Below are 72,089 nucleotides of genomic sequence, written 5' to 3'. Positions count from 1 at the left end.
TAAATACCTTTTAAATGTTATTAACCAAATATTATCACCGAAACCCGGATTTAACCGTCATGGTATGAGGAACCAAGGGTGAAAAATATTTTATGGTTAAAACAAATGAAATAAAAAGGTTCAGAAATAATTGAAGTAGTAAAAACCGATTGTAAATATAAAAATGAATTAAAGGGAAATGACGAGAACAAACACGGTTGAGTTCTGACCTGGACACCCCATTCAGGCGCGGGCAAGCCGGCGAACCAAGGGGCTTCTGTCTCAGGCCAAAAATCAGTTTTGGCTCGTTTATTCCATGTTTTGGATCATGTTATGCATGTTTTAGCATGTTATAGTCATGAAACAAATGAAGACATGATAAAAGAAGAATTTTTACACCCTCATACTTACATGTTTGGTTATGGCGAGAAACCGACGTAAGTGTAACAACTCGTTTGGTCGGAAAAGATTCGGTTTAAAATCGTTTTGGTAAGTAAAAAGAGTATTTTATTAAGATTAGTGACGGTGTAGTGGTCGAAGTGGTCGGTCAAGTGATTTAATGCACGATGAGGGTACCAAACAATGTGTAAGGCTTGTATTTACGATCGGTAGGTCGTAAATACGCGTCGGGTTGTGACTTAAGAAGTCGAGTCGCGAATTTTAAGGGAGAAAAGAGGGGGCGGACACTCGCGTAAGTTCTCAAATGGGGGCATTTGAGGGGTATTTATAGGAAAATGAGTGGTTGTGTGAGTTTTGAGCGACGTGGCCACCTGGGCTGCTCAAAGAGGCGCGAGCCACGTCGCGGTTCTTCGAGTTGTCCTGTCACTTTCACACAAGAGCAATCATGATTTGTTCTATCCTAGGATTTGTAGTCATATGTTTGGTACTTGACCATTCATAAATCCGGGAAATCTTAGCATAGAAGGCGTTGAATGTTTTTTTTTTTGTGGTTGACTCGGTTTGACTCGTTGTTGGAGTCGGGATTTGAATTTTTGAGCCGGTTTTTGGTCCGGTGTCGGTTTTGACTCTAGTTAGTGTCATTGCGACCCCGTCGTCGTGCATTAAAGACTCTAGGTATTTTTGAAATGTTTTATTTTCGAAATCGTTTTAAGTTTTCCGACGTAAAATTGTACACAAACCGTCGATCAAACGCCGCGATTCCAAAGCATGTTATAGTCTGATAATCATCGGGTGTTTGTTGAAGTCTCAGTAGATACTGGGTATCTATAGAGCCTCCATTTTGACTGAGGCTTGGACAGGGCAAAGTCAAAGTAGAGCCCCCAGGTCAATCGAAGATTACAACCCAGAGACCCGAGCGACGTCAAGGCGGCTCGAAAGGATTCGGGCCAAGGACCTGCCGTCGGGAAGGGAGACGCCAAGGCGACTCGAGGGTACGAGCCTAGGACCTGTCGTCGGGAACAGTTTAGTCTGTCGACTATCCGTGCGGGTCGTTTAAAGTCCGTTAGACTACGTACAAAAGCTCGCCAGCCATAAGAAGGAGTCATACCTGAGGCATCTTCAGATATGTCCTTGCACGTATGCGGACAAAGGCTCGCCAGTTGTGGTGCGTATGTGAGGAGGGCTCGCCAGCCGCGATGCGGGGTAAGGCTCGCCAGCCATGGTGCATACCTAAGGAGGGCTCGCCAGCCGCAATGCGTAGTAAGACTTGCCAGCCATGGTGCGTATCTGTGGAGGGCTCGCCAGCCGCGATGCGTTGTAAGGCTCGCCAGACATGGTGCGTATATGAGAAGGGCTCGCCAGCCGCGATGCGTTGTAAGGCTCGACAGCCATGGGGCGTATCTAAGGAGGGCTCACCAGCCGCGATGCGTTGTAAGGCTCGCCAGCCATGGTGCTTATCTGAGGAGGGCTCGCCAGCCGCGATGCATTGTAAGGCTCGCCAGCCTTGGTGCGTATAGGAGGTGGGCTCGCCAGCCGCGATGCGTTGTAAGGCTCGCCAGCCATGGAGCGTATCTAAGGAGGGCTCGCCAGCCGCGATGCGTTATAAGGCTCGCCAGCCATGAAGCGGTGGTTGATCGACCGTGAGAATAGCCGCGTTGAATGGGCTTGTTTTGAAAGTAGCGAACTCGTGATGCCGCCGTGAAAATAGTGAATTTTGAATTTCACTATCAATGTTGTTGAAATAAGCGGGTTCCGCGAGGAAGCCCCCTGTTGACATTTGAAGGAATAGTGAATTTGAACTTCCACTACTCGTTTGTTTGAATTTGAAGTGACGATTTTAATCGCCGTTTGTTTGAGTTTTGAAGGAAATAACAAATTTTGAATTTTGCTATCACGTTTGGAGTGACGGTTTATGTGCCGCCGTTGACATTTGAAGGAAATAGTGAATTTGAAATGTTCACTATTATTTTGAAGTGGCGGTTTATGTGCTGCCGTTGACATGTGTGGGAAATAGCGGAATTTAATTTCCAACTATTATTTTGGAAATGACGGTTTTAATTTCCGTCGTTTAATTTGGAGAAATAGCGAATTTGAATTTTCGCTATTATTTTTGAAAATTTTTTTTGAAGGAAAATAGTGAATTTTGATTCCACTATTATGTTTTTTGAAATTGACGGTTTTGATTGCCGTCGTTTGAATTTTGAGGAAATAGTGAATTTTGAATCTTCACTATTATATTTTTTTTTGAAGGGAAAATGGCGGTTTTGATCGCCGTTTGTTTGAAATTTTTGATGGAAAATAGTGAATTTATATTTTCACTATTTGTTTTTTGTATTTGGGAAAATGACGGTCCTTAATATCGTCATTGAAAACTTGAAGTTTATTACGGGAAATTGGGCCAAAGCCCAAAATTCGCTGAATAGAGCAAGGGGAGGCCTGGTTTAGGCGCGAGCATCCTGGCGAACCAAGGGGCTTCCCTGTTTTTCTGTAAAAGACGCGAGGCTTGGCTGCTCGTCATTCATCATTCATCTTCAATCCTTCGATGCGAAATCCGCCATTAAAGGACCTTTGCTCACCTCCATTCGTGCTATCGACCATAATTTCATCTCAAGGTATGCATTTCCCCTTGAATCCATTTAAATTCGTTGGTCATTTGATAGATTGAATTAGGGCAAAAATTTTACTCTAGAAAATTGATTTGGGCGTTTTTGATTTAGCCCATTTCGAGTGAAATTGATGATTGCATTAGGTTAGGAACCCGTTTAGGAGTATAGGGGTGCTTTTAATTTGCATTTTGGTCCCAGTTCCCGCTCCATATGCTAAAAAAACGTGAGTGAGGTGGAGAAACCGTCTCATCTCACAATGCCAAGTTTATTTGCTTGGGTAGTGGGTCCCATTAGGTTGCATTGTAGTCGGGAAAGACCGTATTTGCCATTGTGGACCTTTGTTGGGCATTGTGGGCAAAATTGGAATTCTTGCCTTTTGTGACGGTCTTATGTCTGACAAAATAATCGCCTATTTGGGCTTGAATTGAGTCAGTTTGCCTTCAAATGGACCTTATTGGTAGTTTAGGTCACCTTGAGGCGTGATAAAATCACGTTTGCCTCTTTGTGGTCGTTTTTGAATTTTTGACCGATTTGTGCTCAAATTGGCGTATAAATTGCTTTTTTGAGCTGTAGAAAAATTCCTCATTGCATTGGGAATGTATTTTGGGTTTTTGGCGGACCTTGTGTGGGTCTTGAGATGCCATTTTTGTTTGTTGTTTTGACTCGTCTTTTGCTTGAAAAGAAGGGCGAGTCGTTGTTTTTTTTTGTGCGTTTTTGTGAATTGTTTTTTGTTTTGTTTGGTTGGATTTGGGCGGGGTTGCCCTTGCTTTGCTTTGCAGGTTATTTGTTTGTTCCGGGTTTGTCCGATTTACGCCGTCATAACGCCGAAATTTCGGTTGACGTTTTTGTGTTTATTCTTTTGATCGCAGGGTACCATTTGGGACCTACGGGGTCCGTCGTTGAGGCCTTAGAGGAGGAAGATGATCCTGGAGGGGGAGGGTCGACTATTTTTTATTATAGGCTTGGTTGTGTTTCTCCTTAGCGGCCTTTTCCCGACCAATGATCGAGTATCGATCGTTGGTCGTTGTCTGCAGAGGTTCGGATGACCGATGAGTGGGGTTCAATATGGGCGTGTTATCCCATGTTGCCACTTTTGATCGTTGTCGAATTCTGGTGATTGGAGGCCAACATCGGGGTAGTGTCCGTTGTCATGGTCCTCTTTCACTCTTGAATTCTGCTGATTGGAGGTCAACGTCGGGGTAATGTGCTGGGTTATGATCCTCGGTTGTCGTGTCGTCTGAAGTCTGCCAGGCATCATTTTTCTTTTTGTCGTGGAGCAGGAACGAGGTATTACCGTCATGGTAACCACCTCTGCTTCCGTTGTTGCTCCTCTGTCTCTTGTGTTGCTCCCTTTCTTTTCTGTTTGAGAGGATAGAGAGTGCTTAGTTCGGTAGGTGGCGGATAGCCCCCAGTTCGTTGTCTTAGGCCAGTGTATGTATGATAGATGGTTATTTTAGGCCAATGTCTGTATGATAGATAGTTGTTTTAGGCCAGTGTCTGTATGATAGATGTCTGTACTGGATCTTGTTTGTACGGTCAGTTGTCCGTATCAAATGTGTCTCGATGTATTTTGCGTGAGGCGGTTTGTATATATGTGTTTTTGGATTGTGGCTCATTTTGTGATTTTTGGCTTTTTTTGTGTTGTGTTTCGGAGGAGCGCTGTCGGCTGTCGATTCTCCTTTTGCTTTGCACCAGTTCCTGCATCGTTAGTGTAGAAAACAGGCAACAAATAGCACACATACATAAACGTAAACACGTAGAAGCATTTAATTGAAAAACAAAAATTAACCATGATGACTTGGAGTTAAAATTTGAAATTTGAAATGATATGATATTTGAAAATTCCGCGACAAGTCGTCACTTTAGATAAAAGGAATTAATTTGAAAATTGAGCAATTAACTCGTGTCGTGAATTAAATTGCATCGAATGTTGAAATTGATTTGTGACTCGAAAAATTCAAACTCAAACCGTCAGGGATGAATTTTTAGAAAATATTTTTACGAGCATATTTGATTTTTGAGGTCAAGACTCGAATTTGTGAGTGCTTGAATTTTGGAGGAAAACTGATGTCGTGTTATTAATTTTCGATTTTTATTTTGATGGAAAATCGTGAAAAAGCGAAAATATTTTCGGAATTTTGATTGACATGGAAACGATCCATCACTGATCGAGGCGACTAGCCCTTCCCCCTTTTTAAAAAAGAAAGAAAAATCCGTATGCTTAAAGCTGCGTCATGGAAACCGTGTCGGATTTCGTAAAACGCGAAAACAAGGAAATGTGAGGGTGAGGAAACACAAAATGTCCTGGATCATCCCGAAGAGGCGCGAGCGTCCTGGCGGGAGGTTTGAGGTGTCAGGAGAAAACACATCTTGAAAGAGACAAGTCAAAAGCGGGAATCCTGAGGAAGGCCTAAAGAGGCGCGAGCTGCCTGGCGATGGAAGCCAACTCTCCCTTTTTTCTGAAAAACGCGCTGATCATTTTTGTATAAATAGTGATGTTTGCGCTTCATTGTTTCATCATCTGAAACACAAAAACATCTCTACAAAACTTCTTCTTCTTCTTCCACGAAAATATTTCATGGATGCTTTTGAGAATGCATTGCGACAATGGTGCCGGGATTTGTCGCCTCCCGAAAAGTATCAACTCGTTTGCATGGGAGTTGGTCAATTGTTGGTGCTCCGTCAAGTTAAGGTGCACCCCTCATTTCTCGAAGCATGTTCTCGGTTTTGGGATTCGAAACACCATGTTTTCGTTTTCGCGAAGGGTGAAATTTGTCCTCTTGCTGAAGTAGTTGGAGCCATTGGTGGGTGGCCGGGTTGTGTTCCGGTGCTTCCTCCTACTCGGTTGTGCTATAAGGAGAAATTCCGTTCCATGTTGGGTTTGTCGACGAGTCAAGTCAACTTCCTCCTTGCTCCTCATGGTGTGGATATGTTGGCTCTTATCAACATCTTTTCAAACCGATTAGATGTCAGTTTTTTGTAGGTGGCTAGGAGAAGGCTCTTTCCTTTTGCCTTATCCATGTGTACCTCTTTGTTGATGTTTTGAAGAAGGAGGGGCCAAAATGTTATGGTAGCATGACCCTTATTCATGTGGTTGAGCAAATGGAGCATGGTAGAGATCCATCGTGGTTGGTGCTTGGCGAGATCATCCAAGCCTTAGACAAGGAAGGCTCTTGTGGAGAAGCTCCTTCGTTCAGATCCCCAAGGATCCTCCAAGTGTGGCTATTGGAGAGGCTAAGGTATGTAGAGCCTCCGGTTGAATCTTCTTCTTATTCCTTCCGTCACCTTACCATGAGGAAGAAGTTGTACTCGGATAGTTTTGCTTCTACCGAGGCTTGTTGGGCCGCAAGATTGGCGGAGGAGGGTGGTCCTCACATCCGTTGGATGGTGCCATGGTGGCACTTGAGGTCCTTCACGGGGTTCCCCGCTTCGGGTGCTAGTCCTCGTTCTTTGATGGTGGTGGGTTTGAAGGTCGCTTCCTTCATTTATCCCGAAAGGCTCATGAGGCAAATGGGGCGTCAACAAAAGGTGACCGCTCAAGATACCCTTGTCCAAGAGAATGTTTTTCGGAACTCCGAGCTTGTGGAGGTCTTCGAAAGGTGGTGGGCCACTCGGCCTCTTTGGGAGGGACCAGACCCTGTTGCCACGACGTGGGTGACTCCCGCTTATGTCAAGTAGTCATGAGCTCAGTCCTTGGAAGAGAGGTCCAAATTCCGTAAGGACGAGGTTGTCGACTTGAAGTATCGAGAGGTTGGCATGGCCAACCGTGCCTTCTTTGAGGAGTATATTAATGGGGCTAGCCCCGATGTGATAAGACCACCAAAGAGGAGAAGCTCGGGTCCCAAGAACATGGTGGGCCGTGCATGGGCTCGTTTTGGGCCGAACATGAGGTCTTGTGCTAGACCGGAGGCCGTCGCCGTCTTAGATCCGTTGAGGATCCGTTTCGAGGAGGAAATCCATGCTAGGCGGGCCAACAAGAAGAACAAGAGGAAGATGTACCCCGAGGGAAAAGGCAAGGGTAGAATGGAAGAGTGAAGACCTCCGTTACCCATTTTATTATTATGTTGTATTAGTGTTGTTAATTTTTATTATGTTGTACTAGCTAGTTATTGTGTGTTTTATGCTAGTTTTATTATGTGAGGTGTTTTAGTTGACACCTTAGCTTTGACAAGTTATAGACTCGTCGATCTTTATTTGTTGGTGAAATTGTAATCCCTCCCATTATTAATTAAATAAGAGGATTGCTTGTGTCAAAATTTGTGAACGCTTGTTTCTTCCATCCATTTTGTAAAGGCAATTCGATTTGAATTATCCTAAACATTTGCACTTGGGAAAGTGGTATTTTGTGAGGAAGGGAGAAAAGCTTATTGTTGTATTTTGTGGGAAAGGGGAATGCTTTTCCCTTTCCTTTTTGATGGGGATGATGTTTTGTATGTGGGTGACGTTTTTTTGATTATGGGGATGGTTGTTTTTTTTATTACAAGGGATGGTTGTATACTTCTTGTGTAAGAAAGGACTGCCTACGTATTCACCTGAAGAGGTGAAATCAAACCATGATCGTATTTCGAAATGTTTTGTAGATTTTATTGGGTTTTGTGGTTGTATCCCTCATGTATAAGAGGGACTGCCTACGTATCCACCTGAAGAGGTGAAATCAAACCACGGTCATAGTTTAGGGGTTTTTTTTTTGTTTTAGTGCAAATGGATGTTGCCTTTGACAGATCAAAGGACATTTGAAACCGGAAAGGTGCCATAACTTAGACTCGATAAAACATGCAATATCAAATCAGAATGCGTTGAGGAACTTTACTTGAAAAGGGTTGAGGTGGTTGCTAGTTGTAAAACTAGGCTAGGTCGTTGGTTGCTATGGTTCAAGGGTAGTATTTCTTGAGTTGGTCTAGGTTGGTCTTGTTTTTAAAATCCTCCCCATCTAGGTCACACAGTCTCACTGCGCCCCCCCGAAAGTATTTTCTTGACCAGGTATGGCCCGACCCAGTTGAGTTTGAATTTTCCCCTCGGATCGACGGGTAACGGTGGACGAACCGACTTGAGGACCAAGTCGCCTTCTTGGATGTTCCTGGGTTTGACCTTCTTGTTAAATGCCCGTTGTATACGTCGTTGGTATAGCTGGACGTTGTGCAAGGCGTTGAGTCGCCGTTCGTCTAGAAGAGTGAGTTGCTCGTACCTTCGACGGGTCCATTCCACCTCAGGGACTTGACTCTCCAGTAGGATGCGTAGAGAAGGGACCTCTAACTCTACCGGTTGAACCGCCTCCATGCCATATGCTAGGTGGAAGGGTGTGGCGCCTGTCGGTGTTCGGATTGAGGTTCGGTATCCCCAGAGTGCGAATGGGAGCTTGCTCTGCCAATCGCGATAGTTGTCTTGCATTATCTTGATAATGGTGACAAGAGTTTTGTTAGATGCCTCGACTTCTCCGTTGGTTTGGGGACGGTAGGGGGATGATCGATGTTGTTTGATTTTGTATTTGTCCAGCAAGGCCTGAGTTTCCGCCCGGAAGTGAGAGCCTTGATCGCTGATGATTTCATGGGGTATCCCATATTGGCAGATGATGTTGTTTTGGATAAACTTGGCCACTTGCTTGGCGGTCAAGACTGCATATGACTGCGCTTTCACCCATTTGGTGAAGTAGTGGATGACGACGAGGACGAAACAATGCCCCTTGGTGCCTACCGGGTTGACTTTCCCGATGATGTCGATGCCCCAGGTTGAGAAAGGCTAGGGTGAGGTCATTGTGTATAAAAGGGATGGCGGTATGTGTTGTATGTTGGCGAAGATTTGGCAATTGTGGCAATGCTTGACGTAGTTACGACAATCCGCGTCCATGGTGGTCCAGTAGTAACCTAGCCGCTTGATTTTTCGGGTAAGCATCATTGTGCCCATGTGAGGGCCACATTCCCCATCGTGGACCTCTCCCATGACCTTTTTGGCTTTGTGATGGTCAATGCAAAGGAGGAGAATTCCTTGGGGTGTTCTTTTGTAGAGTTGATTTTGGTTTATCACGAATTGTGATGCAAGTAAACGGATGGCTCTTTGTCCTCTTGGGTCAGAGTTGGGAGGGAATTCGTTTTTGGTTTTGTAGTTGAGGATGGCTCTGTACCAAGGTTCATCATGGCTTTCCTCGTCGTCGTTGATGGCACAAATGTGAGCTGGCTCGCTCCTTCTCTCGACACATAGGGGCATCGATGTCATGTCGTCAAGTATGTTGACGACCGCGACAAGTTTTGCCAGGGCATCAGCAAATTGATATTTCTCTCGTGGCAAGTGGAAATAGTCGATTTGGTCGAAGAACTCAGCCTCTTGATTGATCTTTGCTCGGTAGGGAGCTAAACTGTCACTTCGGATTTTCCATGACCCGGACACCTGATTGATGATGAGCGAGGAATCACCATGGACCCTCAATCTCTTGATGCCAAGTGTGATGGCTGCTTGTAGGCCGATGCGGCATGCTTAATATTCAGCGACATTGTTGATGACGGCGAAGTCCAATTTGACCGAGATCGGGACATGTTCTCCCTCTGGCGATATTAGAAGGATTCCTACCCTAAAGCCTCTCATATTAGATGCACCGTCGAAGTATAGGTCCCATGCGTCGGAATCGGCACAAGGATGTCTTCGTCAGGAAGCGACCATGTGTCGGTCGTTAGATCCTCGTTGACGGGATTCTCTGCCAGGAAATCGGCGACTGCTCTTCCCTTTATAACCTTGAGGGGTACAAACTTGAGATCAAACTCGGACAGCATGAGTGTCCACCTAGACAGCCTTCGGTTTAGTACGGGTTTATCGAAGATATATTTAACCGGGTCCATCTTGGAGTAGATGTGGACCGTGTAGTTGAGCATGTGATGCCGCAGCTTCTTTGTTGACCATACTAGGGCAAGGCATGTCTTTTCCAGTTGAGTGTACCTTGTCTCGTACTCGATGAACTTTTTGCTGATGTAGTAGATGGCTCGTCCTTCGCCGTCGACTGTTTGTGCTAGCATAGCTCCCATGGCCGTGTTGGTAACAGTCAGATATAGGGATAGAGGAATCCCCGGTTGAGGTGGCATGAGGACAGGAGGTTTGGATAGGATTTCCTTTATTCTGTCGAAGGCCTTTTGACAATCGTCGTCCCAATCGGTGTGATCGGAGGCGCGAAGTTACTTGAATATTGGTTCACAAATCATGGTGAGCTTGGGAATGAAGAGGCTGATGTATTGGACCTGACCAAGAAATCCCCAAATCTCCTTCTAGTTCCTAGGCCGAGGCATTTGTTGAAGGGCTTTGATTTTGGTTGGATCAATCTCGATGCCTCTTTTCCTGACGACATGTCCCAAGTGTTTTTCGGAGGTTACCCCGAATGCACACTTCAGAGGATTTAGTCTCATGTTATACTTCCGCAGACGAGCGAAGAATTTTCGAAGGGCGTTGATGTGGCCGTCCCGTTCTCTTGATTTGATAATCATATCATCGACATACACCTCTACCTCCTTGTGCATCATATCATGTAGGAGAGTGGTAGCGGTTCTTTGATAAGTAACCCCGGTGTTGATAAGACCGAAGGGCATGACCGTGTAGCAGTATGTACCCCACTGTGTAGTGAACGCAGTCTTGTGCATGTCTTCCTCTGCCATTTTAATCTGGTTGTATCCGACATACCCGTCCATGAATGATAGGAGAGCATGTTCAGCAGTGTTATCCACCAGAATGTCAACATGTGGCAAAGGGAAGTCGTCCTTTGGACTCGCCTTGTTCAGATCCCTAAAGTCGACGCAAACCAGAATTCTTCCGTCTTTCTTTGGTACGGGCACAATGTTGGCCACCCAATCAGAGTATTCAGACACTTTGATGAAACCAGCCTTGACTTGTTTATCCACTTCTTCCTTGATTTTTAGGGCCCATTCAGGACGCATCCGGCGTAGCTTCTGCTTCATAGGTTTAGCTCCGGGCTTAATGGGTATCCGGTGCTCTGCAATTTCCATGTCAATCCCAGGCATGTCTCTGTAGGACCAGGCGAATACGTCCTTGTATTCGTTGAGGAGGTCAATGAACTGTTGTCTTTCCGAGGGGTCCAGGGTTGTCCCTATCCTAAGTTCTTGAGGTGTGTTGTCGGTTCCTACGTTAATAGGTTCGGTCTCCTTAATGATGGGGGTTCTGGTTTCCCGTTTGTCAAGTTCTTTGGCCAGGTGAGGTGGGTAGTCACTTAAGTCAAATTCCTCATACTCATTCAGAATTACATTGCAGTTAAATTGAGATGAGTCTTAAGCAAACTTAGCGTTCATTAAGAACACAGCAAAAATCTCAGAGACGACAGACATCTCATGGTCGGTTAGAGGCGACGCAGCAGAGGAGGTGGCCCCTGGAACAGGCTCTAGGTTGTCACCTTTAATGGGAGTGGGGGTGACCATAGTAGACTCAGCCCCTACATCAGCCATCACTTTATGATAAAATAGTGGGAAGGGGACCTTGACTAGGACATCAGGAGTATTAGAAGCTATGACAGACTCAGACTCCGACTCAGACTCAGATTCAGATTCTTCTTCGCTTCCCTCTTTGAACATAGGGCCTTCTCCAGTTGTGATTTTGAGAATGCGGCCTTGGCGATCTGTCCACTTAACGGTCTTCCTCCAGCCTTGTGTAGCTTTCTTTGGGTCAGTGTCGGAGATCAAGGCAGTTGGGTCAAACTGATTGTCCTTCAGGGCGATGTTGATGATGTCCTCATAGTCGAGGTGCTTAATATTATCCTCTCCAAAGAGGAGGGTGACAGCTTGTCCATCGAGGCATGACGATGGATTAGACTAACTTGATGGAGTTTCGGTGTTGTCGGGGATGAAGTAGCAGTCCTAGTAGACTTCCACACCCGGGTACCTAGCCTTGGCTATAGAGTCATAGATCGGCTCCGGAAAACCATGGTAGAGCTCTGATTCTCCCTCGAGGACAAAGTATCCATTGAGGGTCAGATGATAGGGACTGAGGATAACTCCGTGCTTCTTGCGTTTTTGAACTAGGAGGTTTATCTCCTGGATATCTTCATTGGTAGGTTCATATCCCAGTCCGAAGGGAATGTTGCGGACCTTAGCCTGTTTCAAGGGAGGTAAGGTGCTCTTCAGTGGATTGAGGGGCAAACCCGGGAAGTAACCCTGGCGCATCATGATGCGGTTGACCGTGAGGTTGGCAAACGGGTCACATTCAAAGGGTGTTGATTCATTAGTTATGGCATTCGCAGCTTGAAATCCCCACATTTCATTATCATCTTCCTTAATGGTCTGGGAGGCTATTCCCTTTCTCATGACAGCTTTGATCGGGGAAGCAGGAATTGTGATTGTTTTCCCGTTGAAGGGGACCCTGATTTTCTGGTGGAGAGTCGAGGTAACCGCCTTGACGACGTGAATCCAGGGACGTCCCAGGAGTGTATTGAAGGAGGCGTCGATGTCGACTACCTGAAAACTGGTTTGCCTTTCCAGCGGTCCGGTTGCGACAGTTAGAGTGATGAGCCCCGCGACCTTACGACGAGTGCCGTCGTAGGCGCGTACTCCTTGGTTTGTCGGGACCAAATCAGCTTTCTTAATACCCAGCTTGTGAGCAGTCTTGAGGGGAATGACATTTACCGCGGATCCATCATCCACAAGGACCATGGGTACATTCTTCTTGAGACATTGTACGGTAATGTACAGGGCAAGGTTATGATTGGCTCCGAAGGGAGGAATATCTTCGTCAGAGAAGACGACTGGGTTGTTCAAGTCAGGGGCATCCCTTGTCATATGTGGCACTATTTCTTTAGGGGAAGAGGTTGAGGGCACAATTAGTTTTCCCAAGGCTTGTAGCAAAGCCTGTCGATGTTCAAAGGATGTCGCGATCAGTTGCCAGATCGAGATCTCGGCTTTTGCCTTCTGAAGCTGTTTGAGGATTGAATTCTCAGGAGCCTTTGGTTGAGTGTCTACTTCCGAGACAACTTGGTTGTTTGTTGTTGGAACGACCATTGGATTGTTCGGGTTCTGATAGGGGCGTCCGGACCGGGTAAGGTGACCGATCTCTTTTGCCCGTTTCCCTTTCTCTGGGACAAGGTAGACATCTTCAACGTCGTCTCTCCAGATGCCGTTGATTTCAGGATCTCGAAGGCACCTTGGAGGGGTATTTCTTGGTGGGCAGTTTTTGTGAGGGATATTTTTGTGAGGGTAATTTTTGTGAGGGTAGTTTTTGTAGGTTTGATTATTGTGAGGATAACTATTGTGAGGTGCATGCCAGAATGGTCGCGGGAGCAATCCGTCTAGGTAAGAGTAGTTTTGGGCGCTCGAGGGACTCTCCCTCGGGCGTGGTGGCGGAGGATTGAAGATAAGCCGGCGGTAGGCATCGTCAAGTCGGGTAATCCTCTCGGAGAGGCTGGCTATGGCTTCCTCAACCTGTTGGAACAGGGTGAGCATAGTGGCTGCACTGAACACAAATATCCCGTCCGAGGGATCTTTCTCCAAGGCATTCACCTCGTCATCAACTAGCAGGATGAGGTGTGAGCAGTCCTGAGTTGGCTCATCGTTGGAGATAGCGTGGATTCCCAGAGGATTCATTTTGTTGTTTGGCTTAGTCGGCGGGGGTAAAGGTAACTCCCCTTTCTCAATCATGTCTTGGATGATGTGTTTGAGTTTGAAGCAGGTTTCTGTATCATGCCCTTTCCCTTGATGGTACTGACAATAGGCATTGGGGTTCCAGAAGCGGGATTTCTTAGCATCGGTCGGATCCGGGCTGGGTCCGATTGGTTGTAACTTTCCCTGGTCCATGAGCCTCTTCAGAGCACTTGCGTAAGTTGACCCTATATTAGTGAACACTCTTTGGGGGCGCTCAGCTCTCTTAGCAGATGGTTCAACGAGGTTGACCTCATCGATCTTGTTTGTTTGGCCGTAAGGGCGAGACCCGGCTGAGGTGGATCCTTGGTAGCCTCTGCCAGTAGTCTTGGCCAAGACACCCTCCCGGAGGTCATCTTGAATGCGTGCCCCCAGAATTTGCAGATCTTGGAAGGTCTTGATATTTTGGTACCTCAGTAAGTTGGCATACACTGGGCGGAGATTGTTGACGAACTTTTCCACCAAAGTCGATTCACTCGGCTTGCTGACCAGCTGAGTACTTACCCTCCTCCAACGGGTTAAGAACTCGGTGAATCCCTCCTTGTCGTTTTGGGTTAGGACCTCAAGGGTACGGGTATTGGCTTGGATTTCAACATTGTCAGTGTATTGCTTAGCAAATTCAACTGCGACCTCATCCTAGGTAGTAAGGTTTTTCGGGTCAAGGGAGTAGTACCATTGGCGAGGGATCGGTTCCAAGGATGATGGGAAGATCCGGGTGAAGAGCTCCTGTTTGACCCCTTTAATGGCCATGTAGTCTTTGAAGGAACGTATATGATTGAGCGGGTCCTCCACTCCTTTGAACTTAGGTACATCAGTTAGGCTAAAGTTGTCAGGTAATTGATCCCCAACAGGATCGAACCTTTGGTTGTTCTCAAGATGGATATTGTTACCCCGGGCTAGGAGCTGTTCTTCCAAGAGCTTTAGCCTCTTCTCAGTATCAGTCAAAGGTGGAGTATTATGTCCTCCAGCTTCTTTGTTTTCCAGGGCGTCGATACGGGTCTAGACGCGATCCAGGGTGACCTTAAGAGCGGTGAGCAGGCTGGCTGGCTGATCAGTCATGACATCTCTGTTGTTATTATTGTTGTTGTTTTTGACAGACGAAGTTGAAGACGGGGTCATGGCTCTGAGGCAGAAAAACGGCTCACATTACAACTCAATCCGACACGGTTCGAAGACTGAACGTAGAACAACACAAGGACGAGACAAAGATCAGACTCAAAAAGACGAGGGTGATCGTGTGTGGCCCCTCGGTGCTGACTCGATTTATGATGTGACGATGTTGACCGAATTTTTAACATGTGTCCAGCATAACGGCGTGACGCCATTGGACGGGTCTCGTGGTGAGACAACTCATAAGTAAAGACCCATAAATACGTTTGCTTCGACTCGATAGACACGAGGCGGAATTGGAATGGTGGACTGAAGTTTTCGAAAATAGAAATATTTAAAAAGATTCATTTGTCGCTTTATGGACGGCTTCCGAAGATAGAGATCTCCGCAATTTGGTCGGTTGTAAGGGTTGTCTTAAGTTTATTTGCAAAGGACGGTTTTGAGTTTGAATCGGCTCGGAAAATAGTGTATTGTTTCCCAAGACGGTTTTGAAATTCAAAATTGTATGTTTTGAAAATTGGGTTTGAAATGTTTGAAGTGGTCTCGGGGACGGTGCATGGTCCTCGGGATCTCGAAAGTGTCTCGAGAAAAGGGTGTGTGATTTTCTCGGGTTTTGAAAGAGCCATTGTCGGCGCGAGACGGGTTAAAATCCGTGTCTAGACGCGGCGATTATAACGGCGTGAAAAGGTGGTTTGAAATGGTTTGTAGAAAACTGAGTTTGAAAATCATCATTACGACGTCCTAGAAAGGCGTGTTGAAATGGTTATAAAAACCGGGTTTGAGAATCGTCATTATGACGGCCTAGAAAGGCGTGTTGAAATGGTTATAAAAACCGGGTTTGAAAATCGTCATTATGACGGCCTAGAAAGGCGTGTTGAAATGGTTATAAAAACCGGGTTTGAGAATCGTCATTATAACGGCCTAGAAAGGCGTGCAACGGTCGACGAAAGATCGAGGTTTGAAACGGCCATTATAACGGCCCAAAAAGTTGTTTTTGAAAGTTTGAAAATGACACGGAAGGACTTATGATCAAGTAGCACATAAGCACTCACAGTTCATTATATTATACATTATGCTGACACGGGTTTTGGCTTAGAAGGGTGGGTTACACACCAAGCAATCAAATCCCGATTTGCGAGAGGGATACCAATCCAAACAAAATATGTAAGGAGGGTGCCCTAGCCTTGTGCTCGAAAGTAATGAAAGCTCTTTGACGAAACAGAAATGTGTGACGTCAATTGTATGCTTGACTCAATTGGGATTCGAAACACGGGGATGAGAAAACTCACGCCGATGAGACGATCCAATTGGTCGAAAAGGGTTAGGTTGTGGGCCCAGACAAGGAACCTGACCGTGACCGTAATATCAATTAATGCATTTCAACCAAGACCTCGTTCGAGTCTCACCATCTAGGGATCACAAAGACATAAGTATCCTAGTTCTCCCCAGCGGAGTCGCCAATTTGTTGACATGGCTCACCTGCGGGCTCGGTTCAATCTGCGGGCATGCAGCGGGCTTTTCAAAGCCACGCTTGGCGGCGTAAAAATACTTTCGACCGGATCGTTTTAGATCGGTCGGTTTTGTCTCGGTAAGGGTCTCGAAACGATTAGAGATGTTCGGAGTCGCCACCAAGCATTTGTGGGATGCTTAGAACCCGTTCGAAATCCACTTTATACCTCGGTCAAATCGAAGCACAAAGCAGCGTTTGACATAGGTACTAAAGATATGGAAATCGTCCCTCTTTAGGATCCTATCTCTAGAATGACTCTCGTACGCCCTGGATAAGGTCGTCCACTATCCAAAGTTTATGAGTAAGAGGTGAAGGTACGTATTGGGAAGCCCATTAATCAGACACCCAATCCCGCCCGCGGTAACGACCTCTACTGATCGATCTTGGTTGGTTGAATGCAAAAGTTGATAAAACGATTTAAATGCATGAATGCACATCCAATAATTTAAACCTAACAGGTGAGAGCTTTCTAAGTCGGTTGATTTAATCCAAATATCAAATATAAGATGTCGAGTTGGATTAATGGTTGATTTGCATGCAAGACGGAAATTAAACATCCATTTACCGTATTAGGTTTATGGTGTATAACGTGATCCGTTTGTCTTAGTAAAGCATTTTGCAAATATGATTTTGAATGAGAAAATAGTCATCTGATCCGTCCTATATCCAGGCTAATCGGAGTCGGGATCGTCCTAGACTGATGCTGGAAAGGGAACAGACCCTGCACCAAGCGACCACAAGAGGCGCGAGCCTGTTGGCGATGCAAGGGGGTCTCCCTGATTTTGAAAATAAGAAAGAAGGGGCCTATTTAGGCGCGGGTCAACCAACGGTTGTATGCCGTGTTCTGACCTTTTTAAAAAACGTTTATAAAACGTATTGAAAAATGGGTATGTGACCCGATTTGATTTGAAAGGGTCGTTTAGACTGCATTTGTTTATTTGAGGAACGAGACTCGAATAATCATCATTATTTTGATGATATTTGATACGTGCATTTTATATAGTCTTATTGGTCTATTTTATGCACGTATTTATATGCTTTTATCGTGGTTTTATGCTACGAAATGCCCCGAATATGCTACTTTGGGTTATTTTGTCTTATTTGCAGGAATGAACCATAAAGTAGCGGAATCAAGTCATTTACCGTCCATTTTGCATGCATTTGGAGGAAGAATAGATTTGGAGCGGGAAATGTTGCTGTCTTGGGATGCGTGAAGGTGTTTCGGGAGCTAAAAGGACGAGTCAAGGCAAACCAACGAGAATTCTAAGCTGCTGAAGTTATTTATCACTCGATCGAGGACATTCTTAGTCGATCGAGTGGTTTTAGGATGAATAAACATCGATCGAAAGCAGCTTATATGGTCGATCGACCAGTTCTCTATATGCCCTTACTCGATCGAGAACTATTCTAGGTCGATCGAGTGTTCTAAGTGAAGTTCACTCGATCGAGTGATTTAAGTGGTCGATCGAGTGGATATTACTGACGGGCTGGGCTTTTTAGTTATATTCCGTCATTAGGTTTAACTTTACTCCTAATTTCTTATAAATAGGAGTAAAGGTTGTCATTTGTAATCATCCAACAATCCAGGGGATCAACATACGTTACTTTCCCCTGTTACTTTCCCTGTTACTTTTTATTTCTTCATTTCCGGATCCTTTAATCTAGTAATTCCTTCTTCCCTTTTTCTCTTTCTTTTTAATGTTTATTGTTATTATTTATTTTACTCTTGTTTTCCCCATTCCCATGAGTAGCTAATTCCCCCTAGTATGTTAGGATTAGGGAAGCCGTGGTAGCGATGCTTTAACTGTATTAAATAGATTAGTCTTGCGATAAGAATTGTATTAGGCAATTTAACTGTTATCCGGTCGAATGAATGCATGCAGGAGACCATAAACCTAGTTAAACCCGACCTAGATCGAAAGATTGGAAGGGAAGGCTTGCTTAATTACAATAGGGTATTGCAGTGAGGGCGAAAGTTAAGCTGTTTACGCTCTAGGGCGGTTTAAGGACCGAAAGGTGACGACCATAGCTCTTCTTATCAATAGTCTAATCGCCTTAGTATTCCCGATAGTATAAGATCGATAGCTGCCACGGTGGACCGACTCTAGCATACTCCCTTTTCTTTCGTTAATTTTTCTTTTTATTTCTCTTGCTTTAGTCTTTAGTTTAGTTAACACAAACCTTTCAAACCCCCATTAGTGACATTAGACAGATAAATAGACAAATAGATAGTACACCGCCTCCCTGTGGAGATCGACCCTACTTACCGCTGACTTCTGTTAGTTGTACTTAGGTATTTTATTTTTGGTGTAGAAACGACCGCATCAAATTTTGGCGCCGTTCTTCGGGAGGCAATCTATTTATTTATTTGTTTAATTTTATCTGTTTTTAGCCTCGGGGAATTTTTCCCTTGAGGCCGTTTCCGATCTTTTTCCTTGAGTCTTTGTTTTGATAGGCCTTACAGGTACTACCTAGACAGTTCTAGGTGAAAGACAGTCAAAGGGAAGGCTTGAGTACCTTTGACCCATCACCGATGTCCCATTATATGGAACAGCCGGTGATCTGTTACGGGAGATGTGGTCCTGCTGAGCACAATGCAGCTGTAGTTGTGCCGCCACATCCGCCCTATCAATGGCCGCCGCAACAAGATCCTCCTGATATACAAGAAGAAGAGATTGCGGAGCTGAAATCCTTACTGCAGACACTTGCATCTCTCTTGCAAGATCGTGACCGAGAGAGGCAAGATCATGATAGACGCACTTCTTCGCGACTTGGAAAGCTCGAAACTGACATTGCTCAGTTGGCAGCTGAGATACAAGAAGAAGAGGTTGCAGAACTGAGGTCTTTAATGGAGATTCTTGCATCTCAAATACAGAATTATGATCGAGCGAGGGAAGAGAGTGATAGACGTGCGGATGCTCAAATCATTGAGCTGGAGTCTAAAATTGCTCAGTTAATAGCTGAGTCGGATAATTGGCAACCAGAAGAGGTATACCTTGCTGAGAACGGTTTTTCCCATGAAAAAACCGTGTTGCCCAATGCTGAGGATGACTTTTATGACTCGGACGACGAGTTTCTATCACACTTAATTGCCCCACACGAGGATTTCAGCGCTGTACAGGAGGAATCACTCGATCGAGTGACAATTATTGGTCGATCGAGTGATTTTCCAGAAGAACTTGCTCGATCGAGTGATATCACTGCTCGATCGAGTGGAATTCAGGAGGAAGTTGGTCGATCGAGTTACTGCTCTGGTCGATCGAGTGAAATGCGGGAAGAGATTGGTCGATCGAGTAGTTATTCTGCTCGATCGACTGAAAAGGCCATTGGGAGCTTTGGTTCGTCATTTTGGTTTGATTTAGATGACGAGTCTGACGATGATTACGGTGAACCTCCCCTATTCACAGCCGAGTCGGATACACTTGAAGCTGCGATCTACGGGGCAGATTCCACTGAGGAGGTTGATGAAGAAGCAGTTGAGACGGTAATTGCTCCTAGCACGGAAGAGGTAATAAACTCTTTTACTTATGATTCCGTCATTGAGAGCGACCGATCTGAGGTAATAAACGATAATTTTATTATTGTTTGTTCTAATAGTATTTTGCCTCGTTTGACTCGCGCTGTTCCTTTTAAAGTTATACCTCCTCTCATGTGGTCGATTAATTTAAAGATTTTTCACCGTCCTCATCATTTCAAAACCGTTAATCTGAATCGGGACCCCCATATATTGACGATTGCTCCCGCGCTCCTTTATTTTGTGGATAAATTTAGGAGCGCCCATAGGAAATTTGTTCGGCTTAAAAAGTTAAACATTTTTATTTCCTATTTCTGTATTCCACTCTGGTGCTACTTACTGTTTTGTGTAGCACATGCGCAGCTATTTGACAGGCTGCTGCGCGCTTTGAGCTGTTTTGATCATGATTAATTATAGTGGCTCGAAGAAAAAGAAGGTCGAGCTGGGACCTGACTGAAGCTAGCGCTACCCGGGAGGCAACCCGGAGATTTTATTTTGTTCTTTATTTTTTTAAGTTGTAATAAATGGTTTTATACCATAAAACTTCCTCAGTATGCTTGTTTTGGTTAGTTGCGGGCTGTTTCAATTGCATTTTGCAGGAATTCATCGAGCATCACTCGATCGAGTGGTTTTGCTTACTCGATCGAACACTGTAGCAAGGGGATTCACTCGATCGACTGATTAATCACTCGATCGAGTGCCTGCAGAAGGAAATTACTTGATCGACTGGTGCACCATTCGATCGAGCAGCTTTGAATGCCCATTTCACTCGATCGACCACTGTTGGACGTATATCGAGTGTATTTGACTTGGATTAGCTTCCTGAGACGGTTTTCCGGGCCCTTAGCAACCTCCCATTTCATGGTCGGTTTGGGGAGGTCCCCTTATTTCGCGCTATCTTGTAAGTTTTCCGCTTTTACTCTCTTTCTCCTTTAGTTTGCATTTCCTTTCCATGTTTTGGTACAATGGGGGCATTGTACGGTTTGGTTTGGGGAGGTTATGCATCCATATCTGTGTCTGCATACTGTTTTTATTTGCATTTCTGTTATCACGTTTAATTTCTGTATGCATTGTTGTTTATTTTCGTTAAAATTCAAAAAAAAAAAAAAAAAAAAAAAATAGAAAATTTCAAAAATTTCACGTTTATTTTAGCATATAGGTTGAGTCGGAACGGTAGATTTCAATGATGATATTGCTCTATAACTGTCTTTTTGCTTAAGCCTTGCATTGAACTTTTATCTTTAGCATTGTCTTATTGCATAATCTACGAGTTAATGTTTAATTTAGCTGAACATATAGACTTGACCTGAAATTTTGGCAACCTACTTATAATTTCTAAGATTTAGAGCCGTATAAACTGGTGTCATTTATGACCAGTTTCATGTAGGATTGTGAGTAGTTACTCCTTGCATAACATGTTCATTATTGCACGTATATGAAATTCAATTGCTTTTTGCCTACATACATTCGGGTTAGTGGTTGGTGTCACATGCAGGGAGGTGCTTACATTTCCCTCTTCTTTCATTTTTACCCATATAACTCCACATTAGCCAAATTTGCCAGTTGACCTTTAGCTACATTCCAAATTCAGCCTGCCTTGTCAAGCTAGTTTAGATTGTCTCTGCGGTATATTGTCTATTGTATCAAATATTGGCGCATATTCTATTGAATCGGAGTTGGTATTTTATGAAGAAAAGGAGGATGATGAGAAATGATGTGAAAAAAAAAAAGAAAAAAAAAGAATCGAAAATGAAAAAAAAAAAGAATTCAGAAAAAGAAAAGAAAAAGAAACCGAAAAAAAAAATAGAAAGAAAAAAAAGAAAAAAAAATGTTGGTTGGTTGACGGTTTCTGCTCCTATGATCTATCTTACATTATTTGAGGAGTATTATCAGTTTGGTTTGGTGAGATTTATGCCAATTGAAGGGCATGTGCTTAATTCATAATTGCTTAAGAATGGATATGTTTCATATGGTTTTGTTTAGGTACTAGCTTGATCACCTATACCTCCACATTCCCATAACATGTTTTGCCTTTTCTTACCCATTGCCTCACTTTACCATATTTTTGTAAGCCCTCGGCTGTGACAGGACCTCGTTTGGTTGGAATGTGTGTACGGTAGTTAGAATTGTCTATCATATTAGTTGCATGCATGTTTATGTAGGTCGTAGTCTAGGTGAGCGACTATTTTTCTTCCTCTCTTACATATTTATGCTTGCCCTTTGCTTCATGAGAGAAGAGTGACCCGTGAGAGTCCATTGTTAAAGGTCTTGCAAGGTCGACGGTTCAGCTTTATTATAGACATCTTATAACTCGTTTGCATTTGACTGTTTAGCTATAAGTGTTAGTTTGTCTGCATTAAATTGGCTTAAGTGGGCATTTGTAGCTAGCTCTGAGTTATCTTTTTCCGTTCCTTTAGTTGCATTTTAGTTTACTCGAGGACGAGTAAAGGTTTGGTTTGGGGAGATTTGATACGTGCATTTTATATAGTCTTATTGGTCTATTTTATGCACGTATTTATATGCTTTTATCGTGGTTTTATGCTACGAAATGCCCCGAATATGCTACTTTGGGTTATTTTGTCTTATTTGCAGGAATGAACCATAAAGTAGCGGAATCAAGTCATTTACCGTCCATTTTGCATGCATTTGGAGGAAGAATAGATTTGGAGCGGGAAATGTTGCTGTCTTGGGATGCGTGAAGGTGTTTCGGGAGCTAAAAGGACGAGTCAAGGCAAACCAACGAGAATTCTAAGCTGCTGAAGTTATTTATCACTCGATCGAGGACATTCTTAGTCGATCGAGTGGTTTTAGGATGAATAAACAGTCGATCGAGCAGTTATATGGTCGATCGACCAGTTCTCTATATGCCCTTACTCGATCGAGAACTATTCTAGGTCGATCGAGCTATTCCTAAGTGAAGTTCACTCGATCGAGTGATTTAAGTGGTCGATCGAGTGGATATTCGACGGGCTGGGCTTTTTAGTTATATTCCGTCATTAGGTTTAACTTTACTCCTAATTTCTTATAAATAGGAGTAAAGGTTGTCATTTGTAATCATCCAACAATCCAGGGGATCAACATACGTTACTTTCCCCTGTTACTTTCCCCTCGTTACTTTTTATTTCTTCATTTAGGATCCTTTAATCTAGTAATTCCTTCTTCCCTTTTTCTCTTTCTTTTTAATGTTTATTGTTATTATTTATTTTACTCTTGTTTTCCCCATTCCCATGAGTAGCTAATTCCCCCTAGTATGTTAGGATTAGGGAAGCCGTGGTAGCGATGCTTTAACTGTATTAAATAGATTAGTCTTGCGATAAGAATTGTATTAGGCAATTTAACTGTTATCCGGTCGAATGAATGCATGCAGGAGACCATAAACCTAGTTAAACCCGACCTAGATCGAAAGATTGGAAGGGAAGGCTTGCTTAATTACAATAGGGTATTGCAGTGAGGGCGAAAGTTAAGCTGTTTACGCTCTAGGGCGGTTTAAGGACCGAAAGGTGACGACCATAGCTCTTCTTATCAATAGTCTAATCGCCTTAGTATTCCCGATAGTATAAGATCGATAGCGCCACGGTGGACCGACTCTAGCATACTCCCTTTTCTTTCGTTAATTTTTCTTTTTATTTCTCTTGCTTTAGTCTTTAGTTTAGTTAACACAAACCTTTCAAACCCCCATTAGTGACATTAGACAGATAAATAGACAAATAGATAGTACACCGCCTCCCTGTGGAGATCGACCCTACTTACCGCTGACTTCTGTTAGTTGTACTTAGGTATTTTATTTTTGGTGTAGAAACGACCGCATCAATATTCAGTGTCAGGTTCGACTTGACAAGCTTGACATGAATAGTGTTGAAAATAATTATGAACTAATTATTTTAAGTTCATTTGAATATAATTAGTCGATACTCATCATCGTACCCGGGTTAAAATTCGGCATGGTATGTAGACCCAAGGATGACTTTGTGTTGGTGACTAATATGCTTGTTTTGAAAATGTAAAGAAATGATGAAAGGCTTTAAAATACCTCCAAAAAATGAAATAAAAGGCTTTAAAATACCTTTTAAATGTTATTAACCAAATATTATCACCGAAACCCGGATTTAACCGTCATGGTATGAGTAACCAAGGGTGAAAAATGTTTTATGGTTAAAACAAATGAAATAAAAAGGTTCGGAAATATTTGAAGTAGTAAAAACCGATTGTAAATATGAAAATGAATTAAAGGGAAATGACGAGAACAAACACGGTTGAGTTCTGACCTGGACAGCCCATTGAGGCGCGGGCCTGCCGGCGAACCAATGGGCTTCTGTCTCGGGCCAAAAATCAGTTTTGGCTCGTTTATTCCATGTTTTGGATCATGTTATGCATGTTTTAGCATGTTATAGTCATGAAACAAATGAAGACATGATAAAAGAAGGATTTTTACACCCTCATACTTACATGTTTGGTTATGGCGAGAAACCGACGTAAGTGTAACAACTCGTTTGGTCGGAAAAGACTCGGTTTCAAACCGTTTTGGTAAGTAAAAAGAGTGTTTTATTAAGATTAGTGATGGTGTAGTGGTCGAAGTGGTCGGTCAAGTGATTTAATGCACGATGACGGTACCAAACAATGTGTAAGGCTTGTATTTACGATCGGTAGGTCGTAAATACGCGTCGGGTTGTGACTTAAGAAGTCGAGTCGAGAATTTGAAAGGAGAAAAGAGGGGGCGGACACTCGCGTAAGTTCTCAAATGGGGGCATTTGAGGGGTATTTATAGGAAAATGAGTGGTTGTGAGTTTTGAGCGACGTGGTCACCTGGGCTGCTCAAAGAGGCGCGAGCCACATCGCGGTTCTTCGAGTTGTCCTGTCACTTTCACACAAGAGCAATCATGATTTGTTCTATCCTAGGATTTGTAGTCATATGTTTGGTACTTTACCATTCATAAATCCGGGAAATCTTAGCATAGAAGGCTTTGAATGTTTGTTTTTTGTGGTTGACTCGGTTTGACTCGTTGTTGAAGTCGGGATTTGAATTTTTGAGTCGGTTTTTGGTCCGATGTCGGTTTTGACTCTAGTTAGTGTCATTACGACCCCGTCATCGTGCATTAAACACTCCAGGTATTTTTGAAATGTTTTGAAATGTTTTATTTTCGAAATCGTTTTAAGTTTTCTGACGTAAAATTGTACACAAACTGTCGATCAAACGCCGCGATTCCAAAGCATGTTATAGTCCAATAATCCTCTTGTCACAAAAATTCAGAGGGTTATTCATCACTTATCTTCTCATTCTCTATCTTATGCTGGAAATGCTCAACTCATAAATTGTGTAGTGTTTAGCATGGAAAGCTATTGGAGCTCTAACATTCTCTTGCCCTAGGAGGTAATAAAAAACACTAAACAAAATCTATAAAGATTTTTTCTGCGGTATACAAGCTACAGAAAAGAGGAAAATTGGATCTGGAAAACTATCTGATGATATTACATGCATTTAGGCTAAATTGGATCTGGAAAACTATCAGTTGATATTGCAGGCATTTGGGCTAAATGGCATAAACTGTACAGGTTGAAGACTCATGACATCTGTACCATCACAGCCAAAGATTACCACTCATCTAGTCTCAGGGGGATTATTGCAGTCAGAGATGTCCTCATAGACAAGGCTGGATCAGTTGAAAAGTCCAAATATCTTATTTAAAGTTGGAGGACATGACAGAAGCATATACTGAAAAATGCATATGTTTTTTCAGAAATGTTGGGATGGCAGAGGATTGAACTACTGGTCTATCTCATACTGTGATTATACCTAGCCATTGGATAACTTGTTTAATGGCAGCTCAACAACAACTCGCCACCATAGACAAGCTGCAAATGAGGTGCTTTTCACATGCCAATCGATGCTATTTATTCTGTGCACAATAGGAGGAGACTAATCCTCACTTATTCTTTGCCTTCTCTTTCATAGAAACAATATAGAATGGTATCCTTTCTTGGATGGGTGTGTAAAGGACTGGAAATGATCTGGTATTTGAATTAGAAAGCATAAAAACAGGGAGACCAAAAAACACTCGGAAGGCTTTTCTTTTTCAGGCTGTTGTAGCTGCAACAGTCAACCAAATCTGGAAGGCTTGAAATGATAAGATTTTCAACAACATCAAGGAGAGTCCAATTGCTATTCAAAGGAAGATTCAATACTTGGTAACCATATGTATGTTTATTAAAGTTAGAGAGCAAGATCACTCAAAGCTTGTAGCCGTACTTTGCTAGCTTTCTTTATTCTATTGTTGAGCATCCAATTTAACAGGATATAGGCTGAGTTGATACTTTAGTGTGATAGTATTTTGTAAATGTAATTTCTTTCTTATATGGAATGAAATGATATCTTTTTGCAAAATAATAATAATAGTAGTAGTAGTAGTAGTAATAATAATAATAATAATAATAATAATAATAATAATAATAATAATAATAATAATAATAATAATAATAATAATAATAATAATAATAATAATAATAATAATAATAATAATAATAATAATAATAATAATAATATTAATATTAATATTAATATTAATAATAATAATAATAACAATAACAATAACAATAACAATAACAATAACAATAACAATAACAATAACAATAACAATAACAATAACAATAACAATAACAATAACAATAATAATAACTCTCTCTCTTCAAACAAACTCTCTGAAAATCAAGCCGACATTGAAGTGGTTCACTCCGTTTAGCCGTCCGGGGCCATGGTGTGTGGCCGGAGAGGTAGACCGCCCCTAAAACCTAGAAACGCTCGATCATCGGAAGATAGAGATGAGAAGCTGGTTGAGGATACTACCCCGAAATTGTCTCCACCGAAGACTACTTTTGCGGAATTGTTTACTGCTACTACTTCTGGTATCAAGCCAACGAGACCGGCGCAATCTGGATCTGCACCCCGACAACCTTCCGCTCAGCTTAATAAGGCTTCAAATAACGGTATGGCACTTTCATATGTTAAATTGGATGCTGGTATTGTTATTGATGAGGAGGATATTACCAGTGAGATGGATTACTGGCAGTATACTCTTGTGGGATTTATCTTGGGTAAGCCAACTACACTTGCATATGTTAAATTGGATGCTGGTATTGTTATTGATGAGGAGGATATTACCAGTGAGATGGATTACTGGCAGTATACTCTTGTGGGATCTGTCTTGGGTAAGCCAACTACACTTGCTCATATGGAATCATTAGTAGCTAAATCCTAGAGTCATGTTGATACGCCGGAAGTGTTGTATTTCTCTAGGGGATGGTTTTACTTTCGTTTTGCCTCGAAGGAGGATAAGGATACGATTAAAAACGATTCCTGGAACATGAATGGATTCCCCCTTGAGCTGAAAGAATGGAACCCTAAAATTGTTGAGGAGCTTTCTGCAGTCTCTACCATCCCTGTGTGGGTGCTTTTCCCAAACCTAGATCCATGCTTTTGGTCAAAGGTGGCTTTAAGCAAGGTAGCTAGTGCAGTAGGCAAACCAATTTGTGCTGATGATTATACTACAAATAAAAGTAAGCTGGCTTTTGCTAGGGTTCTAATTGATGTTGACATCTCTAAGGAATTGCCCACATCAGTTTTGATCCAGTCCCCTTTTCATGATACTGTGCTGCAACGTATTGAATACGAATGGATACCATACTACTGCCAGAACTGCAAGAAAATTGGGCATACAAAGGATAAGTGTAGACCAGGGTAGCCACAGAGGGTGTTCAGGCCTAAGGCTAGAAGACTTGCAGCTAATCACCAACCTGCTGTTACACAGGAGCCAGCTGTGGAAGCTGCAACTAGCCTGCCTTCTCCTGCTGTAGCTGCATGGGTTGACCCTGCAGAGGAAGTTATAAAGGAGCCAATTGTGGAAGTTGTTGATGCTCCCCTTGAGACAGTTGATGTGGAGACTGTGGATGATGTTATACTATCTACCTCACCTGACCAACATTTGGAAGGAACTGAGCTCACAAAGGGACACTCAAAATAGCCTTGTCGAAAGAAAGTGGTGCCTGTAAATTTGCAAAATAAATTCGCAAATTTGGAAGTGGAAGCTGATGTTTCTGAGAAGCCTGGTGAACATTTGGTTAATTTTGTGGAGGTATTGGATCCTGGTGAGGATCCCCCTCCATTGATTCAATGATTTTCTCCTCTTAGAATATAAGAGGGTTGAATGACCCTCTTAAGCAGCAGGGGGTTTTATCTTTCTTGCTTGGCAATAATTTGGACTGTGGAGCGGTGTTGGAAACTCATATCAAAACTGCTACTGCTCTTGGCATCTATAAATCTATGTTTGGTAGATACATTAAAGAGGATAATTATGGAGCCCATTATAATAGTAGAATCTGGGTGCTCTGGAACCCTAAGACTGTTGTGGTCTCTGTTCTAGAGTATAGCTCTCAATTTATACATATCTCTCTCACTTGTCTGGTTACAAATCAGAAATTTTTGCTCACCTTCATTTATGCTTTTAATAGAGTAGCGGATAGGTTGGTCCTTCGGGAAAGGTTGTATGAGGGACTTTAATGTTGTCCTAAAGGATGAGGAAAGGTTTGGTAACACTCAAGCTCACTATTCCGAGATGCAGGACCTTTACACACGCTTGGTTTCTAGTAGGCTATTTGATCACCCTGCCACGGGGTGTACTTATACCTGGACAAAAAAGAGAGATGCATCTGTGTGTTGGGCAAAGCTAGAGAGTAGTGGTGAACCAGAACTGGATTGATACACTTTCTTTTGCTGCTACCTTCCTCCCAGCAGGTATATCTGACCATTCTCCCATCATGGTTAGTATTGCTGGGCCTCGGGTGACTCGTTCTTTTAGATACTTGAATTGTTGGGCTCTCTCCCCTCAATTCCATTGTTGTGTGAAAGCTAGCTGGGATGCCGCTATTTATGGTAGTAAGATTGGTGTCTTGTTTCAGATGTTAAAAGCCTTGAAATCTATCTTCAAAGACATACATGGGGCTGAGTTTAGAAGTATGAAGGAAAAAGTTAGCTTGGCTAGGAGTGACTTGCATACTTGTCAGCTAGCTTTGCAATCAAATCCTGGTGATACTTCTCAATTGAACTAGGAGAAGCAATATGCAACTGCTTATACTCACTTGCGTAGGGCTGAGATTAGGACTCTCCATCAAAAGGCGAAAGTGCAACATCTAAAACTTAATGATGACAATACTCAGTATTTTTAATCTAGGATAAATGAAAGGAGAATAAGAGGTAATATTGGAAGTATACTGGAGAAAAATGGGAATACTTGTGTTGCAGGCAGGCTGTTGCAGGAGCTTTTTTGGAATTCTATAAAAGCTTATTGGGGACGGATACACCAGTTGTTGAGCCACCTGATGAGCTTTTTATGACAAACTGTCTCCCTGATTCTGAATGGGCCTTTCTTACTCGACAAGTGACTGGTTCAGAGATCTAGGAGGCTTTATAATCATTTAACAGGAATAAAAGTCCAGGAGTTGACGGGTATTCCTCTAGATTTTTTATAGATGCTTGGAGTACTGTGGGTGCTGACTTTCAAGCTGCTGTTCAGGACTATTTTGCTCGAGGTATTCTTCCAAAGGCAGCAAATTCCACCCTCATTACCCTGGTTCCTAAAAGTGAAACTCCTCAGGCTGTTAGCGATTTTCGTCCGATGTTGTACTACTTTCTACAAGACGGTAAGTAAAATCCTGGCAAATCGATTACGAACTGTCCTGAGCATGGTTGTTGGACAAAGACCTTTTTGACAATTCTGTTTTGGCTCAAGAATTGGGTAGTAGGTATACTAGAAAGTATCTTTCACCTAGATGCATTTTGAAGATCGATATTCGAAAAGCTTTTGATTCGGTAATTGGTCTTTCTTGAGGAGTTGTCTTGCAAAACTTAATTTTCCTGAGATGTTTATCAGATGGGTCATGGGCTGTATGACGACGCCCTATTACTCTATTAATATAAATGAGAAATCTGAAGGTTTTTTTTTCCGGGGAAACAGGGACTGCGACAGGGTGACCCGCTCTCTCCTTACTTTTTTGTCCTCTGCATGGAGGTGTTATCTCGCCTTCTAAGGAAGCTACCTACTGCCCAGGGTTTCTCTTACCATCCCAAGTGCGTTAAATTAAACTTGACGCATTTGGTATTTGCTGACGACTTGCTCGTCTTCACAAGGGGAGATGTTCCCTCTGTACTGGCTGTAGCTGGCTGCCTCTCTGATTTTTCTGCCATGACTAGGCTTTGTGCTAACCCGCTAAAAACCTGCATATACTTTGGTGGTGTTGAAGCACGGGTTATACAGGAGATTGTTCACTGTTCTGGTTTCACTCAGGGCGATTTACCATTTCGTTATTTGGGAATACCTTTCTTTCCTGCCAGACTTACCGAGGCTATGTTCCTGCCTTTGCTGGACAAGATAAAAGAAAAGCTTATGCATTGGGCAAACTATTCATTGAGCTATGCTGGTAAGGTAATCTTATTAATTCTATTATCTTTGGAATTCGCAATTTTTGGGGAGCTAGCATTTTACTTCCTAAGGGTGTGGTGAAGAAGATTAATCACCTATGTCGCCAGTTCCTTTGGGGCTATTCTGATGGTCACAATAGACAGATTTTTAAGAGTTGGGGGAGCCTTTGTATGCCCAAAAATGAAGGCGTTATGGGTATAAATGAAGCATTGAGTTGGAACAAAGCACAAATGACAAAGTGGATTTGGAAACTCCTCTTTAAACCACAAAGCCTGTGGGTACGCTGAATACATGCCTATCTGCTCCATGATACAAATATATGGGACGTGGAGAAAAAGTCGAATGCATCCTGGTACTGGGCAAATGTTCTCCATGTCAGAGATAGCTTGCTTGTTGCTTTTGGCTCCAAGAATGATGCTGCTATTTTCTTGGGTAATATAGAACAAAAATATAGTGCTACTGACCTATATGAGGTGTATTGGCCAAAAGGGGCTAAAGTAGGATGGTCAAAATTGGTTATGGATACTATCAGTTACCCTGCACATACTTTCACTAGTATGATGGCTTTCTCTAATGCTCTGCCCACCATGGAAAATTTGATTTAATGAGGATTTCTTTTCATAAATAGATGTGCTTTATGTGAAGCGGCTTATGAAAATATTGATCATCTTTTTTTCCTGTGCCCTTATTCATCATTGGTTTGGAAAGATATTGCTTGTTGGCTACGAATGAAGCGGGTATGTTAGCAGCTTTCTCAGGTTATTATTTGGTTCAAACTGCATATCCGGGGTAAGCACTGGCGAAAACGAAGGGAGATGTGTACTCTGGTATGTACCATATACATGCTATGGCACGAGAGGAACAAGCGTGTATTCATGGGGCATAAGCAACCTACAGCTGCGGTTTGTCAACGAATCAAATACTTGGTAGCACTTAGAGTCTTTGATTCTGTATCTGAATTCACTGAGGTGGATCTTTCTTGTTGTATGAACTAAATTTTCTAGCTAGTTTGGTTTTTGTACTAGAGGAGCCATACCGGCTGCCTTTGTAGATTAGGCTCTAGGACTTTGTACTTCATTCTTATTTAATGCAATAGTCCTATGCTTTTCTGCAAAAATAATAATAATAATAATAATAATAATAATAATAATAGTAATAATAATAGTAGTAATAATAGTAGTAATAGTAAAATAGTAGTAATAATAGTAATAATAGTAATAATAATAATAACAACAACAACAACAACAACAACAACATTTAACAATAGTCGTGGCAAAAATACTAGCAGACTTTTGCACTACGCCAAATAATAGCATCAACAACGGTTAGAAACGGCTATATACCGTTATTAGTAAAAGATCAGAACCGTTGTAAAAATGACCGTTGTTAAATGTTTACAACGGTTACTGAAAAACACGAGACCATTGTTAAAATAATGAAAAACAACGGTTATGGGAAAAACCGTTGTTAAAACTGTGACAAAAGACAACGGTCATGCCAATAAACGTCGCTAAAAGTGTGACGAAAGACAACGGTTATTAGAAGTACTGGCCAAGCTACTTGGCGACAACGTCGGACCTAACAAAGTGTAGCAAGTGCGGTCACATTGGGTCACAATGACAAAAAGGCTCGTAAGAAAAAAAATTCGTTATTTGCATGTATATTACCAGAATATATTTATGTTATGTTTATATTGCCAAATTATCTTTACATTTACCATAATACTTAAATTTGCCCACGATTTATAATATTTTGTCTCAACTATTATTACCACCACGCCAAATATCAGCATTAACAACGGACAAAACATAACGGTTATTGCATTTAATAACGGTATTTAGGGTACCGTTGTCAAACTTTGGCGGAAACCTAGGCGCAAAACTTATTCATCGTTTTTACAACGGTTGTTAGAAGAACTGTTGTAAAAAGTGTGATAAAAGACAACGGTTTTTAAAATAACCGTTGTAAATGACAAAAGACAACGGTTATGCTAATAATCGTTGTTAAAGTGTGAGAAAAGACATCGATTATGCAGGAACCGTTGTAAAAAGTGTGACAAATAACAACGGTTATGCAAGAACCGTTATTAAAAAATGTGACAAAAGACAACGGTTATGCAAGAACCGTTGTCTTTTGTCACTCTTTTAACAACGGTTTTTTCCATAATTGTTTTCATTTTTTCATTTTTTTAATATTTTGATCAGGGTATTCCAGCTACTAAAATGCTTTTTTTTTTGTTTAGCAGCATCTCAGCATCTGTATATACACTAAATGCTTTCACTAAAATAAATTTCTATACAAAAGTTATAAAAACATTCATCCCAACATCAAAACAACAGTCTAATTTTTACATAAATATCAATTCTCCATACACAAGTCTATATACACATGTTTTCACATAACATCAAATCGATTAAAATGGTACATTATTAAATAGCTATTTAGTTTTGTATTTCATTATCATATTACTTACTCCCTCACATCATTACAAGTTTTTCACCTTATCGAGCTCTGCGCCGAACATCAGCCCATTTACGTATATGGTGCTCCGAATTGGTATTGGCGGTTCCCTTGATAAAATACTAAAGAAATGCCAATAGAAATAGTAGAGTATTGATAAGATATATTAACACTTGCTTAAATGCATTATACTTAAGATTATACAACTCAAAACTCTATCTTAAGAAGTGCAATACTTAAGAGTGATTAGAAGATAACACTTAACAATAATTGATGCATCTCTACTATTTAATAAGAAATATACATTATAACGCAGACCACATATTTATGAAAAAGCGATAACTAAATAGTAAATAAAATATAAGTGATTACTACCTCAAGTAGATTTTTCGGTAAATTTTTAGAAGTTCTACTCTCTTTCGACCCTTTAGCTACATTTATCTCCTACAAAATAAAGGTAATATTATGGGACTAAGATGATTTAAATCAATAAGAAATCAACAATAATCCAACTCAATAACATCAAAATTCACAACATTTCCCACCAAAGATACTAAATTAGCATGATAACACATACTTGCGGATACCACATCTGTAACACCCCCACATACCAAAGTGCCTTACCAAGGACAACCCTAGCATGAGAAGTTGTTACCATCCCGATTGCCCGAGGTTAGTATATCAAAAGTAACCATTCCAAAACATTTATTAAAGTATAAAGTTTAAACTATTACATAGTCTCAAAACAAAACAAAAAGAAAGTGTATATGAAATCTCAATACAACTGGAAACCTAAACAACTACTCGTAACAGCGGAAGCTAGACTCGAAGTGATGACATCCCATATCGTCCCCGCAGCTAAAGACAACCATCACCTGTCACAATATGCTCACCATCCCCGAATGGATCACCACAGTTTTACAAAACAATAACGGAGTTAGTTCACTGTATAATTAAGATAAGCAAATTACAATACAAGCAATGGCAACAATTCCACAAACATTATCCATTCCCAATCATGTCTTATAACCGACTATACACTTAAGTGTGTAGTCCTGCCAGATTACTATCGCGACAGATAATCCACGCTGCCAGTGGGGGACCGCAGCCTTGCCCACCTAAGCCCCGCTCATCGCAACGAGAAATAACCCATGTTCCTTAATGTGCACATCCCCTCTTTTGGCGGGTTCCACAAGGGGCAAATCAAGGGCGTGAAGCCACTCACGCAAGTGACTCCACTCAGCGGAGGATGCACTTCACCATCATAGTCAATCCACCACAACTTCAATAATCCAGAATACCATTAACAACAATACTTATCATACGAATTAAATCACAACATCACATCTTAAATCAATTATGCAATCAACTGAGTAGGGAAACCCTACCTTAGCACAGATCCGATTACGAGTCAACATACGGAAGCTAGAATTGCTCTTCTACAAATTCTCCACCTAACAACAATCACAATAATCCAATCACAACATGCAAACATCCCTTTTTCCCTAATTCCTAATACGAGGTAAAACCCTAAAAAACAAAACTGATAAATGGTATAAAACTAGTGACTTACCGACGCAACCGACGCAAGAGAGAAATGAAGAAGGACTCACGAACAATCAAAGATCTTGGGAGAGATTAGAGATGATTAGAGTACGTAGAAATGTTTTAGGTTTTGGTGAAAAAGTGAAAATTAAAACTGTTAATCATAATTTATAACTTTAATCATCCTTAACCAAACCGCGGAAATAATTCCTGTCAGACCGGATACTCGGTCGAGTATTGAGAATACTCAGCCGAGTACCCCTTACTCGGCCGAGTGTTCCTGGACAGTAGCCTGATCGGAAAACACACAACGCATTACTCGGCCGAGTTAGCCCTATTCGGCAAAGTAACAGGATTCAGAAAAACGTGGTATTACAGTCTTCCCTCCTTAAAAACAACTTCGTTCCCGAAGTTCATACCATACCCAAAACAAAACAAAACAAACCAACACAACATTAACTGATCAACAACAATAACAACAACAACAACAACAACAACAACTCCAAGTACCAACAACTCCAACTATACATGACAACACACTCAACTCAAACTCGAAAGTTGATAAAAACATAGCTATGTTAACCCCAACTAACCCAAAAACAAGCATGCGACCATCTCCTACCCCCCTTAAAAGATAACGGTTACGTCCCCATAACCAAACATACCTGATCGAAAAGGTGAGGAAAATGCTCTCTCATTGACTCCTCTGGTTCCCATGTGGCCTCTTCCATATTGTGATTAGTCCAAAGTACCTTTAGTAAGACGGTATCACCGTTCCTTGTCTTGCGTACTTTCCGGTCTAAGATCTCCTTGGAATCTCCGCATAAGTTAGAGACTAATCTAACTCTATGCTCTCAACCTTAAGCACATGTGATGAATCGCTCACATACTTCCGGAGTTGCGAAACATGAAAAAAGTTGTGGACTCGATCCAACGATGGTGGTAAAGCTTGTCGGTAGGCTACTTCACCTATGCGGTCTAGGATTTCATACGGGCCGATAAACTTCTGGCTCAACTTCCCTTTCTTAGCCATACACTTACTAGTAGTATAAATCAACATGAAAACACATACATTCAGAAATTAAACAAAAAAACTTCTAATCTAACATATGGATAATAAACATGTTGTCATCAAAGGAGTGACAACAATAACAAACGTGAGTTTCAAAAATTCCACCTTTGCATATACCAGTATGCGTTTACTTCTAAAAAATATATATCTTGTAGTGGTTGCTACACTTGTTAAACAAAGTTATAATGATTCACCCAATTAAATCTTAAAGAACAATATTTATTGCAAATAAATGGTACACATCAATAATAGTTTATAAAACAGCGAGATCGAGGGAAAAGAGGCGAGGGTTTGTGACGTAAAATTTAAGTAAAATTTACACGAAAATGGCGGCGGCGAGAGGAAGGGCTTGCTAGAAAGAGGGTTTATGTCCAAGGGTTATTAGGAATAGTTGAGTCGAAGGGAATTTAATATGCGTATATGAATATATAGGAGGGTGAAATATTACAACGGTTCTTCTACTAACATTTGTCTTTGGTCACACTTTTTACAATGGATCTTGCATAACCGTTGTCTTTTGTCATACTTTTAACAACAATTATTAGCATAACCTTTGTTTTTTATCACTTACAACGGTTCTTCTATTAACCATTGTATTAAGTCACACTTTTTACAACGGTTCTTGCATAACTGTTGTCTTTTATCACACTTTAACAACGGTTATTGACATAACCATTGTCTTTTGTCATTTACAACGGTTCTTCTAATAACCGTTGTCTTTTATCACACTTTTTATAACGATTCTTCTAGCAACCGTTGTAAAAACGATGAATAAGTTTCGCGCCTAGGTTTCCACCAAAGTTTGACAACGGTACCCTAAATACCGTTATTATATGCAATAAAACGTTGTGTTTTGTTCGTTGTTAATGCTCATATTTGGCGTTGTGGTAATAATAGTTGAGACAAAATATTATAAATCGTGGGCAAATTTTTAGTATTATGATAAATGTAAAGATAATGTGGCAATATATACATAACCTAAATATAGTATACAATATATTCTGGTAATATACATACAAATAATGAATTTCTTTTCCTATGGGCCTCTTTGTCATTGCGACCCAACGTGAGCGCACTTGCTATACTGTGTTAGGTCCGACATTGTCGCCAAGTAGCTAGGCCATTACATCAAATATTGCCTAATATTTTGCCATGTTTGGAATACATAATAGGTCACATGAATATAATCAATGTTATTTAAGTATGTAACTTGTTGATAAATAATTACTAAACTACTATTCACTAAATAGGCAGACAGTGTATTATTACCAGTACAATTGATCAAAAATAAGTCAAGGTAGGAGGTGTCGTCCATACACCATGCAATTTAAAGTATTCGGGAAGAAGGGTCTTTGGAATTTTTGTCAGTGGAACATATAGTGATTGACCACTTGAAATCAACATTGTATGCCTTTGTTGGAGCCAATGACGCCTGAGAAGGAGATGGTGGTGCACACAAACCCGTCATTGCAAGATTCATGGTGAAAATAATGATTATGTATTTTAACATTTTTAATTTTTTTTATTTATAATTTAGCTTCTTTTAAGTTATATAGTACGTTTGGTGAGAAATGTGTGAATTTATAGAGCAAACCACTTACTAATTCATATTTTTATACCTAATACGCTACTCAAAGTTAACCATAAAAGTATAGTCAATTAGTCATCTTATTCAGTTTTCTCCTAATATTGTCTTTGCTATGCTTTAGTAAAGCTAGTTTTCTGAATAAATTACAACTAATACCATTAAGTGTCAGTTCTGTTATTTTGGAATTAAAGTCACCTCTTTAAGTTTAGTTCATAAAAGTTGAAATCCTATAATATTATCATTATAATTACTTATTATAATTATTATTATAGTTTTTTGTTATTGTTGCCTTTATTATTATATTATATTATATTATATGTATTATATTATATTATATTTTTTTAATGTTAATGTTATTATTATTATTATTATTGTTGTTGTTGTTGTTGTTGTTGTTGTTGTTGTTGTTGTTGTTGTTGTTGTTGTTGTTGTTGTTGTTGTTGTTGTTGTTACTATTATTATTACTATTACTATTATTATTACTATTACTAGAGTAGATCCGGCACAAAAGCGCGGTTTCTTAGATCGTTTTATATATAGATCTTATCAACTAAATGTGAAGTATTAGTAGGTAGAAATAAAAATTTAACATTTTCAACCCTAATAAAATTAATAGTTTATGTGAGACTTTTTATTTTTCTAGAAAAGTTATATATTAAAAATAAGATTTGTCGATTTAACATAAACAACTTATGATTCTTTTTTTATCCATACAAAACGTTTTAGTGAAGTGTATAGCTATTATTGTTATTTTTGTTAGAATATGCGATGTAAAAAAATATAAAGAAAAAGGTGGAATATATAAAGTAATTTAATAATGTGAGTAAAATTTGTATATGTATATATATGAATAAATTTTTTAATAATATGAGTCAAAAAATTAAGCCCAATTATGAAAGTTTTATTATTTGAGAAGATTTTCGAATACATTATATATATACTTATAGAATAACTTCCTAAATTAAGACCCAACTTATAGCTAAAGCATTTTAGGCGGGAAAACTCCAAACTTTTTCTAATCTTTTAGTAAAGAGAGGGTTGGTGGTGGACTAGTGGTAAGGTAAGCTTCTCATTGAAAATAAGAATAGTCCATATATACAAGCATTATAGGGAACACATAGTCTTTTTCAACATCCTTAAGAACAAGAAAACCAGCATGCCTAGACGCTCATAAACTAGAACATATTAAAATTTATGATATTGCACTGAAGCATATTAACAAGTCTAGCCTTGGACATCACTAATAATCAACTGAACCATATGCCAAGTAGCCTGTAAAACCATATATATCATGATAGCTAACGTTTCTTACCCGTCAAATATGGTAAAACGTGAAATATCATAGATCCATATTAGACTCTCTAATAAAAATTAAATTATCTCATAATTTATCATTTTAGTGATCTATGTAACATGCATGCAAATATAAAACCATAAAAATGAAAGTAAAGGAAAAATAATTTCCTTACATAGATTTTTATGGTAATATGGGCACAATCAAGATCTCCTAACTTGATTGTTCTTGAGCTTATAATAAAAGGATGATCCTCCTAACAAATCTTCAAAGAGAAGATCTCCTTACAATGTGCACCCAAGAACTCAACCCAAAAATCTAACAAGTATTTTACTAGAAACTTGTTAAAAATATTCCCTTGATAATATGTAAATAATACTAACACTCTTAGTAATTATTTATTTTGGTTTACTAACAACTTAGTAAAGGATGAATAATAATTTTAGAGAGATGATTGATTTTGTTCACATGCAAAAACATAAGTGAAGTAGTGTACAAAAATGAACAACAATTTGGAGTATATAGGAGAGGAAAGTGGCGGGTGGAGTGAAGTGGAGTGAGGAAGTCAACTTGTTATAATTTTTGTCCAATCTTTATCATATGCATATGATCATATGACAATATTATGGAAGAATAACAAGCAAAATGTAATGATCATGATCATCCACTACACTCCATTTACACGGTCTAATGTACCATTTACGGGTCCATTTTGGTTCTCATATTTGTTGCACAAATACATGTAAATTTTATTTAAAAATCGTTTCATGTTTAAATGCTTCCAATTTATTTCGTCCAAATCACTCCGTAAATATACATGTATCGCTACACATATTATTTACGTACTAATATTTATCACATTAATCAATTAGTAAAATTTTAGTGAATTAACAATTAATTAACTAAAACCCGTCTCATAATAATTTATTATTCAATTATCGCATAATTAAATAATAACTGCCGCTCCTCGAGTTTGCAACTCGAAATCTCTCTAAAAATAATCGACTAACCTTTTAGTCTATAAATCAAGGGACTAAATAAATTGTATCTCATACAATTAATTAGTTGTCAATTGGGGTTCGTTCCTTTAGGTGTGACCGAAAGAGGTCAGTTGATCACCGTCGTCTCACGACAATAACGTCAAACTCTAGTCAGCCAACCGTTATCGATTTATGTTAATCAACTGACGAGGATCAAATAATTAAATATCTGATGATATTCCTTTAATGAGATTTATTATGTAAACGCAATATTGTGGAGTTCGACACAAGGTGTGCGCTACCAATTCTCTTGTCCGTTTTAATCTCCTACTCAATGCAAGGTTTTTTTAGGTCGCACTTGCACATGAACATATCGCGAGTGGTTTTCTCGATCGGGAGTGTGACTACTTGACCAGAAAAATCTGTCACAGATTACTTCCGAGCGTGGCCACGCATTTGTAGTCATTAACTCCTCGAGTGGCCTTGAGATATAGTTACCCAACGTGGGTGGACAATTCCTGTCTGCCCTATCTATCCTATTGCACAAGATGAGATCACCATGACCTAGTAAATGCCCTTTGGCCTCCTTTCACGGCACGACCTAGGACAAAAACCAAAGTCACTCGGAAACTGCACTTGCTCAGATAATAGTCTCCAGTCAAAAGAATCGACTCATAGGAATGTCTTAGAGATCCCTGCAACGACCAGGCGTCTATAATAGAACTTATGGACTCTCTAAATGGTCACTGTCCGGCAAAGTGTCACACACTCTGCCGATGTAATCGACTAGTCATCACGTATGACCTTATGGTGTTGAACAACCATCAATCGACTTACAATCTAGTCACTCCGAGACGTCACCTCATTAAGTGACTAGGGACAAAATACAATGTTCATCTTGTTCACTTGAATAGTGTTCAACATTGTCTCCACAACTTATTCAGATAAACAAGGTATTCAATATTTTCAGTCAAACTGTAACACCCCCATACTCCAAGTGCCTTACCAGGACCACTCAAGTATAAGAATGCTACCTTCTCGGTTACCCGAGGCAATGATAATCAAATAGACAATAATGAATCAACATTTAAATAGAAATACTTTAGCGAAAGGTTACAATCTCAAAACCAAATCCAAAATACGAATACATGTTCTCAAAGCCAACTGTCTACTGAATTAACAGAAATGTTATTAAACTACTAAGCTACAGCGGAAGACTTCTATCATCGGACCGTGGCACATCCCAACTATCCCAGTAACTCGACTCATACCTGCTCAATAACTGCTCACCATCCCCGAATGGATCACCACAGTTTTTAAAACATTAAACGGGGTCAGTACTAATCACACAATTTATATAAACCAACAATACAGTAGAACAAACAGCTCAATCATCATAGATATTCTCCGAACTCCAAACCCAACTCCACAATCCTGACTACACACTAAAGTGTGTAGTCCTGCCAGAGTGCCCATCGCAACAGGTCACTCCTCGCCGCCAGTGGGGGACCGCAGCCGATCCCACCTAAGCCCCGCTCATCTCCATCGAGCGATAAACCCAAATCCATTAATGTGCACATCCCTTCTGTGGCGGGTTCCACAGAAGGCGAATCATGGGCGTGAAGCCACTCCCGCAAGTGACTCCACTCAGCCAGGGACGCACCCCGAGAAACACAGACAGATACAATCAATCACAACTACTATCAGCAACCAAATCCAGCAATCGTCACAATACGAGTATGATAATATTCAATAACCACAAAACACCACAGCACATTATGGAACTAATACTGAGTAGGGAAACCCTACCTGGAAAGCACAACACAATCAGACGATCTCACAGCTGATATCAAAACGCTTCCTCTACGAATCCTCCTCCTAACATACAAACATATAATCACTACCAATCATAAAGTCAACAAAACCCCCAATTCCCAACATTAGGGTTTAACCAACTTTAATGAAATACTATAAAAACGGTATATAGGTCTTACCCTCGACGCAAGGATCACAACGGTATAAAGAAAGGTAAAATCCGACCTTCCAAGCTCCGGAATTTGCCAACAATGCGATTGATTGAAGAACGAACGTGCTTTGATTTCTCTTTTTGAAAGTGATTAGGTTTTAAAAGTGTTTAAAGAACAATGACGGAAGATATTATATACTTATTCGCATTATTAACAAAACCCGAGAAATCATCCCCTCAGAAACCGGCTACTCGCGAGTAGCTAGGGTACTCGATCGAGTGCCCCTTACTCGATCGAGTATCCACGTTACTCGATCGAGTACCCAACAGGTCAGAAACTATTTTAAACTGCAACTCACCCTTACTCGACAGAGTAAGGCCTACTCGATAGAGTACCCAAAGACTCATAAATACGTAGTATTACAGTCTTCCCTCCTTAAAAAGAACTTCGTCCCCGAAGTTCAAACCACAACAAAACAAAGACTCACACTACGACACTCCCGACTCAATAACCAAAACAAACTCAACATAAAACATGTTATTAACCCAAACTCAACCTGACTCAACGACAACAACCATACCGACATAACATAAAAAGGGTATAAAAACTCTTAAAAACTCTTTGCGATAATCTCCTACCCCCCTAAAAGAAACAAGGTTATGTCCCCGTAACCATACATACCTGATCAAAAAGGAAAGGGTAACGCTCTCTCATGGCATCCTCTGCCTCCCATATAGCCTCCTCAGTCTCGTGGTTAGACCAAAGGATCTTAAGCAAAACTGTCTCACCACTCCTAGTCTTCCTAACCTTTCGGTCAAGAATCTGCTTAGGTACCTCCAGATATGATAAGGACTCATCTAGCTCTAAGCTCTCTGCCTCTAACACATGTGACGGGTCACTCACATACTTCCGCAGCTGCGATACATGAAACACATTATGCACTCTCTCTAACGCAGCTGGTAAAGCCAGACGATATGCAACTTCTCCAACCCGCTCTAAGATCTCATAAGGCCCGATGACCTTCTGACTCAGCTTGCCTTTCTTCCCAAATCTCATAACCCCACGCATAGGAGACACTTTCAGAAGAACCTTATCCCCAACCTGAAACTCTATATCCCGGCGATGTAGATCTGCATAACTCTTTTGCCTATCCCGAGTTGCTCTCATCCGTTTCCCGATCATCTTTATCTGTTCAACCATCTCATGTACCATCTCTGGTCCTAGAAACATCCTCAAAGACTGTCGTCCCAACAAATCGGACTCCTGCATCTCCTCCCATATAAAGCCTCAAACGGTGCCATGCCAATACTAGTGTGATAATTGTTGTTGTAAGAAAACTCTATCAAATCCAACCTCTGTTCCCAACTACCACCAAAGTCCATCACACAAGCTCGTAACATATCCTCAAGAGTTTTGATTGTTCTCTCGTCCGACCGTGCCTCTGTCGCAGGATGAAAAGCTGTACTCATCTTCAAAGTTGTTCCCAAAGATTCCTGCAACTCTTTCCAAAACCTTGAGATAAACCTCGCATCTCTGTCAGATACTATATCCTTAGGGACCCCATGTAACTTTAGCACATTCTTTCGATAAGCCAGAGCTAATTGTGCTTTAGTCCATGTATCTTTCATTGGCACAAACTGAGCTGACTTGGTCAGTCGATCCACTATCACCCATATCATGTTGTTACCCTGTTGACTCTTTGGCAAACCCACGATAAAATCCATAGAAATGGATTCCCACTTCCACTCAAGTACCTCTAAAGACTGAATCTTACCTTGTGGTCGTCGCTGTTCCCCTTTAACTCTCTGGCATGTCAAACAACGGGCCACAAACTCAGCTGTTTCTTTCTTTATCCCAGGTACCAAAACGTGTTCTTCAAATCCTTGTATAGTTTGTCACCACCTGGATGTACTGAATACGGTGTACAATGTGCCTCTGTCATGATTGTCTTTTTCAGCTCCTCATCATTAGGGACACACCACCTACCATCGAACCTCAAACTACAGTCTGTATGAATAGAAAAACGGGACACTGTCCCTTTCTCTACTCCGGCTTTCCACTCAACCATCTTAGGATCTAAAGCCTGTTTACCTCGAATATCATCATAAAGATCAGGCTGTACTGTCAAATCTCCCACTGCATCCCCTCTCTGCATCATATGTATCCCAAACTTCCCCATCTCATCTCTCAACCTCATCAAAGATAGAGCTGTACACAGGGAGTGTACACTCTTCCTACTCAAAGCATCTGCAACAACATTGGCGTTCCCTTCATGGTAGATAATATCCATGTCATAATCGCCAATCAGCTCCATCCACCTCCTATGTCTCATGTTCAACTCCTTTTGAGTGAAGATGTACTTGAGACTCTTGTGATCCAAAAATACCTTAAAGGTCACCCCATAAAGGTAATGTCTCCAAATCTTAAGAGCAAACACCACTGCACCCAACTCTAGATCATGTGTAGGGTAGTTCTCCTCATACGGCTTCAATTGCTTAGAAGCATAGGCAATCACCTTACCGTTCTGCATCAACACACATCCCAAACCATTCTTTGAGGCATCTGTATAAACCTCAAAGTTCTCGATCCCTTCAGGCAATGCTAAGATAGGAGCTGTGGTCAAACGCTCCTTTAATGTTTGGAACGCTTTCTCACAACTCTCATCCCAATGAAACCTGTTCTCTTTCCTCATCAAAGCTGTCATAGGTCTAGCTATCTTGGAGAAATCTTTCACGAACCGTCTGTAGTATCCAGCTAAACCTAAGAAACTCCTGATCTCAAAGAACATTCGTGGTGCTTCCCACTTTGTCACCGCCTCAATCTTCGCCGGATCCTGACTACTCCCTCCTTAGAGATCACATGCCCTTAAAAGCAACTTTCTCTAACCGAACTCACACTTGGACAGCTTAGCATATAACTCATGCTCCCTCAAAGTCTGCAACACAATCCTCAGATGCTCCTCATGCTCCTCCTTAGTCTTAGAGTAGACTAAGATGTCATCGATAAACACCACCACAAACTTGTCCAAAAACTGTCTGAAGATTCTGTTCATCAAATCCATAAACACAGCCGAAGCATTAGATAACCCAAACGGCATCACCACATACTCATAATGGCCATACCTCGACGTGAAGGCTGTCTTTGGTATGTCCACCTCTCTAATCTTCACCTGATGGTATTCCGACCTCAAATCAATCTTAGAAAAGACTGATGCACCACTCAACTGATCAAACAAGTCGTCTATCCTTGGCAAAGGATACTTGTTCTTCACCGTCACTCGGTTCAGCTCCCTGTAGTCTATGCACAACCTCAAACTCCCATCTTTCTTCTTCACGAAAAGAACTGGTGCTCCCCACGGTGATACACTAGGTCTAATGTATCCCTTCTCTATCAGATCATCTAACTGTTTCCTGAGCTCCTCCATCTCTTTAGGACCCATCCGTGCACGGTGCCTTAGAGATTGGCCCCCCCCCCGGTTTCAACTCAACCGTGAAATCTATCTCCTCTTCGGTGGTAACCCGGAATCTCCTCTGGAAAAACATCTCGCAAACTCCCCACCACCGGTATCCGATCAACTGTCGGACTCTATCCGGTCATCTCTCACATGGCACAAGATCAAAGGGCATCCCTTCCTCAGATAAGACTTCAAGGTGACAGCTGTAATCAACTTAACTTTGGGTTTGACTAGAAACCCACGATAAGACACACTAACACCCTTAGGCCCTCTCAAAGACACTTTCTTTTGATGACAGTCTATCTTAGCTTTATACTTTCCCAACCAATCCATCCCGACTATCATCTCAAAACCGTCAAAAGGAAACTCTAGCAAGTCTACAGGTAGATCAACTTGCCCAACTATCATAGAAACATCTCTAAACAACCTCCCACATGATACAGACTCACACGAAGGTATAAAAAATTTCTCACTCACAGACTCATATACCCCCAAACCCAACCGTTTAACATGACTCGAAGATACAAACGACCGCCCCCGAATCAAACAAAACAAAGGTATGAATACCGTTAACAAGAAAAGTACCAGTGATAACATGTGCATCCTCCTCAGCTGCTTTCTTGTCCATCATGAACATGACTTTCCATGGTCTTTGTCCACCTCCCGGACAAGATTGGTGATGTGGTCGGCTTAACACCCGACCCCCGATTGATTGTTGTTGTTGTTCGTAGTGGTTCTTGATAAAAATTACCGCCATTCTTTGTTACCTCCACCCCGATAGCTCGACTTCCCGGTTAGACCATTACCCAGACGGTCTATTGCTCGCATAACTCTGTGCAGGTCCCTGAGAATAGCTCCCCCGAGCCGATCCCTGTAAATCTCCCGGTGCACTCGTGCACTCATGCCTCTTGTGGCCTACACCGCCACAGCCAAACCAAGTCATCCCCCAACTACCACTACTACTCACACGGGCACACCCAAAGGAAGCCCCAGCACTGAACCCTAACCCAGAAGAAAACCCTCTAGCCTGATTGTGGTTGCCTTTCTTGTGACTGGATTGACCACCACCCTCACTCTCAGCCTTTCTTTTCTCAACACCCACTCTCTCCTGAGCCATCTCCACCAACCTCTCAGCTCTCCCAGCCCTCTCATAAGCTTCCTTAACATCAGTAAGGACTCCTACAGGTAGCTTATCTATGATCTTAGGGGTTAACCCCCTCTCAAACCTCAGCGCCAGGTTCTCCTCACTCAAACCCATATCCTCAGCATACCTAGACTTCTCATTAAACTCCTTGTAGTACTCAACAACTGACATATCAGATGTCATCTTAAACCCATCAAACTCCTCCCTTAGCTTACTCCTCACATGCTCCGGTACAAACTCTTTCCTCATAGCCCTCCGAAACTCTTCCCAAGGTATATCAGGTAAGCCCTGGTTCACATACATCTCCCTAGCACTCACCTTCACCTTATCCCACCATTCGCCAGCTGCTTCCCTCAGGTAGAACGCAGCTTGCTCTACTCTCATCTCATCAGGACAGTGAACCAGGTCTAGTATGTTCTCCATCTCACGATGCCAGTTATCAAGAAGGTTTGGTTCCCCGGCCCCCTTGTACTCTTTTGGGTTAAACCTCGCTATATAGAGACTGATCTTAGAGTGATCAACCTCCTTATCCTTATCTTTTCCCACTTTCTTTAAGGCCTCAGTAAGAGCATCTTGATGCTCCAACATCTTAACGATATCATCTATGTTCATGGTCTCAGCTCTCTCATAATAAGCGTTTCTCTTGGGCGGCATCTTGAAACTATATAAGAAAAGGTAGACATAAACATACGCACTAAAACCTCAAAACACGAAAGCGGACTAACCAAAACACACTCGATCGAGTGCCTAAACCTACTCGATCGAGTAAGAGGCTATTCGATCGAGTGCCCACCATACTCGATCGAATGCCACGACATCAGACCCCAAACAGACCTTCTGATCTCTAACATACTCGACCGAGTAGCCCGAGGTACTCGATCGAGTGCACAAAAACACGATTTTGGTTGCAAAATCGTCAAATACCCACTCGATCGAGTCAGACCCACTCGATCGAGTCATGCTAACTCGAATATGCTACCCGCATGCTATATCATATCCTAACATATTCTATACAACTTTATAACTCGACATATAAAATAGTTAAGCATGCATTTCTACCAAGCTTTTCATATGATCAACAATTCAACGATATCATATTATCAAACGCCACATAGTAAACAACCCACATGCTTCTTATTCAAACAACAGTTCTATATACTTCACCAACCTTTCATGCACAAACTCAACCTTCTACTCCAAACATCCAGCAATTACACCATACATCTCCACATTCACATACAAACTAACAAACATCACATACGACCTTGACATATACACCCCATGTGACCGGTTCAAAATTGTAGGGCGAGTTCGCGACTTTAGGACGTCTCCCAAGCCTTTGCATTAGCTCCTACAACCTTTACCCCGGGTTCATTTTAATTGACTCCCTATATTCATTGGATTCATTAGTTACAGGTTTCAGGATCGTCGCTCTGATACCATTTTGTAACACCCCCATACTCCAAGTGCCTTACCAGGACCACTCAGGTATAAGAATGCTACCTTCTCGGTTACCCGAGGCTATGATAATCAAATAGACAATAACGAAACAACATTTAAATAGAAATACTTTAGCGAAAGGTTACAATCTCAAAACCAAATCCAAAATACGAATACATGTTCTCAAAGCCAACTGTCTACTGAATTAACTGAAATGTTATTAAACTACTAAGCTACAGCGGAAGACTTCTATCATCGGACCGTGGCACATCCCAGCTATCCCAGTAACTCGACTCATACATGCTCAATAACTGCTCACCATCCCCGAATGGATCACCACAGTTTTTAAAACATTAAACGGGGTCAGTACTAATCACACAATTTATATAAACCAACAATACAGTAGAACGAATAGCTCAATCATCACAGATATTCTCCGAACTCCAAACCCAACTCCACAATCCTGACTACACACTAAAGTGTGTAGCCCTGCCAGAGTGCCCATCGCAACAGGTCACTCCTCGCCGCCAGTGGGGGACCGCAACCGTTCCCACCTAAGCCCCGCTCATCTCTATCGAGCGATAAACCTAAATCCATTAATGTGCACATCCCTTCTGTGGCGGGTTCCACAGAAGGTGAATCATGGGCGTGAAGCCACTCCCGCAAGTGACTCCACTCAGCCAGGGACCCACCCCGAAGAACACAGACAGATAAAATCAATCACAACTACTATCAGCAACCAAATCCAGCAATCGTCAGAATACGAGTATGATAATATTCAATAACCATAAAACACCACAACACATTATGGGACTAATACTGAGTAGGGAAACCCTACCTGGAAAGCACAACACAATTAGACGATCTCACAGCTGATATCAAAACGCTTCCTCTACGAATCCTCCCCCTAACATACAAACATATAATCACTACCAATCATAAAGTACAACAAAACCCCCAATTCCCAGCATTAGGGTTTAACCAACTTTAATGAAATACTATAAAAACGGTATATAGGTCTTACCCTCGACGCAAGGATCACAACGGTATAAAGAAAGGTAAAATCCGACCTTCCAAGCTCCGAGATTTCCCAACAATGCGATTGATGCGAAGAACGTACTTTGATTTCTCTTTTTGAAAGTGATTAGGTTTTAAAAGTGTTTAAAGAACAATGACGGAAGATATTATATACTTAATCGCATTATTAACAAAACCCGAGAAATCATCCCCCCGTAAACCGGCTACTCGATCGAGTAGCTAGGGTACTCGATCGAGTGCCCCCTTACTCGATCGAGTATCCACGTTACTCGATCGAGTACCCAACAGGTCAGAAACTATTTTAAACTGCAACTCACCCTTACTCGACAGAGTAAGGCCTACTCGATAGATTACCCAAAGACTCATAAATACGTAGTATTACACAAACTGAATAATTGAGTTCTTAAAGAAACTCTAACAATGAATGCGATCATCACTTATGTAAATATCAATTCTTTATCCAATATTTACATAATGATCTTTAGCAATTAAGGTATACTCCTCAATTCACATTGAGATGACATACCCATCATGTCTACGGCTTTGGTTAGAGGATAAGCAACAGTTGCATCACTCTAATTTCCATTGCTATTTTCCTTTGTTCTATGCAATATTTTCATCACATAGAGCATTTCTAAGTACACGTCTAAACAAGTTTTTAGACTCTGGTTCTAAAGCCAGTCAAACACTCCCACTGTTTTCACAGTCTCTTGGGATACGATATTTTGCTAACAGAACTACTCTAGTCCCATTAAATTCCGGTTATCAACTATCTCTCTTACAACATCGGATGTTGTAATTTACTTAGCTTTCGTTCATGATTTGTACGTATAACACTTATACATACACATCCTTCATATGCCGTCTTTTATGTATGACTCCACATACATGTTAGCTTTATACATGTATAACTTCTTATACACATATGTATAACTTCTTATACATATTATTCTTTATGCATAGAGCACTCTTACATGCTAACCATTCCTTAACGAGGCCCATAACATCTTATAAGCATAGGAATATTTCCGTGTAATCCTTTTACACAAAATTCATAAATTCCTCCAAACTACAAGAGTAAATCCTCAGTGCTTCTCAAGTACTCAAGGATGCTCTTGATAATCATCTAGTGACACTCAATAGGAAATGATTGGTAATGACTTCTCATATTCTAAACATGATAAGTCCCGACGAGAGAAGCTTTTAGCATATTTAATATATCCTGCAGCGGAAGCACAAGAGATCATATTAATTGTTCAACAACTTGAACGAGTTAAGAATCTTATCACATAAGTCTCTTGACTATAATGCTAATATCCATAGAGATCTATCTCATTAGATCCGGATATTTAATATGCGCCATGCTACTCTCAAGTATTCACCCGAGAATATTTCTAGTCACTAATATGTCAAACACATATTTTAGACTAAGAAATATCACCTTAGCTACATTTCTAGTCAATAATATGTCAAGCACATATTTTAGACTAAGAAACTCACTTTAGCTCCTACTAAACTCCATGTATCATCATGGTACCTCGACACTCGAGTAATACCATTTTGATAGACTACATGATTGAACCCAAAGTTCCAACTCTTTGATGTATATAGATCACAAAAGGGATCTTTCAAGCATGCTAGGCTTCTTATCATTGACAACATCAACAAAACTTCTCCCTTCATAAGATACATTCAAGGAGAAAGTTTCGTTATCCTTTTGCCTGAACTCATCCTCATGAGAGGCTATAATGCTAAGACCATACGAATTGATAAAGGCATTTGGGTTGTCACAAACTCTCTATAACAAGCCCAAATTTTGAACATCTTATGTAACCTTTACGACAAGATCAAGGTAACCAACCAAAGTATTCACCTTAAATCAAGTCTCGAAAACATCTCGTGTTTCCTTCCTTATCGCATCGTGTGCAAGGAGATCAATTCGAATTGCATGGTGACACACCATCACATAGAGTTCATACTATAGAAAAGTCTTTGATGAGAGTTTAAGATTCGTCACTTTTGAAAAGTAACGCAATATTATCGCAAAATTATCTCCTTATAACCACTGAGCCACAATAAAGAACGTCTTCTTGCATTATACTCAGTTTGTGGGTTTTGGACTTCCGTAAGTTCAAAATTTCTCCCACTCTGTCTTCCAGAAAATAAAAGACTTTCTGGAAAGACAGCATTACGAGACACAAACTCTTTGTTCTCGTTTTGGAGGAGTAAAAACCAAGTGGTTCAATTTTGGATAACCCTCACAAATACATAAATTGGTTCTGAGCATAAACATTTATGGTCCCAAATTTATAATAATGACAAGTTAGGGACCCTCCCTACCCATATCTCATATGGAGTCATTAAGGCTATTATAGTCGGGTTTTAAACTTTTAGTGAGAAAATTGCTTACAAAATTGCGAAAAACCTCAAACTATATCTCATAAAGTTTGGTTTATCTTCTTGACTACACCATACTCTATGGTGTCCTTAGGAGAAGGTATTATGTGAACTGGTTCACAATCTTCTTAGTGATTATCAAGGTCATTACTTGATATTACCCATTTGATCTTCAAAGTTATTACTTTGAAACTTCCGATCAACATCTTGATCTTGACGTGCTTTTGGTTTGCTACTTCATTTTGAAAATATTCCACGTTTCATAAATCACTTTTATGTCTTATTAAATAGATATGAGGTTTTCATATCTACTTAACATTACGGTAAAAGTAACGAAGTATATATATATATATATATATATATATATATATATATACTATCGGCCTTACACATCCGTATGTATATGGTCAATCACCTCACTATTGTGTTTCTCTTCTGCAAAAGAAAACATAATTTATGCACACACACCATAACATTCTCAATCAAATGGTTGTTCAATGTACTTTTCGTTCACTCGTTTGAAACGGATTTACTTGAGGTTTGATCAATTGGGTTCACCAGATTAGAGACTTTAAAATCTACAAGATAGTATAACATTTAGTTTTCGTGAAGAATGTAAAATTCCTCTAACTTAAGGGGTCTAAACCAACCACCAAGTTATCATAGGATTAGGTACAACATTTTGTTTTAAATCACATGAGTGATGCCTTCTATGTATAAACATAGATAATTACATTCTTTTAAAACTAAATTTAAGTACATTTGTCCCCATCGAAATCATTGCTACTCTAGCAACACTTCGATACAAAAATGTCCTATGCTAGACGTCTTACGTTTTGTCAATTCATGTAAACTTCTTTACAAAGAAATTACCCATACTTGGTATCTCATACCAAGATAGTGGAACTAGCCTATCCATTGAGTATATGTCTCTTTCAACTTTGTTCTATCGCATACATCTAGGGTTGATTCTTCTTAACTCCCACTCACTTTCACATTCCTCTTTGCTTCAATCAAGCAAAAATGAATCTCATGAAGACCTCTCTTCACGTCATTCGTGATATTTTATACACTTAGTAAGAGTCAATTACTATAAAGTGAGTGCAACATGTGGCAAAATCTCAACTTATTGCGAAATTGGACTACCTAACCGTTCAATTGTTATCATATGCCTAAACTCTTTAACGCATAAACAATCTATTTGGCCTTTCTCGAAGTGAGCCATTTGACGGTATCATATTGGAGTATTATAAGTGTTTTTGAAAACTCTTTTCTCAAACTTTTGAATTACACTTGTGATGTGACCATAATTAGCGCATATTTAGCCCCCGAATTAGCCTTGTTCCCATGCTTTTTAGTGCATATTTGGGTCATTTATTGTCTTTAGTTCTTTGTTTTGCATATTCTTTGAGATTTTGATCCCTTGGTAGGAAAGGAGTGCAAATCTTGCATTTTCATGGCAAAACAAGACCAAATTGATTGAATTCAATGACCAAGCATCAAGGAGAGACAACATTAGAATGCCTTTGTACATATGATAGTAGATGAGCAATGTTGAGAAAGGATCCTTGCATCCCCGAGGAAATCCCCAAGGATTTTATGAAGAAAAGGGAAGAAAAGAAGAAGAAACAATGCTGAGCTACAATCCGAGCGGATTACCTTGAATCCGCCCGTCCTCCGCAGCACAATCCGTGCGTCTTCTGCCAAAGACGCCCGGGTAAGCAGCCACCAGAATCCGCCTGGATTCCCTTGAAGACGCCCGTCTTTCCCTGCTACAACCGCCCCCCCGACACCAAAACGCCCGGATTCCAGCCCAGCACGAATTCGTCTCTTCGTGCATCAAAGAAAGAAGCCCTTCCTTCGAAAAATACCGGCTTCTCCCTGCTCAATCTAAAAAGTGTAATTACTAGTTTAGCCCTTAGTTAACCCTAATGCATCCACCTAATTTCCACTATAAATACCCTATTAATCTAATTAGAAGAGCATGTTCTTCTTATCAATTATTAGAGTAGTTAATATCTATCAAATCTCTCTTTAGTATTGTAATCAACAATTAATCAAGTTTTAATACAAGTTTTATTTCCTTAATCTCTCTTTTGTTCATCCTTTATTTTGGGTAATTGAAGATTATTTGGGTTATTATTGGGAGATTGACAACCTCTCAATCAAGCATCAAGTACTTCTTTTATTCTTTGCTTTATTATTGGAATCATTAGTAGGTATAATTCTCTTAATCCCTTTTTAATTATTGTTAATTACTTTCATTTGTTCATCATGTTTCCTTTTGTTGGTATGATTGACAACCTTGCTAGTATGATCAACATGATAATGAGTGAGTAGTGACCTAGCTAGGGTTAATGGGTAATTAGGGGAAACCAACATGGGGAATGATTCATGTCTAAATTAATATGTTTTCATGGTTTATTTGCTTGCTTGTTTTGATCTCAACTCATGCACATGTTATATTTGATGAAATGTGAGCCTATGAATCCTTGCATTTTTTACCCATCACCTATCTTTTCAATGAGACTTGTAAGACATAAACCAACTCGAGTCTCATTAGACCATGCATGTTGTTGAGTAGGAAAGACTAAGTCGACTTGTAGGTGTTGTACAATCTAATTGATTCGGCTCCGGGACCCAAACTTTCCTAGGATTGTAAGATATAACCCAACTCAATCCATCACAACAATAATTTCTTGCTTATAATTTGAGAACATGTTTGTATGATCAATTCCCATGATTCCCCTATGACCCAATGATACCCTAGTGCTTTTTATCAATTTTTTACAACCCTTTTATTTCATCTTGCTTATTTACTTTCATTGCTTTTTAGTTAGTGACCTTCTACATCAACCTAAATTGTGACACCCCTAAGACACCGCTAGTTTCGATAGAAATCTCATCTCAATTCCCGTCCCTTAGGATCCGACCTTTACTTGCCTCTTTACTAATTGTAGAGTTGTTTGTGAAGTTATAAATTGTGTTTTGATTCGGACGTGACCCAACGACAACATCTATTCAATTGTGAACACGAAACGGACCGATCAAAAATGGCGCCGTTGCCGGGGACGGTGTTAACTTGATTTAGATTTTCTTATATTGTTATTAGTTGTGTCTTTCTTTGCCTTGGGGAAGTAAAACTCCTCAAGGTTTGTTCTAATTGTTTTCGAGTTGTTTGATATTTTGCATGTCTAGAAGGTCACAAAGTGATTTGTTACCTTTTGATCGTGAAATTGAAAGAACCTTGACAAACAATAGGAGATTTGCTAGGAGGAATTTGAGAGGTATTAGTGAGGTTGTGGATATTCAACCAACTATTGAGTTCATCAACCCTTTTGCAAGAGAAGGTGAGGAGAACCCAACACAAAATACCCCACAAAATCAACCTACAATGCCTAAGTTTTCATCACATTCCGTACCCACCGAGGAGAACCTACCAAATGGTACTCCCACACCACAACATTTGACCGGAAATTTTATTGCCAAATCCGCCTTTATCCAATTAGTCGAAAGGAGCCAATTTGGGGGGATGCCTAGTGAAGACCCTCATTCTCATATGGAAACCTTTTGTGACTATTGTGATGCGATTTCTCAAACCGGTGTAACTCAAGACCAAATTCGATGGGTCTTATTTTATTTTTCTCTAATTGGCACCGCGAAACAATGGTTAAAGGGCCTTGATAAGGCCACTCTCGGAATTGATTCTTGGAAGAAGTTGGCTCTAGCGTTCTACAAAAAGTTTTACCCACCGGAAAAGACTAACATGCTAAGAGCTCAAATTACGGGTTTTAAGCAAAGGGATGAAGAATCTTTGTATGAAGCTTGGGAGCGGTTCAAGGGAATTTGTCGCTCATGTCCTCACCATGGACTTAGCGAGTGGTTCTTGGTACAACAATTTTGGAACGGTCTATATGAAGATTCAAGGAACATTCTCAACATGAGATCAAATGGAATATTCACTGAAGTTGATGACAATCAAACATGGAACAAGATTGAGGAAATGGCGGTCCATAACTCACAATATAGTAGACCTCGCAAGGCTACTAGAGGAGGAAGGCATGAAGTGGACTCCGTTACTCAATTGGGTGCTCAACTTAGTGCTCACATTGACACAATCAATTTGAAGTTTGAACAAGCTATGGCTAGACTTGAAGAAGCCTCAAAATCACCAAAGCATCATGTTAATGCCATGACGGCATCCTCATCAATCCCAAGTGGGATATGTGAGAATTGTGGAACTTTGGGACATGACCAAAGTGAATGTAGGGGAACAAATGAACAAGTGAATGCTTTCCAAGCATACAAGAGTGGTACCCCTTATTCCAATTATTACAATGAAAACACCAAATTCCATCCAAATCTCTCCTACAAAAGCCATAATGTTCAAAACCCTCAAACAACATACACCCCACCTCCCATGAGAAACCAAAATCAAAGACCCTTTTACAACCAAAACCAAGGTTACCAAAATCAAAATCCATACAATCACCAAAATGACCAAGGTTTTGATGTTCAAAAAGCGGTCCTCCAAATGCAAAAGAATCAACAAGAATTTTTCACTCAAATGCAAAAAGATAGTCAAGCAAAGGAAACCACCATCAACAACATTCTAGCTCCCACCAAGATGTTGGAAACCCAATTGACTCAACTAGCATCTTCAAGCTCACAAAGACAAAAGGGGCAATTACCACCTCAAAGTAATCCCCCAAGACATGAAACGGTTAGTGCCATTCACTTGAGAAGTGGTACAAGGTATGAAGCACCGAAGAAGCAAGTTGAGGATGAAGTTGTGGAAGCTAGTGATAAGGAAAAAATTCTGCAAAACTCCAATGATGGAGAATCATCAAAAGAAGAAATTTCAAAGAAAAATGAAGACAAGGTCAAGGAGAAGGAGCCCATTGTGATTAGACTTCCTTTTCCAAGTGGTCAAGCCAAGCCCAAATTTTATGACCAACTTGGAAAGTTTATGGAAATTGTGAAGAATTTGGAAGTCTCAATTCCTTTCACGGAATTAATCAATCACGTGCCGGCCTATGCGAAATACATGAAAGACATCCTCACAAAGAAGAAGTCGATCCGGAAACTTGAGGCTATCGCCTTCACTAAGGTGAGTAGTGCAATACTTCAAGGGAGTTCACCTCCAAAACTAAAGGATCCGGGAAGCTTCTCAATACCGTGTACCATTGGCGACACCACGATCAACAAAGCCTTATGTGATCTAGGGGCTAGTGTGAGTGTTATGCCGTACTCGGTGACTAAAAGGTTGGGGATGGGAGAGCTTAAGTGCACCAATATCACACTCCAAATGGCCGATAGATCGACGAAGACACCATTAGGGATATGGGAAGATGTCCCCGTACGAATTGGGAAGTTTTTCATCCCGGTGGACTTTGTCATTGTTGATATGGAGGAAGATTCCAACATTCCAATCATTCTAGGAAGACCCTTCTTGCACAGCGCGGGTGCGGTGATTGATGTAAAACATGGAGAGCTCACTCTAGAAGTGGGAGATGAGAGTATAACTTTTAATCTTGACAAGACTATGAGAGCTCCCCGTTTACATGAACCGTGTTTTATGATCGATCATTATAGTCGGAAGGATGAAAAGAAAAAGTCGGAACTCCAATGGAAGAAGAAAATTGAAGATGCTCCATTCAAAGAGCAAGTGAATTGTGACAAGGAGAGCTTGCAAAGCTCATCAAGGACAAGCAATGAAGAAGATGGCCTTATTGGCCAAGAAAAGGAAATGGGAAAGTTGTCTCCATCAAATCAAGAGATTTTCAATGATCAACTTAATGAAGTATGTGGTCTTTGGGACGACGAATTTGAAGGGATTTTTAATCCCTACATTGGTAATGCCATCGATCAAGACCGACAACAAGGGCCAAGGTCTATTGAAGACCTCTATTATGATAATGAACAAGCGTTTGATTACTTTTTCAAGGTGTTGAGCAACATCAACAACACCTTGAACATGCCCCCTTGACATCTCATCAAGAATGAGAGTTTGGTGGAGTCCTCCCTAAACCACCATTTGTAAATATTTCTAACTCCCTAACTCGCATTTCAATTCTTATATTGCATTTTTGTTATTTTTGGATTTTTATACTTCGATCAAAATAATTATCATGTTTGAGAGAAGTGAGGGAGGGACTAATAATTTCAATTAATGTGTAGTGCTTTAGCTTAGTGTGGGGATGGCAATTTCCTAGGCTATCTATGCCTTAGTAGTGCCCCCACAATGAAGAACACGAGATATGAAGAAGAATGGAAAAATGGCAAGGGATTGGCAAAGTACACGGATGGAACTGAATCCGGGTACAAAGGGGTCGAATCCGAGCGGATTAAGGAGAATCCGCCCGTCTTCAGGCAATCCGGGCATGTTGGGTAGAAGACGCCCATCCTATTATGAGCTGAATTTTTGAAATTTTTGACTGTCAACGAATCCGGGCGTCCTGCATTCAAATCCGCCCGTCTTTAAAAATCCGCCCGTCCTGAAAGGAAGACGCCCGTCTTCTTGGCTGAAGAAAACAAGAAAAATCCCTGTGAAGGAATCCGCCCGTCTTCTGTATAAGACGCCCGTGCCGTGTTTGAAAATCCGAGCGTCTTCACTGAAAGACGCCCGTCTTTAGGCGAGTTTTTCCCAACCCAGAACAGGCCAAATCCGGGCGTCCCGAGCAGAATCCGCCCGTCTTGCCCCTGCAGTTCAAATTTTTCGGCTTTTATAAACCCCCTCCCACATTAATTTCTTCATTCCTTCATTCGTAACACTACTCTAACCCTCAAAACCCTCATCCTCTCCATTACAAAAACAAGATTCCTCAACAACATTCACCAAAATCAAATCAAAACATCCTTTTAACAACAAATCAATCACTCCTCTTTCAACAAAAATCAAAACCTAGCACAAAATCTTCAACCTTTGAGTCGATTTTTGAATTCATAAAGGCAAAGCCTTTCATTTTTAAATCGATTTGGGTAAACTAGATATTGAAGATTTTTCACGCTTTTCTTGGTTTATTCATCAATGGCAAGGACTAAGGGAGCAACAAAGGCAACAAAGGCAAAGGCACTCTCATCAAGGGAAAAGACTCTTCAAGAAAAGAAAGCATTGGCTATGGTGGTAGCTAACCCAAACTTGGAAGTGCAACAACAACAACTTCCCATGGAAGCAACAACATTCTCTACTCCGGAAATTGCTCAACTTTCGAACTATCTAGAGGTAATTTTCATTTCCAAATCCCATAGGGACACTTTTGCCAAGTTTGCTAGGAAATCATTTCTATCCACCAAGTTTATTTGTGAAGATACCTTAGAAAATTTGGGTGTCCTTGAGCAAACTAGAGCCTTTTTCAAAGCCATGGGGTTGGAGAAATTGTTTGAATCAAAAGAATTGACATACCCCTCCCTTACCTTAGAATTTTTGAGTTCTTTGAAAGTTAACAAGGTTAAGACCATAGAGACCATCGAGTTTCGTCTTGCTAATGTTAGTAGGCGCATCTCCTTTGAGGAAATGGGTAAAGCTTTGGGTCTTAGTGATTCACCGAGTTATTTTAAGAATGTTGGCAAATATGACCCCGACCCTCTTTGGGAGGCGATTTCCGGAAGGAAATTTGAAGACTTTCATGCTAGTCGCGCTCTATTAGTCCACCATCTGGGCATTAGAGTGTGGCACAAGGTCGTAGGGAACACCATCATTGCAAGAAAAGACACCAACCATTTCACCAAACTCGATTTTGTTCTTCTTGAGTCGGCTTTGAACGTTGGTAGGGAATTCACCAAGCCTTTCAACTCTCTAAGGCTCTTGGTGGATAGATGGTTAAATATTGATTGTGGGAAGAAAGGCACCACCGTTATTGTGAATGGAGGCCTAGTCACTATCCTAGCTAAATACTTTGATCCAAACTTCAACAAAGATAACAAGTATGAGGCAAAAAAGGGTGGTCATCTCATTGATATTAATACTATGATATACAAGTACAAGTGGGTTACCCATAACCCTCTTGACACCAAGTATGGATGGCTCACTAGTGAGGCTAGATCTTTCACTTTGCCTTCAAAGATTTGTCGATTGAGTGTCCACCGGACCAACTATCTACTTCCCCTATCAAAAGAGGCCGAGTACATTATCCGACAACAAAAGGGTGAAATTGAAATGCCCTCCTCTTCCATTGTCACACCACCCTACCCTTTCGAGTACCAAGAGTTCAAGCCGGAAGGTGTTGAAGCAAGAAATGATTATTTGACTCTTCTCATGCAAGAGATGCACAAGCAAGCTTTCGAGGATCGGAAAAATGCTTACTTAGCCCAATATCCACCCCTCTTACATTTAGCTAGGCAAGGACTACTTGACCCTTCATGTCCTTTGCCTAGTTGGGCGGATAGGGAAGTCTTCTTTCCGAATGCATCTAGGGTTGTTCCGGGTGATAATGAGGTTGTCGGTAATGAAGAGGTTGATGATAACATTGATGAAGAATCTAGTGAAGAAGGAGAAGAGGAAGATGAGAAAGGTGAAGAAGAAAGTGAAGAAAAAAGTGGTGATAAGACCATTTCTAGTGAGGAAGGTGATGATAATGATGATATGATGGAAGATTAGCAAGCTTTAGAGGCTCCTACCCTCTTGAGGTTTGTCTATTTCTCTCTTTGTTCTATTTATTAATCTTGATCATTTTTGGAGTAGTCTAGCACCATTGAGGACTAACACCTCGGCCCCATTGAGGTGTTCTCATTTTATTATTCCCACCTTTCAAAATCCAAAATGACAAAATTAATTTCATGCATTGCATAGTGTGTGCATGAACTACACCCATCCTTGGACATTAGCAATAATGTCTAGATCGGTTTGGGGAAGTTAATGTATACACAACGGGAGGTAATCTAAATTATCCTCTCCGTCATAAACAAAAACCATGCATCATGTAGTGTAGATTAGTGTAGCTTGCATTTAGTGTAGAAATCATGCATCATGTTTGCATAATTTCCCATCATTTTGGCCATTGAGGACAATGCCCATATTAGTGTGGGGATGGGGAATTCTAACTTAACTTTTATTCAAAAATCCAAAAAAATTGAAAAATTTCGAAAAACCATAAAAATTTGAAAATTGAAAAACCCAAAAACATGTTTATTTCTTTTATAGTGTAGTTATGTATATATTGTTGTATATTGTTTGTTCTATCCTTGTTCACATTGATTGACTACGCCACATCCGAGACATGAGGATCATGAAGACCGCATGGTATGATCTTTCCAATCTCCTTTTCCCTCTTTATGTTAATGACTATGTAGCTTTATTTTGATTGATGCGGTATAACAATGTGAACTTAGGACTTGCATTTAATTTATATGTCATATTAGTTGATAGAATCACTTGTATTAGGATGTATATAATAGTTGCATCATGGCATATAGTTGCATTTAGATAAAATATTTTGAAAAGTGCCTAATTGAGAACTTTGACAAGAGCAACTAAGCCATTACAAATACTTTTTCAACTTAAGACTTTGGCTACTAGAATGGTTGTAAAACACCCTAGGTTGTGTCATACTAGTGTCTTTTGACCCATGACCCAAAGCCTAGTCAAGGGTTTGCATGTGAGTCACCTATCCAACCCCGTGATGCGATGTGGACTTGGTTAACTTATCTAGGTGACCTTGATTGACCTTGTGGTAAGGCAACCCAAAAATACTTTCTATCAATAAGTTTGAAGTGCTCATTTCAAAAAATTTGTCATGTGGAAGTAATTTATTGCTAAGGAAACCTCAATTGTTATGAAATGTTGAAATGTTAAGAAATTTAGTTGTTTTGATGGAGGCGTACCACTTCGATGTGCTTTGGAGAGGGATCCATTGAATTGGGCCCCCACATGGTTGTGAATTCAACCGCCCAGAGACAGAGTGACTATCACCCCGAAAAGCTATTGTCTAGAGGTTAACCGGTTGCCTAATAAGCGATTGGCGAAAGCAAAGGACACTAGCCCGGAAGGGACAAACCCCATCTTAAATTTTTGAAATGTGAAAGTTAAATGAGGACAATTTTGAATGCTAGTCATATCCACCCTTTGTTTATAAAGATTTGAGCATTTCATTCCCAAAAAAAACCTTTTGTCAAACCACTTTGTCGAGCTTGGGACGATCCATGAGCTTTACTTTTGTAGAGAATTCGAGACTTGTCATGTCATATGCTAGCATCATAGGCATCATCATTCCACCACCATTCGATCGCTCTTGACGAAAGCATTTGGAAATTGAGGACGAAAGTAGTCTAGTTTAACACCATTTGGAGGTGATTTAGTGCCATCCTCTTAGCCTTAGTAATTTGTTGAACTAGTATTTGTGAAGGATTATATGCTCTTAAATTTGTTCTCTCTTAGTTGCCTCCGCCACTTGATGAGAAAGTGGCTATTCCTTTTGTAGATGCATCCATTATTTGATTTTGTGTGCTTAATGTTTGGATGTGTCGCCATTTTGGCAAGACCCACCTTGCCTTGCAAGAAGGCATCCTACCTCATGGTTGTCTTGTTGTGAGTTGAAGGGGCGGAGTGAGACCCGCTAATTGTCTCATATCGGCTATGTTATTAGGTTTGTTTAAATAATGGTCCTAGTCTTTGTCACCTCTTTACTCGGGACGAGCAAAGGTTCGGTTTGGGGATATTTGATGTGACCATAATTAGCGCATATTTAGCCCCCGAATTAGCCTTGTTCCCATGCTTTTTAGTGCATATTTGGGTCATTTATTGTCTTTAGTTCTTTGTTTTGCATATTCTTTGAGATTTTGATCCCTTGGTAGGAAAGGAGTGCAAATCTTGCATTTTCATGGCAAAACAAGACTAAATTGATTGAATTCAATGACCAAGCATCAAGGAGAGACAAGATTAGAAGGCCTTTGTACATATTATAGTAGATGAGCAATGTTGAGAAAGGATCCTTGCATCCCCGAGGAAATCCCCAAGGATTTTATGAAGAAAAGGGAAGAAAAGAAGAAGAAACCATGTTGAGCTACAATCCGAGAGGATTGCCTTGAATCCGCCCGTCCTCCACAGCACAATCCGTGCGTCTTCTGCCAAAGACGCCCGGGTAAGCAGCCACCAGAATCCGCCCGGATTCCCTTGAAGACGCCCGTCTTCCCCTACTACAATCCGCCCGTCCCGACATTAATACGCCCAGATTCCAGCCCAGCACGAATTCGTCTCTTCATGCATCAAAGAAAGAAGCCCTTCCTTCGAAAAATACCGGCTTCTCCCTGCTCAATCTAAAAAGTGTAATTACTAGTTTAGCCCTTAGTTAACCCTAATGCATCCACCTAATTTCCACTATAAATACCCCATTAGTCTAATTAGAAGAGCATATTCTTCTTATCAATTATTAGAGTAGTTAATATCAATCAAATCTCTCTTTAGTATTGTAATCAACAATTAATTAAGTTTTAATACAAGTTTTATTTCCTTAATCTCTCTTTTGTTCATCCTTTATTTTGGGTAATTGAAGATTATTTGGGTTATTATTGGGAGATTGACAACCTCTCAATCAAGCATCAAGTACTTCTTTTATTCTTTGCTTTATTATTGGAATCATTAGTAGGTATAATTCTCTTAATCCCTTTTTAATTATTGTTAATTACTTTCATTTGTTCATCATGTTTCCTTTTGTAGGTATGATTGACAACCTTGCTAGCATGATCAACATGATAATGAGTGAGTAGTGACCTAGCTAGGGTTAATGGGTAATTAGGGGAAACCAACATGGGGAATGATTCATGCTTAAATTAATATGCTTTCATGGTTTATTTGCTTGCTTGTTTTGATCTCAACTCATGCACATGTTATGTTTGATGAAATGTGAGCCTATGAATCCTTGCATTTTTTACCCATCACCTATCTTTCCAATGAGACTTGTAAGACATAAACCAACTCGAGTCTCATTAGACCATGCATGTTGTTGAGTAGGAAAGACTAAGTCGACTTGTAGGTGTTGTACAATCTAATCGATTCGGCTCCGGGACCCAAACTTTCCTAGGATTGTAAGATATAACCCAACTCAATCCATCACAACAATAATTGCTTGCTTATAATTTGAGAACATGTTTGTATGATCAATTCCCATGATTCCCCTATGACCCCATGATACCCTAGTGCTTTTTATCAATTGTTTACAACCCTTTTATTTCATCTTGCTTATTTACTTTCATTGCTTTTTAGTTAGTGACCTTCTACATCAACCCAAATTGTGACACCCCTAAGACACCGCTAGTTTCGATAGAAATCATATCTCAATTCCCGTCCCTTGGGATCCGACCTTTACTTGCCTCTTTACTAATTGTAGAGTTGTTTGTGAAGTTATAAATTGTGTTTTGATTCGGACGTGACCCAACGACAACATCTATTCAATTGTGAACACGAAACGGACCGATCAACTTGCGTAATTAAAACTAATATGTCATCATCATGACGGAGGTGTCACTTCCGAAATCAAGACTCTCTTGATAAAATGTGACTTCCTTTTAAACTCGTAATATGAGTTTGCAACATGAAACCCCTTTTTAATATGTATGGACGTTAATTAAGTTGTATAATAACCGCAAAAATCGTTGTAAGCTTATGTAGGTGAATTGGTAAATCATGTTACCAATCATTAATTCCTTCAAAGAAACCGCTTTCTATGAAAGAATGAAACAAGTATAACAATAAATAGAGAAAGGAGGATGAAGTGCGCGATGTCATACATTTATGAGAATGAACGAAAAATAGTAAAAATTAACATTCAATATTTTAATTTTACTTGTGAAACATCTTTAAAAAGTTTTAACATTTATATAATGATCTCCCACTAAATTATAAAAATGATTCCAAGACCCAAATATTAAACAAAAATGAGCATCGCTTGGGCGAAACATCCCATAGTTGTGTAAATTCGGTAAGTCACGTTGACTAATTCTACCTCTAGAACTCTTGGTCGACGAATTTTCTTAAATCCATCTACTAGCCCCAGAACACAAGACCGTCTTCTATCCCGTTGAGTCCAACCAATTTTGGCGTGTGATAACCGCTTACCACCCTACTTACTCAAGGTAAAAAGAGAACACCCCGCTTGGGCGAGCGTGGCTCTAATGAACAAGAGATTCATAGGTGTTACTAATTGGTAAGGCTAATCTCAATTTTAGTTATGTGAGAGATCTTGTCAATTTAGTCATAAATTCCCTATAAGTGAACTAAGCCGGTGAATGTAAATGACGTGAATTGACAACCGCGAAAATAAAATGCATGTGAATGGCGATTTTGGCATGCGCGAAAATAAAAACAAGCAAACAAGTAAGCATATGAAAAATCCTAGTATGGCCACCTAGTTAATAAAAACTAGTCTATTACATTTCGGAAACCAACTCCCTGGTCCCTTGCCTCTTTATTCCAAAAGTGGCTCCTTCTTGTGGGATTTGGAACACCTTCCAAAAATAGACTCCGTCTCGATGTAATCCGTCTTTTGGAAACGCCGGTAAGAATAACTATTACAATTGAATTACATAGCTATTCCTATTATACATTAATTAATAAAATAAATAAAACTATTAATTAATTACAAACCGACGATACGAGATCGTATTTAATTACAAACAAATCGCTATTCCCATTCATTTCGAGTAATAACGATTAAAATTAAACTAGGCCATACTAGGTACAACAAGATAAATACTTTAAATAAATGACAATCATTCATTCAACTTAAATAAATATGCTTAAAATACTGTAAAATAATCCAACTCAATAACATCAAAATTCACAACATTTCCCACCAAAGATACTAAATTAGCATGATAACACATACTTGCGGATACCACATCTGTAACACTCCCACATACCAAAGTGCCTTACCAAGGACAACCCTAGCATGAGAAGTTGTTACCATCCCGATTGCCCGAGGTTAGTATATCAAAAGTAATCATTCCAAAACATTTATTAAAGTATAAAGTTTAAACGATTACATAGTCTCAAAACAAAACAAAAAGAAAGTGTATATGAAATCTCAATACAACTGGAAACCTAAACAACTACTCGTAACAGTGGAAGCTAGACTCGAAGTGATGACATCCCATATCGTCCCCGTAACTAAAGACAACCATCACCTGTCACAATCTGCTCACCATCCCCGAATGGATCACCACAGTTTTACAAAACAATAACGGGGTCAGTTCACTGTATAATTAAGATAAGCAAATTACAATACAAGCAATGGCAACAATTCCACAAACATTATCCATTCCCAATCATGTCTCATAACTGACTACACACTTAAGTGTGTAGTCCTGCCAGATTACTACCGCGACAGATAATCCACGCTACATGTGGGGGACCGCAGCCTTGCCCACCTAAGCCCCGCTCATCGCAACGAGCAATAACCCATGTTCCTTAATGTGCACATCCCCTCTTTTGGCGGGTTCCACAAGGGGCAAATCAAGGGCGTGAAGCCACTCCCGCAAGTGACTCCACTCAGCCGAGGACGCACTTCACCATCATAGTCAATCCACCACAACTCCAATAATCCAGAATACCATTAACAACAATACTTATCATACGAATTAAATCACAACATCACATCTTAAATCAATTATGCAATCAACTGAGTAGGGAAACCCTACCTTAGCACAGATCCGATTACGAGTCAACAAACGGAAGCTAGAATTGCTCTTCTACAAATTCTCCACCTAACAACAATCACAATAATCCAATCACAACATGCAAACATCCCTTTTTCCCTAATTCCTAATACGAGGTAAAACCCTAAAAGACAAAACTGATAAATGGTATAAAACTAGTGACTTACCGACGCAACCGACGCAAGAGAGAAATGAACAAGGACTCACGAATAATCAAAGATCTTGGGACAGATTAGAGATGATTAGAGTACGTAGAAATGTTTTAGGTTTTGGTGAAAAATTGAAAATTAAAACTGTTAATCATAATTTATAACTCTAATCATCCTTAACCAAACCGCGGAAATAATTCCCGTCAGACCGGATACTCGGTCGAGTATTGAGAATACTCGGCCGAGTACCGCTTACTCGGTCGAGTGTTCCTGGACAGTATCCTGATCGGAAAACACACAACGCATTACTCGGCCGAGTTAGCCCTATTCGGCAGAGTAACAACATTCAGAAAAACGTGGTATTACAGTCTTCCCTCCTTAAAAACAACTTTGTTCCCGAAGTTCATACCATACCCAAAACAAAACAAACCAACACAACATTAACTGATCAACAAGAACAACAACAACAACCCCAAGTACCAACAACTTCAACTATATATGACAACACACTCAACTCAAACTCGAAAGTTGGTAAAAACATAGTGATGTTAACCCCAACTAACCCAAAAACAAGCATGCGACCATCTCCTACCCCCCTTAAAAAATAACGGTTATGTCCCCATAACCCAACATACCTGATCGAAAAGGTGAGGAAAATGCTATCTCATTGACTGCTCTGGTTCCCATGTGGCCTCTTCCACATTGTGATTAGTCCAAAGTACCTTTAGTAAGACGGTATCACCGTTCCTTGTCTTGCGTACTTTTCGGTCTAAGATCTCCTTGGGAATCTCCGCATAAGTTAGAGACTAATCTAACTCTATGCTCTCAACCTCAAGTACATATGATGGATCGCTCACACACTTCCGGAGTTGCGAAACATGAAAAAAGTTGTGTACTCGATCCAACGATGGTGATAAAGCTAGCCGGTAGGCTACTTCACCTATGCGTTCTAGTATTTCAAACGGGCCGATAAACTTCTGGCTCAACTTCCCTTTCTTAGCCATACACTTACTAGTAGTATAAATCAACATGAAAACACATACATTCAGAAATCAAACAAAAAAACTTCTAATCTAACATATGGATATTAAACATGTTGTCATCAAAGGAGTGACAACAATAACAAACGTGAGTTTCAAAAATTCCACCTTTACATATACCAGTATGCGTTTACTTCTAAAAAATATATATCTTGTAGTGGTTGCTACACTTGTTAAACAAAGTTATAATGATTCACCCAATTAAATCTTAAAGAACAATATTTATTGCAAATAAATGGTACACAATAATAATAGTTTATAAAACAGCGAGATCGAGGGAAAAGAGGCGAGGGTTTGTGACGTAATATTTAAGTAAAATTTACACGATAATGGCGGCGGCGAGAGGAAGGGCTTGCTAGAAAGAGGGTTTATGTCCAAGGGTTATTAGGAATAGTTGAGTCGAAGGGAATTTAGTATGCATATATGAATATATAGGAGGGTGAAATATTACAACGGTTCTTCTACTAACATTTGTCTTTGGTCACACTTTTTACAATGGATCTTGCATAACCGTTGTCTTTTGTCACACTTTTAACAACAGTTATTAGCATAACCTTTGTTTTTTGTCACTTACAACGGTTCTTCTATTAACCATTGTATTAAGTCACACTTTTTACAACGGTTCTTGCATAACTGTTGTCTTTTATCACACTTTAACAACGGTTATTGACATAACCGTTGTCTTTTGTCATTTACAATGGTTCTTCTAATAACCGTTGTCTTTTATCAAACTTTTTATAACGATTCTTCTAGCAACCGTTGTAAAAACGATGAATAAGTTTCGCGCCTAGGTTTCCACCAAAGTTTGACAACGGTACCCTAAATACCGTTATTATATGCAATAAAATGTTGTGTTTTGTTCGTTGTTAATGCTCATATTTGGCGTTGTGGTAATAATAGTTGAGACAAAATATTATAAATCGTGGGCAAATTTTTAGTATTATGATAAATGTAAAGATAATGTGGCAATATATACATAACCTAAATATAGTATACAATATATTATGGTAATATACATACAAATAATGATTTTCTTTTCCTATGGGCCTCTTTGTCATTGCGACCCAACGTGACCGCACTTGCTATACTGTGTTAGGTCCGACATTGTCGCCAAGTAGCTTGGCCAGTACATCTAATCTTGCCTAATATTTTGCCATGTTTGGAATGCATAATGAGTCACATGAATATAATCAATGTTATTTAAGTATGTAACTTGTTGATAAATAATTACTAAACTACCATTCACAAAATAGGCAGACAGTGTATTATCACCAGTACAATTGATCAAAAATAAGTCAAGGTAGGAGGTGTCGTCCATACACCATGCAATTTAAAGTATTCGGGAAGAAGGGTCTTTGGAATTTTTGTCAGTGGAACATATAGTGATTGACCACTTGAAATCAACATTGTATGCCTTTGTTGGAGCCAATGACGCCTGAGAACGAGATGGTGGTGCACACAAACCCGTCATTGCAAGATTCATGGTGAAAATAATGAATATGTATTTTAACATTTTCAATTTTTTTTGATTTATAATTTAACTTCTTTCAAGTTATACAGTACGTTTGGTGAGAAATGTGTGAATTTATAGAGCAAACCACTTACTAATTCATATTTTTATACCTAATACGCTACTCAAAGTTAACCATAAAAGTATAGTCAATTACAAATCTTATTCAGTTTTATCCTAATATTGTCTTTGCTATGCTTTAGTAAAGCTAGTTTTGTGAATAAATTATAACTAATACCATTAAGTGTCAGTCCTGTTATTTTGGAATTAAAGTCACCTCTTTAAGTTCAGTTCATAAAAGTTGAAATCCCATAATATTATCATTATAATTACTTATTATAATTATTATTATAGTTTTTTGTTATTGTTGTCGTTGTCGCCTTTATTATTATATTATATTATATTATATTATATGTATTATATTATATTATATTTTTTTAATGTTAATGTTATATTATTATTATTATTATTATTATTATTGTTGTTGTTGTTGTTGTTGTTGTTGTTGTTGTTGTTGTTGTTGTTGTTGTTGTTGTTGTTGTTGTTGTTGTTGTTGTTGTTGTTGTTGTTGTTGCTATTACTATTACTATTACTATTATTATTACTATTACTAGGGTAGATCCCGCACAAAAGCGCGGTTTCTTAGATCGCTTTATATATAAATCTTATCAACTAAATGTGAATTATTAGGATGTAGAAATAAAAATTTAACATTTTCAACCCTAATAAAATTAACAGTTTATGTGAGACTTTTTATTTTTCTAGAAAAGTTATATATTAAAAATAAGATTTGTCGATTTAACATAAACAACTTATGATTCTTTTTTTATCCATACAAAACGTTTTAGTGAAGTGTATAACTATTATTGTTATTTTTGTTAGAATATGCGATGTAAAAAAATATAAAGAAAAGATGGAATATATAAAGTAATTTAATAATGTGAGTAAAATTTGTATATGTATATATATGAAGAAATTGTTTAATAATATGAGTCAAAATATTAAGCCCAATTATGAAAGTTTTATTATTTGAGAAGATTTTCGAATACATTATATATATACTTATAGAATAACTTCCTAAATTAAGACCCAACTTATAGCTAAAGCATTTTAGGCGGGAAAACTCCATACTTTTTCTAATCTTTTAGTAAAGAGAGGATTGGTGGTGCACTAGTGGTAAGGTAAGCTTCTCATTGAAAATAAGAATAGTCCATATATACAAGCATTATAGGGAACACATAGTCTTTTTACAACATCCTTAAGAACAAGAAAACCAGCATGCCTAGACGCTCATAAACTAGAGCATATTAAAATTTCTGATATTGCACTGAAGCATATTAACAAGTCTAGCCTTGGACATCACTAATAATCAACTGAACCATATGCCAAGTAGCCTATAAACCATATATATCATGATAGCTAACGTTTCTTACCCGTCCAATATGGTAAAACGTGAAAGATCATAGATCCATATTAGACTCTCTAATAAAAATTAAACTATCTCATAATTTATCATTTTAGTGATCTATGTAACATACATGCAAATATAAAACCATAAAAATGAAAGTAAAGGAAAAACAATTTCCTTACATAGATTTTTATGGTAATATGGGCACAATCAAGATCTCTTACCTTGATTGTTCTTGAGCTTATAATAAAAGGATGATCCTCCTAACAAATCTTTAAAGAGAAGATCTTCTTTCAATGTGCACCCAAGAACTCAACCCAAAAATCTAACAAGTATTTTACTAGAAACTTGTTAAAAATATTCCCTTGATAATATGTAAATAATACTAACACTCTTAGTAATTATTTATTTTGGTTTACTAACAACTTAGTAAAGGATGAATAATAATTTTAGAAAGATGATTGATTTTGTTCACATGCAAAAACATAAGTGAAGTAGTGTACAAAAATGAATAACAATTTGGAGTATATAGGAGAGAAAAGTGGCGGGTGGAGTGAAGTGGAGTGAGGAAGTCAACTTGTTATAATATTTGTCCAATCTTTATCACATGCATATGATCATATGACAATATTATGGAAGAATAACAAGCAAAGTGTAATGATCATGATCATCCACTACACTCCATTTTGACGGTTCAATGTACCATTTACGGGTCCATTTTGGTTCTCATATTTGTCGCACAAATACGTGTAAATTTTATTTAAACATCGTTTCATGTTTAAATGCTTCCAATTAATTTCGTCCAAATCACTCCGTAAATATACATGTACCGCTACACATATTATTTACGTACTAATATTAATCACATTAATCAATTAGTAAAATTTTAGTGAATTAACAATTAATTAACTAAAACATGTCTCATAATAATTTATTATTCAATTATTGCATAACTAAATAATAACTGCCGCTCCTCGAGTTCGCAACTCGAAATCTCTCTAAAAATAATCGACTAACCTATTAGTCTATAAATCAAGGGACTAAATAAATTGTATCTCATACAATTAATTAGTTGTCAATTGGGGTTCGTTCCTTTAGGTGTGACCGAAAGGGGTCAGTTGATCACCGCTGTCTCGCGACAATAACGTCAAACTCTAGTCACAACCGTTATCGATTTACGTTAATCAACTGACGAGGATCAAATAATTTAATATCTGATGATATTCCTTTAATGAGATTTATTATGTAAACGCACTATTGTGGAGGATACTAACTCCAACAATCTCCCACTTGTCCGACACAAGGTGTGCGCTACCAATTCTCTTGTCCGTTTTAATTTTCCACTCAATGCAAGGTGTCTTTCAGGTCGCACTTGCACATGAACATATCGCGAGTGGTTTTCTCGATCGGGAGTGTGACTACCTGACCGGAAAAATCTCTCACAGATTACTTCCGAGCATGGCCACGCATTTGTAGTCATTAACTCCTCGAGTGGCCTTGAGATATAGTTACCCAACGTGGGTGGACAATTCCTGTCTGCCCTATCTATCCTATTGCACAGTACAGATCACCACGACCTAGTAAATGCCCTTTGGCCTCCTTTCACGGCATGACCTAGGACAAAAACCAAAGTCACTCGAAAACTGCACTTGCTCAGATAATAGTCTCCAGTCAAAAGAATCGACTCATAGGAACGTCTTAGAGATCCCTGCCACGACCAGGCGTCTATAATAGAACTTAGGGACTCTCTAAATGGTCACTCTCCGGCAAAGTGTCACACACTCTGCCTATGTAATCGACTAGTCATCACGTATGACCTTATGGTGTTGAACAATCATCAATCGACTTACAATCTAGTCACTCCGAGACGTCACCTCATTAAGTGACTAGGGACAAAATACAATGTTCATCTTGTTCACTTGAATAGTGTTCAACATTGTCTCCACAACTTATTCAGATAAACAAGGTATTCAATGTTTTCAGTCAAACTGAATAATTGAGTTCTTAAAGAAACTGTGACACCCTCATTTTTAACGTTAAATAAACACGTAAATTCTACAGAAAAACTGACAGGATATGTTTGTAATTGGTTCAACTAGATAAAACCTGTAATTTTAAAACTTTTCTAAACCATTCACAAACATTTCCAAAAGAAGGGTGCCAAAACCTGCAAATACTAACAAACTAATTTACATAACATAGCTAAAGACACGAGAAAATAGTGATACAAACCAAAATAAAAGAGGGAGACTTATGTCCCTTCAAAATACAAACACAACCAAAAGATTAAAGGTTTACTACAAAATATAACCAAACTAGGTCCAAGGTTATTTTGCTCACTAGCTCGTCCGTGTACCCCATCTAATCATCATCAACCTGTCAATCGCATTTTATACAAACACGAAAGCCACAATTCAGTGGGGAGTAACTTCGAGTCCTTCCAGCCACGAAATGTCATTTTTAATGTAACATATAAACAACAAGATAAATAATTTAATTATCAAGTATTCTAACCTATGAACACTAAACTGACCAATTTAAGCTATCATGTGAAACATATAACAAACAGTAATCCAAACTTTATCAATTGTAACCGGCTTACATCTCACCTATTACAATTCATAAAATCACCATACAAGAAAGGGCAATATATCAAAGACAGGCATAAGTTTTTAGCACCGTCAATAGTCACTCTGTAACTCGAGTCTATACCACGAGGTAGGGAAGGTAATCGAACCGGTATCTTGGCTCAGAGGT

The 72,089-nt window shown here is 39.8% G+C and overlaps 1 protein-coding gene and 1 non-coding gene across 2 annotated transcripts; one reads left to right on the top strand and one right to left on the bottom strand.

Moving 5' to 3' along the window:
- Positions 1-28,536: 28,536 nt before the first annotated feature.
- LOC141601939 (uncharacterized) lies at positions 28,537-30,802 on the top strand. The gene is made up of 7 exons (XM_074422245.1): positions 28,537-28,746; positions 28,828-28,934; positions 29,021-29,163; positions 29,248-29,418; positions 29,508-29,587; positions 29,733-30,200; positions 30,530-30,802. Exons 1-7 carry the CDS (start codon positions 28,537-28,539, stop codon positions 30,800-30,802), a joined length of 1,452 nt encoding a protein of 483 aa, XP_074278346.1.
- A 23,540-nt stretch (positions 30,803-54,342) lies between these two features.
- Positions 54,343-54,449, bottom strand: LOC141604459 (small nucleolar RNA R71). Its single transcript, XR_012526157.1, has one exon. It is a non-coding gene; the product is annotated as a small nucleolar RNA R71 (small nucleolar RNA).
- Positions 54,450-72,089: the final 17,640 nt, after the last annotated feature.

The sequence above is a fragment of the Silene latifolia genome, chromosome 9 (genome assembly GCF_048544455.1).
Source record: "Silene latifolia isolate original U9 population chromosome 9, ASM4854445v1, whole genome shotgun sequence".
Taxonomy (NCBI): domain Eukaryota; kingdom Viridiplantae; phylum Streptophyta; class Magnoliopsida; order Caryophyllales; family Caryophyllaceae; genus Silene; species Silene latifolia.
This window is presented reverse-complemented; position numbering and strand designations above follow the sequence as displayed.

Coding starts and splice junctions, on each gene's coding strand:
- LOC141601939 (XM_074422245.1), top strand. CDS start 28,537: ATGGTTAGTATTGCTGGGCCTCGGGTGACTCGTTCTTTTAGATACTTG. Junction 29,164..29,247: donor TCTTACTCGACAAGTGACTG/GTTCAGAGATCT, acceptor GATTTTTTATAG/ATGCTTGGAGTACTGTGGGT. Junction 29,419..29,507: donor GTACTACTTTCTACAAGACG/GTAAGTAAAATC, acceptor TTTTGGCTCAAG/AATTGGGTAGTAGGTATACT.